The sequence below is a fragment of the Pygocentrus nattereri genome, chromosome 26 (assembly GCF_015220715.1).
Source record: "Pygocentrus nattereri isolate fPygNat1 chromosome 26, fPygNat1.pri, whole genome shotgun sequence".
NCBI lineage: Eukaryota > Metazoa > Chordata > Actinopteri > Characiformes > Serrasalmidae > Pygocentrus > Pygocentrus nattereri.
Genome location: NC_051236.1, coordinates 16,581,698 through 16,653,786, shown reverse-complemented (window position 1 = coordinate 16,653,786; position 72,089 = coordinate 16,581,698). Strand labels below are relative to the sequence as shown.

At 39.1% G+C, this 72,089-nt stretch overlaps 5 protein-coding genes across 5 annotated transcripts in view; 1 reads left to right on the top strand and 4 right to left on the bottom strand.

Moving 5' to 3' along the window:
* Nucleotides 1-499, top strand: part of gpx1b (glutathione peroxidase 1b) — a 1,491-nt gene extending 992 nt beyond the window's left edge. The window contains exon 2 of the mRNA XM_017712622.2: nt 1-499. This exon is cut by the window's left edge and continues 70 nt beyond it. Coding sequence (XP_017568111.1) covers nt 1-281 — 281 coding nt within the window. The 3' untranslated portion in view covers nt 282-499.
* A 500-nt stretch (nt 500-999) lies between these two features.
* usp4 (ubiquitin specific peptidase 4 (proto-oncogene)) lies at nt 1,000-14,653 on the bottom strand. Its single transcript, XM_017712658.2, has 22 exons — nt 14,413-14,653; nt 12,777-12,904; nt 12,433-12,563; nt 11,926-12,052; nt 11,584-11,729; nt 11,367-11,428; nt 11,132-11,278; nt 10,053-10,170; nt 9,731-9,904; nt 9,349-9,507; nt 8,605-8,829; nt 8,372-8,455; nt 8,134-8,228; nt 7,864-8,046; nt 7,432-7,661; nt 7,080-7,301; nt 6,898-6,968; nt 6,697-6,812; nt 5,803-5,952; nt 3,600-3,703; nt 3,117-3,205; nt 1,000-2,983 (listed from the first exon to the last, which is right to left on the bottom strand). The coding sequence occupies exons 1-22, from the start codon at nt 14,559-14,561 to the stop codon at nt 2,861-2,863; spliced, it is 3,033 nt and encodes a 1,010-aa protein (XP_017568147.1). The 5' UTR covers nt 14,562-14,653; the 3' UTR covers nt 1,000-2,860.
* Nucleotides 14,654-16,041: 1,388 nt separating this feature from the next.
* Nucleotides 16,042-23,958, bottom strand: emc3 (ER membrane protein complex subunit 3). The gene is made up of 9 exons (XM_017712659.2): nt 23,602-23,958; nt 21,857-22,051; nt 21,051-21,108; nt 20,836-20,929; nt 20,593-20,697; nt 18,835-18,916; nt 18,516-18,595; nt 18,220-18,302; nt 16,042-17,077 (listed from the first exon to the last, which is right to left on the bottom strand). Exons 2-9 carry the CDS (start codon nt 22,009-22,011, stop codon nt 16,949-16,951), a joined length of 786 nt encoding a protein of 261 aa, XP_017568148.1. The 5' UTR covers nt 22,012-22,051; nt 23,602-23,958; the 3' UTR covers nt 16,042-16,948.
* Nucleotides 23,959-25,447: 1,489 nt separating this feature from the next.
* On the bottom strand, nt 25,448-30,907 carry sec61a1l (SEC61 translocon subunit alpha 1, like). The gene is made up of 12 exons (XM_017712660.2): nt 30,756-30,907; nt 29,990-30,057; nt 29,804-29,869; nt 29,557-29,635; nt 28,816-28,947; nt 28,550-28,659; nt 28,028-28,181; nt 27,600-27,760; nt 27,262-27,459; nt 26,944-27,135; nt 26,752-26,828; nt 25,448-26,646 (listed from the first exon to the last, which is right to left on the bottom strand). Exons 1-12 carry the CDS (start codon nt 30,760-30,762, stop codon nt 26,460-26,462), a joined length of 1,431 nt encoding a protein of 476 aa, XP_017568149.1. The 5' UTR covers nt 30,763-30,907; the 3' UTR covers nt 25,448-26,459.
* Nucleotides 30,908-47,378: 16,471 nt separating this feature from the next.
* On the bottom strand, nt 47,379-53,753 carry ip6k2a (inositol hexakisphosphate kinase 2a). Its single transcript, XM_017712661.2, has 5 exons — nt 53,094-53,753; nt 50,842-51,055; nt 49,747-49,919; nt 49,254-49,429; nt 47,379-48,862 (listed from the first exon to the last, which is right to left on the bottom strand). The coding sequence occupies exons 1-5, from the start codon at nt 53,311-53,313 to the stop codon at nt 48,209-48,211; spliced, it is 1,437 nt and encodes a 478-aa protein (XP_017568150.1). The 5' UTR covers nt 53,314-53,753; the 3' UTR covers nt 47,379-48,208.
* Nucleotides 53,754-72,089: the final 18,336 nt, after the last annotated feature.

Genomic DNA, 72,089 nt, shown 5'->3' with positions numbered 1-72,089 from the left:
AATTCCAGCTGTTAGAGAAGGTGGATGTGAATGGGAAAGATGCCCACACCCTGTTTGTCTTCCTCAAGGAGAAGCTGCCTTTCCCCATTGATGAACCCGTGGCCTTGATGAGCAACCCTAAATACATTGTCTGGAGTCCTGTCTGCAGGAATGACATTGCCTGGAACTTCGAGAAGTTCCTCATTGCACCAGACGGGGTCCCGTTCAAACGCTACAGCAGAATATACCTGACCAGCAACATTGAGGGGGACATAAAGAAGCTCCTGAACATTGCTAGCTAAAATGGTATATCTTTGTATGGTTTTTCATCTGTGGTAGTTGGTTGTGCCCTTGTTGGGCCCAGTGTTGCTGTATTGGGACATTTACTGAATGGAGATGCCCTTTTAAATATGATGTGGGGGGTGTCAGATGCCTTGTAAAAGTCCTGACTTAACAGTTGCATAGAGCCCATGTATGGCACAACATGCCTTTTGTTGATCAATAAATGGATGTTCATTGAGTCTTGAGGGTTTTTTTTCCTCACTAGTTAACTACAGTTCTAGCTAGAGTTTCCTGCTTCATACATACTACTGTTGTAGCTCCAAGAAGTACATTGCATATTAATGTAAGTCCCATGGCAACTAGTGTTTGTTGCTTGCTGAGTCATGCACACTTGCAAAGAAACTCATGCTCTGTTGTCCCTCGGCTGCGGCCTAATCCAAAATGTCCCTGTTTACTGTTGACATTTGTTGGCCACGATGCCTTTGGAGAGCTCTTCCAAGACGAACAGCAGAACTGAACTGATATGATGCAGAGTGACTTGAATACCAAGTAGTCTGTCATGTATCAGCAAAGCCTATTTTTTAACCCTTTCATACCATTTGAAAATCCAGGCTGACATTTACATCGTGAATATTTTATAATGCATGACTCATGGATGTAGAATTAGAGATAGTGAGGTTTTGTTACAGCAGCAGGACGGTGCTTGAGTATCATACAAAAGTAAACAGGACGCTCTAATCAGGCTTCAATTCTTTATTGTCTTTTTGATTTAAATGTTGTTTCAAAATCCAGGGTTGCACATATTGCCATGATAAATATCAGAACACAAAGAAGTTATGTATTCTATTCTGTAGATAGTACATGACTATTTACATCTATGCAACATCTCTCAAAATGTTTTTTAAAATGGATGCTATTCTGATAATGTGGCAGGTAAAAAAGTGCATTGGCCAGTATGTCATAATTCTAGTATCCATGTCATAGTTTATAGCAGGATATCAAGCATGTACTTGTCACAGCCTGACAGACTGAAAAGAGAGAAGCATGTGGGGATACCAACCACCAAGTTTCCATTTTGCATGCTGCTATTCCACAGTAGAGAAAAGCACAAGATAGATGGATGCATACTGACTGTTTTGGTAAATTCATAACAGGGAGGAAAGCTGTTAGTAACATCCTCCCAGTATGAAGCATGTTTACATCAGTAAGAGTTTTGCACTGAGTCATCTGACAAGCAAAGAAATGCCACAACCAATAACATGGCAAATTCACCACAGGGTAGCAGACAGGGCAGGGTAGCATTGTAGTCACTTGAACGTGTAAAGTTTCCTCTTTATAGCATCAGCCCCAAGTTTCCTGGGTAAGATATTCATCTGTGCCAAAAAGTGCAGCCTTTTCAACTCTCAAATTTAGCACCACTTTCGAGCAGTGGCTCGAAACTCCTCTGTCCGCCCTTTAACAAGAGGAGAAACGTCCAAAACAAAGCTCTATTAAAAATCTGCCAAACTGGAAAATTCTAAAGCATATCATTTTGCAAAAGTGGTCTCAACTAAGGAAATGCCATGTGATGAACCTCAGCCTTTTTTGGGACAAGCAGGACATGTATGTGTACCACCTTTAAGTTTAAATCTAAATCCACTCACACAAGCCCCCTTTTAACAGTTCTTGGGGCTGAAAGGCCGCTAGTGCTAACGTATCAGAGAGAGCAGCACAATATTGAAGATCAGCAGTATAATCAACCTCACCACATAACTTATAGTTCAGCCTATACTGTCTACCCCAGGCCTCAAGGATAAAGCCTTAAAGTGAAATATGTGTAAATGAACGCTTGCAAAAATATCACTGCAGTAAGTTGAAAGCATTGTGGTTGAACACAGCAATGGAGACACTGTCTACTCAATAAATGAAAGCCTTCTGTCTAAAATGTGGATTATGGACACAAGCATTTTTCAGAGAAGAAGCGATTCCTCACAAGAGGCACATAATACAAAACACCTTCGAGTACGCAGAGTGAATGGAGGAGGGAAAGGAAAATTAAATGTATCTTCGTTTGCATACATTGCTCAGACTTTCTGTCTACATCTAGGCAATTTTCCCTTGTCCTCATCATCTCCAATGCCATCAATATGTTTACAACTTTGGTTGTTACAACACAATGCATTTGGCTTCTTTTGACTTTTCCACTTGGTTACAGAAAAGTATGCACTTTCATTGCAATATTTCAGGCAACTTTTCTCGATGTCCAGCGAGAGGCTGAATATCCATATCATCCTCTGCCTCCTTATAAACTAAAAAAAATGTGCTCAGCAGGCAACAAGGTCCAGGGAGAAAGTCTGTCATGTCACGCTTCAAACTAAAATTCTCACTTATTGATTTTCTTTCGTTTATTCGTTCTTATGTCATATTTCTTGGCTCCTGGTAGATGTGTACATTTGTGAAGAAAATTAAAATAAAGCGTAAAAGACAGGGCCCTCCGAGTCTTGGGGGGAAAAAAAAAAAACAAAAATCACCGAAAAGCCTGGGATGTGCATTGATGCGTCGTTGGTTTTTCATTCACATAGCTTTTATTTTAGTGCCCGTCCTTAAAGAATAACGAACTTCAGTTGGTGTCCATGTGGTCGTCCAGGGACTCAGAAGCTCCTCCAAGAGATGCTGATGGGGTGGATCTGGATGGACCTTCTCCATCTCGACGTTGGTAGAAGAGTACATAGGCTGCTTTAGTCTGAAAAGTAAGAGATGATGATGTAAAAGAAGTGTCAGTTTGTTTTTGTTTTGTTTTTTTCGGTGGTGGTATCACAATGTTTTATGACAAATATCTTTAGATGAAGATAAAATTCCAAACTTGAGTATCTTACCACTATCTGATCTTCAGAGGCAGAGGACACACTGCTGTCATCAAAGTAATACCACTTCCCATCAGTCTTATTCTTAGCATATGCTGTGTCTGCCAGAGTAAGTGAGAAAAGTTCCTGTTTGAGGTCACTTGCAAGATTTATTGCAGACAACTTGAAGTCTTCCCCATTTAACCAGTGTTATTTACTACAGAGTGTAAAAAGGCCTTAGTCTTTTTCAGAATAGACCATGTTAACACTAGCCACCTGATCAAGTTTCCAGTGAAACAGTGAACGTTTATAAGGAAATAGAAAGGTGTGGGGAAAGGTGCTGGAAGATAAGACCGAACATAAAATCTAAAGAACAATGACAAGTTAATAAAAAAACAGAATGAGATAAGATGAATACATATTAACCAGCTAAGAGCTGTAAGGAGGAATGACTTGTCTCTTTAGGGGAAGTGTTTCATAACACGAGAGGAAAGAACTGCAATATAAACGACTCACAATGGCCTCCACCCATTCCTCCATAGTGGTTAGAGACAGCAACGAGGTCATAGATGTAGGGGCCAGCTTTAGGGTCGCAGACAAACTCGGACATGTTCAGATCCCTGTGGAAGAGAAGAACCAGCATCAGCACTACACTAAAACCTTTAAAAAACACTGGCCTGATCCCAATTCAACTATTCTGGCTATTTCAAGGCAAGCAGTGCGGATCATATTTAGTTGATCTCGACTGGTCCTTGTGAAAGACTCCATTGTAATCTTGTCCATTAAAGCTGAGCTTGAATCACTTCCAGGCTTTCCCTTGATCACTCTTGCTATAAAATCATAATGGCTGATCTGTGAGTGATTTATAAGAATCGAAGAAAAAAAAAAAAAAAAGAGAGAAATTGTGTTTTTCAACAAAAACACTGAAAAATGATGAATCAAGGAAGGCCACAGTTCATGGTCACCATCAGCTGTCCCAAAAACCAGGTCACTTTCACACCTACCTTGCTTGGTGTGGACCACTCAAACATTCTTTTATTTGGTGCATTTTGACTTAACACTCCAGCCATACTTGCGAGCGCATTAAATAAACATATCGTGGTCCAACAAAAATCGTGGGTCCACTCTGTCCACTTCCAAGTGACCCCTGATACAGTTCATTGCTGGTGGAAATACATTTTTACGATGGTCTGCACCAAACAAAGGAATTCAACACCAGATCACGTTTGTCTCTTCTTCTTGCACTGTACTGTTCTCAATCCACCTGTTTTAGCATCTGACTCTTAATACACACTCATATTGTTGCAGCATGAGCTGCTGCTAATAACAGCAATCAAATAACCAAATGCCCAGCAACGCAACGCAACAGGTTTGATTTTGGTACCTCTGGATCTCATAATCTATTTGTAGCATAGATTATGCGATCCAGCTGGTTGGTTAAACTAAAATTGACAAACTATTTAACCATAAGGACGTAGAGCTAAAACAATGTTAATTTGTATTGCTTTGATTGTGATTCACACTAAGCGTTTCAATTTTAACTCAAACTATGGATGGGACAATACATTTATACCAAGAATATATGTGGATAGATCTGGATTTTATACAGTGACAGGCTAGTTTAAAATAACACTTTCTCGTTTAACTTTTTGCTCTAGTGTGAAAGTAATGGAGTTCTTAGCCACTGCAATATGAAACCAACCAAACCAAACTAAAAAGATCCAATGTCACAAAAAACCTGGTTTGCTCCTTAGAAAACAAACCATGTAAATGTCAGAGATCAGTCACATATTTGAGATTCATCCAAATGACTCACAAAGATAAATAATGTGAATAAAGAATTCGTCCATCGTTACACTGTTAGTGAGCGAGTGCTGAACATGGTGAAGCAAGATTCTTTAGCAAGTATTTTCTGACAGCATCAATTAACTACGCAGCAGCAACCTTCTCACCTCCCTCTCCAACACAGTTAAAGAACATGTCTTTGGGACAGGAAAAACAAAATCAAGAGCATTTTCCTGAAGTAACTTACTGGCTGATTACTCATTTATTGGTTTCTATCGTGAGAGTCTGATCCTGAGCCAATGGGCTCAAAGGCTACACTGTTCTGTCTTGTAATCAGAACTAAAGTGTACAACAGCATAAACATCTCATCTGCTGTTACATTAGCAGGTGTATGAAAACTACCTCAACATTTATTCAAACTATTAACCACGCGATCTGTCAGACTGATACGCTCTTTTCCACCACACTGGCTATGCTTGTTCCTCTTCAAGAACAGTCTGGCTCGTAAAAGTTCAGACAACACATGGCATGACCAGACAACACATGCCACATCTTTTCACCGTTAAGTCCTTCCCACAGGATCTTACTGCAGACTGCTGCACCAACCAAAATGACTTTCATCAAATCCCATGTAAGATGATCATGCACCAAACAAGCCCTCAGCACATTATCAAAGCATGAATCAAGACAAAAGACAAAATGCTAAGGCACAAGGCGTAAACCACGTTTCTCACGAGCTTGCTGCCATCTGGTGGAAGAAATGCATTCTGACAAATCATCTCAGTTCCCTTAGCGCAACATCTATTACTGTTTTATTTTTTTACATTGCACAAAATATACAAAAATAAATAATAACAAATAGGAACACCCATTTATGTTAATTGAAACAAAAGCACAAAACTCTCTGTGCCTATGATAGTTATTGATAGATCACCTTATGGGGAAATCCACTACAGTGTCCAGTTTGTCTCTCCAACAGCGGTTGTATGAAAAGCGTTTCAGATGTACCACCAGAACGCGGGGTAGAGACCACAGGTCAAACTTCTTTGTGGCCTGCTGGTGCTTCTTACAGGTGGGGCAGTACCTGCAGAATGAGCATCAGACATAGGCCGTTATATTAATACATTAACAACTAACAGGGCTCCGAACTAGTTTGAGGAACAAAAACAGAAAGTGGTATTTTGGTAGGAATAAAAACACAACCAAAACATAATTATCCTTAACTGCTCAGGAACATAAATGTTTATTTGAAATCTCTGTTAGGGTTAATAATGTTACTTTCACAGTTCTGTGCAGCCCATTGGCTTATTATTTATGTTTAGATTAACTTGGTAATAACATAAGTAAACACTAGCTCTGAATACTCTCCATGCTCTTCCAAATACACTCACATAATTTTGCTTGTATCATCATTTCATGATGCCAGAAACCATTTAGCCAGTGAGCGTAAGTAAACATTTTTAAAGACTGTATTTACTCTTCTGACAACATGTAACATACATTTGAGTTACTCTGATCATAACTACCTGGACTAATAGCTTTCCAAACCTACTGCCACATACAGTCTGTGTAAAAAGAACAGAATTTTTCAGGACTAGTTTAGGAACACTGTGTTGGGGTTGGAATGGATAAATGGAAAAGTTAAAAAACTGTTTCTGCTCAAAGTGTGAAAGTGAGCCGATTCATTTTTTTTTTTTATTCCAAGCCCTGATAACTAATAACCTTTAGTGTATTCTTCACACCTATGCTGAATATATTCAAAAATATTCAAAGTGTCTAGTGAATACACAAAATCTGAACATTTTAGTGACAGCATATTTATCCTCACCAAGGATCATGCTCTCCCAGCGTCTCCATGGTGGTAAAAAGCTCAATGCATTCCTTCAGAGCCACCGTAGCCTTCTTCTTCTGAGCCTGCATCATGCTCTCATGCTTCTCGTAGGCCTTGAATGACACAAAGCAGAGCTTACAGTATTCTGAAGATTATTAATAATAAACAAGTCAAAAGCAACATATAAAGTGAGCTAACCTCTGCCTCCTGGTCATCATAGCACAGTCTCTTTGTGTCCGAGTCCCAGTCAATAGCTATTGTGGAATGTGCTATCAGAAAAAAAAAGTTGTTTTATTTTAAAATAAAATATCTTTAAATAAAAAATAAAAATACAAATAATTTTTTTTTAAAAGGATGAAAGGCAAAAGGGCAATAGTTACGTGTGAGCTTGAGGATATTGCCTTCACTTGGTAAAGGACTGATGTTGGCTGTGCCATAGGAATTGACCATGCTAAAAGAAAAGAGTTTGGGTCGAGAAGCTTTCCCAACACTACCAACGGGTCCATTCTCAGGCTCTGAGCCCTCATCCTCTCCGTCCACAGTTTCTGACTGGCTACTTTCAGGATCTGGGCTCACCTGGTGGTCCATAGCCTCATCTTCACCTGTGGTAAGCCCAAAGATATGTATGAATTTAACACTCAGAAATAACTACAACAAAAAAACATTGGTGAATCAGTGGAGAAATAGCAAATAATACATTTCAGAAGACATGTGGCTTGGTGTGCATCTTACCATCACATGCTCCATTGGGGCCATTGCAGGTTTCAGAGTGGCTGCTCCCATTGGTAGAACCAGCGCTGCAGGATGCCCCATCTGACATTGGGCTGCTACAGCTGCTCAGCCCTGTATTATGATTGGATGCTAAAACTCCACAGTCCACTGAGTGGTTGCTGTTGGAGGAAGTGGCTGAAGCAGAGGCTCGGCCGTCCATCACGGTGGCCTGTGAGCGCTTCACGTAGCGCCTTAACAGAAACAAATAACTTTTGAGTACTTTATCTTTTGTTTCACTACACACGTGTCCAGTTACATTAACTTCATTCTGGAATGTGAGAGACTGCTGCATGAATGTGAAACAGGGAAAACAAACAACAAAACAATCTGAACTATGGGATGTGTACAGTTCTCAAGCTCTATGTTCACAGTGCATGGCAGAAGAGCACCCACCCAATTCTTTCCAGCACACGCTCATACAGTGTGTCTGGGGAGAGGTTGTGGCGAGGAACGGTGATGAGAAGTGGCTGCCCAAACAGCATTGTGCCTGAGGAGCCTCCGCTGTGCTTCATGTGTCTCTCCCTGAAGTAAACCGGCAGATTCATCCGCTCACTGTCCTCTTCCAACACTTCATAGCTACAACACACACAAACTAAGTATCACTGGAATTCACAATCTCAAAAAATATCTTTAGCTGAATGGAATGAAAAACCAACAACTTACACAAAAATGTCATCTTTTTCCATAATGTGGTTGAGACCATCATCCTTTCTATAGATTTTATGGAATCGGTGATTGTAAACATCAGCCACAACCATCTAGATGAGAGGGGAAAAGCGGACTCAAACTTCAGTAAGTGATTTGATGACTAATCTGTCAAAGCAGGCATATGAATCATGTTCAAACTGTGAAAATAACTGACAGCATAATATTAAAAAGCAATACAACAGGCACAACTCACATTCTCTGCTGGAACTCCAGAAAGTTTAGCCAAAGCACTGCACAGGTCTGCCACTGTGCCTAGTTTAGGGACCACCACACGAAACTAAGAAGAACAGAGAAACACAGCGAAAACCAGTAAGGACATTTATTTGATCTTAAATAATCACATAACACAAAAATTTTAATAAACTATATGATAACTATGAGATAAACTATATTACCAATATATGCATGCCAAATCAATGCTCTTACTTGCATGGGTTTGGACTGAGGGTCGGTCCGAACCAAAAACACCTCCATGGTTCGGTCCTTCTTCATAGGCAGGGGCAGCGTGAGGTAGCAGAAAGGGTCAAAAGTGACAGATACTTTGGAGCATTCGGGACAGACTAGCGTAGACTTGAACAGGCCGTGGAAGATATCAACTATGATGGAATCATTTCGCAGCCGATGGTTTGTCCATGCTTCTTTAGCTACAATCTGTTAACATCAAGTCGAGATGTCAACCAAAAGAAGGACAAAATATATAAGATCTATGATATTCACATATTCACTGCCATTTAAAATAGCCTGCATCAAGATGTTTTACTGGGCACAATGATAACATTGTAGAGATACAAAGAGCCATTGACAGGTTTAACAATACCGTAATATTAGTTCAATTTAGTTGTATACAAAAGTCTAAACATCCCTGTTCAAATTATGTTCTGTTGATTTTCTAATGGAAAATCAGTACACATCATCTACAGGCAACAAACTAAACCATGCCATTTGTCTGCTAATTTTAGTGCACAAATTGTATTTTTTGATGAGTTTCACATATTGGGAAAAAAAAAAACAACATACGTTTATTTTTTCTAAGAAGATTCAGCAAATGAACAGCTGCTGTGCATTAAAATGTCAAAACGTAATTTGACCGATGTGCCCAAACATTTGCATTCAACTGCATATTCAGGGTAAAAAGTTAAAGGATGAAAGAAACATTTTGAAAATTAATACCTCATCAGGCCGACCCTCAGCATCTCTCAGGGCCAAGTAAGGCTTCTTCTTAACACGGTTCAGGTCCTCATGTAGTCCATCTAGCAAGAAGGCCAATAGCTCCTGAGAGTCCTGCTGCTGGTACCCTGAGAACTGGGGGGCAAAGCGGCCAACCTGTGTCTGTACATGGAAAAACACCACCCTCAAGAAAAAGGACCTCCAGTGCAGCTTAATTACTTCATATATACTTGACTATTTAATATTTCATATTTTTATACTATACACTTTTATGAAATACTCAAAATAACTTTAATGATCAACTCTTGCAGGCTGTAAACTCACATTAGCAATCTAACCTGAAACAGGTTAACTACAACAGCTCCAGCATAGCTGTATATCTTACTTTGAAAGTGCGAGGAGCCACATAGCTGCTTCGACTGAGCCACATCTGTTTGACCAAGTCAGCATAGGCCTCAGCAATCTCCCCTCGCATCCCTAATGGATTCTCTCTGTTGATCTCTGCTTCATACCGGTCCTCCAGAAAATATTCTGTTAGAGGTGGTGAATTGCTCAAACACTGTAAAGAGATACCACATAAAGAAGGGGATGGGAGTACATTAATCACAGAGAAAATTAATTGTAGAATATATGTGTGTTCACAAGACCCAGAAAACATTAACTGGGTGAATGAGCATCAGTATGAGTGTGTTTGCCTGTGTATGTACCTGGAGTGCAGAGTTCATGAAGCAGGTGTTGCCCAAATTGCTGAGGCCACAGAGCCCAGGCTGTGAGGCAGACTCTCTGTAACTGTAAGATGAGCTGTATGAGTTGTACCCTCCCAACCTGTAGAAGATTAAACGGTCAGCAAAAACATGGTTGTGCTTTTACACTGGAGAGTATGGTTCATGTGATTACTCATATGTTACAGTCAAATGAATGGGCATGGTGGTTTGTTACAAGCCAAGTGTGGATACAGAAATCAGACAGCAAGATCAGAAAAAGCCAAAACTACTGTTTTTGACCATTTCTGACTAATTTTTTTGTGGACGAAATTTTGATGCACATCCTAGTCTTGTTTTTTCCAAGAAAGAAAAACAACTGAACAATTTAGTCTGAAAGTAACAAAGACTAAACAAGACAACAATGTCAAGTGAAAAAAACTCAACTGCTGTTGCTCAAACTGTTTCAACGTGTCTGTGCAGACCAGCAAAGGACAGTGGGCCTTCACTTGACATTGTTGTCTTTCCCAAGGCTTTTAGATTACATAGGCAAATTCTAATCTCTATTTAGGTTAAGTATCAAGAGGGTATACAACAAACATTTCAAAAATTGCACCAATACAGGTTTAATATAATTTGAAAACATGACATCCCACTCGATTTGCAGAATACAGCAAAACAATAGAAACAGAGAGGAAAGTTTCTGCTATTAAACTAACACCACTAACAAATTCAGCCTCAGTCTTTGAAATGATGAAAAAACTCAAATGACTGTGGCAGTGACAATGAAATTCATTGCCTTGAATGACCAATTGTTCTCTTTTGTAGACAATGTTTCATGGCACACACTGTAGCCTACATTCATAATTTTAGTATTCATAGTGTTCATTTTATGTAAACTGTTATTTACTGTCAGCTTTATTGTTTCAGTCGGATGTGTCCTGAATTTTGGTTTTGGCCAAGAATTTTAATTTTGGTGCATCACAAGATACACAAAGGTGAAAAATCAAAACAATGGGAGGTTTAAAGCAAAATAATGAGCCTATTTTTATGTGCATAAAATGAGCGATGATGTGGAAACATACCTGTTACCAGCAGATGTGCTGTTGTTCAGCATATAGCCGGAATTGCTACTGCTGTCACCGTTGGTCACTGTGGAAGAAATAGTCGCAGACGAATTGGAGGAGAACTTTGGGGAAGTAGTGAAAGTCCGAGAGGTGGTTGTACTGGACCTAGAAAAAAATCAAATTAGAACTTTAGACATCAGTTCTTACTGGTGGTAAGAACCCACCATATGAAGGAACATCTAAATCAACCTACTTGGGATGGGAGGCTTGTCTGGGCCATGTGCCATCTTCATTCTTCCTTTCAATCACAAGCACCTAAAGGTAGACAGTTCTGCAATGACTTTGTTCAAATCGAAGCAGACTCAAGGACACAGTTTCCAATTGCTAAAGGGTCTGTCACACCAATTGAATTGGGAATGAAGCACAATGAAGAGGACTGTTAAAAGCTGTATAGAATCTGAAAATCCTACCTGGCCCTGAAAAAGCCCAGCATCCTGAACAGTGCTGTCAGGCTTGTTCAGCTGCTCGTATGTGTTGCTCATGTACTTGTTCCATAGTCGAGTTTCTTTTTCTGATGGGATATTAAAGAGAGATCTCATCTCCTTTTCAATGGTATCTGAGGAAAGACAATGAAGCAAACCAATAATTACGCTCTTTCACGGGTGCAATTCGGATTCCAATTCACCTCTACTGTGAAGAAGACAGAAACAGCTATTATCAGATAAGTTAACTTTCAAAAGAATGAACAGATATAGTAGAAATACAGTGAGAGCATATTTGTACTTCTACTGCCAACACTGAAGGTTTCATACCAATGGTATCAGCTTTGCTGAAATGGCGAGTGACCACGTTGTCCATGTTGTCATTCTCACATAGGTTCAGCTCCAACAGATATACTTCCACTTTACAGTGCTTTACAAACATGCCATGCTCAACCACCTAAAAAAAATTATACAAAAAAAAAAACATGCTACATAAGTTTGTGTGCAGAGAAAAGAGCAGTACAGAGCTGTGACTGATAAGCTCACATTATGCTAAAACTATTCAAATGAGTGAACCATTTTTTAATTATTGCAATGGATGAAACCTTTTACACAGGATCACAGCAACATACTACTGCTGTAATATTACACTGAAGAAGCTGTGCTGGCTAAAAGTTTTGGAGGCAAGACCAAGCAAATGAGAATGCACATACTGCTGAGTGAAAAAGTCAAATAATATCTGCACAGCTGCTAATATGTTAAATAAAATGTATTATAAATTATTGTACAGTATAAACTCAAATGTAACCTTAAAAGTGAAACAAGGCAGTGCTTTACCTTTCTGACAATAGGTCGCTGTCCCTCTAGACAGCCATACCAGCTGACTAGCTTAAGCCAAGCTTCTGTGGGCACCAGGACATAGTCTAACTCATCTATAAGATGTTCTTTTAGTGCCTGGGTTTCTTGGTCTGCAACATAAATGTGGGGGGAAAAAAAACAATTATGTACCCTATTAAGACTGCAGCAATCCAAGAGACAATATGCTTCCAGCGGTTCCACTCATACCTCTGAAATGTTATCAGTTGTTACTTTCATAATTCCAGGCCATGACAAACTGATTGGAGCAAAAGACCCATCTAATTTTACATACATACTAAAGATATACATGTATGTATAATTACCTGAAAAAAGCCCAGAGTTGTCAATGGGTCCCGGATACAGATTGCGTTCTCCGACATTGTACATATCCCAGCTGTCAAAGCCCACATATTTTTTCCACTGTTTGAACCACCGGCTGTCAATCAAAAACCTACAGAGCACAGTTGGGGTGGGCAGAGATTATCAAGCTGAATCAAAAGAAAGCAACAAAACCAAACTATAACTTTTTCAGTAATTCTGGTTAAGAACTTAATAAATGGTAAATACCTGCTGCCAAAAATCTGCCAAATGTTACCTTCAATGCACTGTTCTAACATCACTAATATAGAAACCGTGAACTAGGAAGTCTTAATCTTCTCTAAAGCAGGAACCTGTTCCACTGCATAAGCTTGTTACCAAGGATTCCATCCGGCCAAGGCAGGTGAAAATGTTTCATTTGTACTCACTTTCAATTGAAACAGTGCCAATTCACGACTGTGTCTTGGGTTAGTGATGTTGGCAAAGTAACCTGTGATGGTACTTTGAAGGGAATATTTCAGTGAAGCTAGCCGTTCACACACCATATATCAAACAGTCCACTGTCGATCAGCCACTAAGCAATGCACTACTAACCCAAGTGACAGAACGAAGCGAAACTGCTCAGTCAAGCAGACGGTCGTATCTTCCGATTGTCTCCGTCAACATAAGGTGCCACTAAGTCAATATAACCTTCTACACTTTACTTACTTAACTGTCCCGGGCTGCCTGATTGCCTGGAATATAGTGTCTTTCGGTGTCAATCAGCACAGTCGCTGGGTGTTATCCAGTGCCCATGACAAAGCAGTAGCTGGCTACTGTAGTTAGCTTGGTTACGCTAACATGACTTGTACGTACCGTTAACTGCTGTCTACCTGAGGCATTATTTTGCCCTGTCTTCCATCTAGGAGGTGTCACTGGCTCCATCGAGCAAATAGTCTTAATATATATATATATATATATATATATATATATATATATATATATATATATATATATATATATATATATATATATATATGACAACTGCCACGTCCATTAACGTTATAACCACGTCCATTAACGTTACCGAAGTAGCTACCATGCTTGCAAGCTGTGTACGTAACTAGGCGAGAAAATACTGAACTACTCTACATCATGCCTAGACTCATATTAAAGGGAGTAACGTTATGCGCAGAGTTGGCTTTAAACTCCACTTTCAGAAATTGATGTTTTAGTACGTGAACACAGAGCAGTAGAGTGGCTACTGTAGCCAGCTGCTGAGAGAATGCTCCGAGGCATACCGGTAACCTTAGCTGGGCTAGCGCTAACGCCTAGCCAACAAGACGGTTCGTCAATCAGCTAAAGCCAGCCCGGCTACTCACACCCTACTGTAGCGTTAGTTAGGACAGAAATATAGAAATCAAAGGTTGTCAAGGTAAAGAGTGACTCCCGTTAGTCACTACGCGAGCTAGATAACTGTTAAACAGCTCGGCTAGCTACCCTAGCCTAGCCCAGCTTCCACTTCCCTGCCCAATGTGAGGCGGTAGGCCTGAAACCGTTCACACACTGGGGTTTTGCTAGCGCTAACTAGCCGAGGCTAGATCAGCAGGTTGGCTAACTTTGATCCAGTGTAAAGCCAGCGTTATATGTTTGTTGTCTCACCATTCATCCCCCTTTCGTAGTGTGGTTTTCAGCAGTGTTCCAGTGGCCTGCTTTTGACTCTCGACAGAAGGTACTGGAGTTTGAGCTGACCCCGGCTCCGCATCAGTATCTGAAGCGTTCCCCGACTCGGGTCCGCCTCCCTCCGCCATCGTGCAGCGAGTGAACCCGCAGCGCGTGTGGGCGCGCAGCAGTAGGGAGCGCGTTAGCTCCTCTGGCTAGGCTAGTAAACACACCAGCTCCAAGTTCTGAGATCCGCAGTTACACGCCTTCAGCAGCAGGGGTGCGTCGAGCGCTTACTCAGAACAGCCATAACATTAAAACCACCTCCTTGTTTCTACACTCCTTGTCCATTTTATTAACTCCGCTCACCTTTGAGCTCTTTGTAGTTCTACAAGTAGACTGCAGTCCATCTGTTTCTCTGGATCCTTTGTTAGAACGTTTATTTTGTTCTGCAATAGTCAGGACCCCTATATGACCACCACAGAGCAGGGTATTATTTGGGTGATGTATCATTCCCATCACTGAAGTGACACGTGATGATGGTGGTGTGTTAGTGTGTGTTGCGCTGGCACGAGTGGATCAGGCACAGCACCATCTCCACTTACTGTCCACTCTGTCAGACGCACCTACCTTGCTGGTCCACTTTGTAGATGTAAAGTCAGAGCACATCTGTTGCTGCACAGTTTGTGTTGGTCATAGTCCTTCATCAGGACGCTGTTGGCTAAATGTTTATAGTTGGTGGACTATACTCAGTCCAGCAGTGACACTGACGTCTTTAAAAACCTCAGCAGCACTGCTGTGTCTGATCCACTCAGACCAGCGCAACACACATTAACACACCACCAACATGACAGTGCAGTGCTGAGACTGATCCACCACCTAAGTAATATCTGCTATGTATTGGTCCAATGAGAGTACTGACCACGGAAAAATGGGGATAAAAGGGGGCTAACAAAGTATGCAAAGCAGATGTAGTACAGTCTGTCATGGTAGAACTACAACGTGCTCACATGGTAAGTGGAACTGATAAAGTGGTCAATGAGTATAGAAACAAAGAGGTGGTGTTAAGGTTATGGCTGATCGGTGTATATTCATGACATACAACCGAGATCTAACTTTAACGAATCATTGCATGAAGCAGTGTTGACATAGATGGTCGCTTCAAACGAGAGTTTTCGTATAAATAGATCAACCAGTGCTCATATAATAAAATAAAGTGCTATTTAAATACATGCAGTAACCACAATAGACCTTTCTGGTACATAGCTAGGTGGATCTCTTTGAATATTCTTTCTTGCTGACCCCCATGTGAACCACATCGTTTAGGGACGCAAGAACTCCGCGAGCAGAGCCATCACCATGACAACGGAACATTTCTGTTAGCGGAACGTTAGTAGAGAATTCATTTCTCTCGCTAATGCACTGCGCCTGAGATCATGCCTTGTGCTACGACATGTACCGTCTCTGTCCAGTGTAGAGTTAATCTCTACACAAATGACCACGCAAAATGGAGCCCACAACATGCTTCCTATTGGTCTGCTCGCTGAACCCTCTCCACGGTAGAGAATGAACAAAAAAGGCATACATCGTGTGCTGTACAGCTGACAGTAAAAAGGCACAAAAACACAGTTCTGATAAAAACAAGTTCTATTATGAACGAACACTTCCTGCAAGTGCATGATGGCGTCAAATTTCACTTTACAAAACAAATGTTACAAAACAAATTAAATAAATAATACAAAACTAAGCACAACAATGAATCATGAGGAGTGTCAAGAAACAGTAAGAAGAGACTCTGTGTTACTTAAAAAGAAATATATGTAGTTAATAAATGGGAATCGATGACACAGGAGGACCACACCAAGCTACCATATGTAGAGGAAAGCTCTAATAATAGTAAACTGTTAGATCCATATGACCGAACTCCACTTGTCTTGGATTGGTCCACTTTTAAAAATCTATCCAATTATTCATTTGTTAAACATATGGTCCCATTAATCCCCTAGTCCAATAAAATTATGCCCACTGGGATGCATTAAAAAAAAAAAGACAATTATAATGAGGGAATGTTTTTTTCTTTTTATGAATAGAACTGGCTGTAACACTACCGTAAACTGAATTGCTTGATTTTCATGTTAAGCTTGCCTTTACCTCAACCAAACATGCTTTAACAGATGCAAAACAGATATGGGTTAACAAATGAAAATAGCTTCATCAGAACATTCCACCCGTGGCCTACTCCTGCAGTGCTGCTGTATTTTTGACTATTACAGGTTGCAACCAAAGAAAGTGAGTTATAAAGTTAAGCTTAATTTCATTAATCCTAAACTATGTCTACAATACAAAAACTCTGGGGTAATGAGGAAAAAATTAAACAGAACAGTGCATGCATGTGATATGTTGCAGTGAGGTTTATGCAAGATCCTCTAGAGATACCAGCATGGGTCCCATCAGTTCAAAAACCAGTCCACACAATTTAATTACAATTAGATTATGGGTGACGGCCTTTAATGCCTCTCCTTAGGGTAGCAGGCACTTAGAAAATGCCTGTTGGCAAATCTTTGCTGAACATGCCAGACAGGTCCAAGTCCTTGCTCATCAGGTCCTCTTCCACGCTCTCTAGTGCCCACTGGTGGTCCGTCAACTCTAGTGCCTCCCACTCCGCCTGATGAAGAGCAATAGTTAATGAACAAACAGTCTACTGCAGTCGTTCCCAATCCTGTCCTTAGTGTTTCCTATGCTCCCATCACACCTGATCCAACTAATAAGCTCATCAACAACCCCTTCATGACTTGAGGTGGAGGTGTTGGGAGCCGAAAAGGCGGGGGATTTCAGGACCAGGATTGGGAACCTGTGGTCTATTGGAAGCACTAAAGGGAACGTTTTTTAAAAAGTATCTGTATAAGTAAATCATTCAGATGCAAGTCATTCAGAGTGGTTTAATTTGAGATGCTCCAATCTAGAGAAACCTCCCGAAACAGATTTGTTCACGGTGGTGGTGACAGGAACCAGACAAACTGTTCAGTGCCTCTACAAGCTACATCACAGAAAGTAATGATATGAAACTGTTTAGGAATATGCTGGCTGATGTCCGAGACGCTGTTTTATCATAGTTTTACAATAACGATTTAGATGCAATCTTTACAGCAGGCTGAATAAGGTCTGGGCAATATGAGAATATTTATCGTGATAAAATGCATTACAATATGCTTTTCTAGCACCTCCATGTCTAATTACAAAGAGAGCACTGTTAGTTTTGTTTGGCTGGATTCAGCGCAGCACAGGCAGTGAAAAGTTAAATTCAGATCACTGAATCGAAAGTTTTAATTGGGGACAGCTGGTTCTTTTTTGTATGATGAAAGCATAGTGTCATATTTTTGCCATATAGCCCAAAACAATATACAACTAAAGAAAGTACATAGGTTTTAAAATTGTATGTAATAACACTATTTTGTTCCTACAACTATTCTTCTTGATCATTTAAAAAAACAAGAAATTAATAAGTTATATATAAAAATATGTTGTCTCAGTGGGTTGTCTTTTTGTTGTCTTTTTGGCAGGCCGACTCAATCATCATGGCGCAGAACCAAAAGCACAGCACGCTACCCCAACGTTTGTGTATGCTGGTGTTTGTTGGATAAGTGGCCTTTACTCACCCCTTCTAGTGATTAATGAGCAAATTTTAGACTAATGTTTAGTCATCATCTAAAACCAACTGAAAGCAAAGGTGTACTGTAAGAAGTTTTCTGTGTTCATGATGTGCTGCTCAAGAAATCATTTATATGACATAAGCTCATTTTCTATTACCTTGAATGCTTTGTTTGTGTCTGCAGGCATTGCCATGGCAGCGCCACTCATTTGGTCCTGCATGATTCGAGACTGATCTGCACCTGTCACAGCAACATCATTACAGTTAATAACATCACATTTCAGATGATGTGCGCTCAAACCACAAACAGAAGTTGACACAAACATTATTACATTTACTAGGAATTTATTACATTGACCAGAATTTTGTTTTAGTCGTCTATAACTACATCAATATCAGGTTGAAAACTAGCTTCATCTTACATTACCAAAAGCAAAGCATCTTACATTCTTACCATTATCTTGTCCAAGAATCAAAGAATACATGCTTCTTAATCCAAAAACATTGAGGAAGTACCAAGATGCTGAGCTTACCCTGTAAATATAAGCAGCAAGAACACTCATGACATAGTCTCACTGGATAACATGTTTATTATACCTGAAATATATATTTTTTTAATTTTAATATGAATATGATATTTGCTTATGTTATGATGGTTTTGTTGACACATAGTAAATATTTTACAGGCAACAAAAAAACAATACAAGTTATGTGCACACTATTCATGAAGTACAGTATGTGTTTGTACATAATGCTTGTTGGAATCCACTTACCAAGATGCATCAAGTGAGAGCAACTCAATACCTTGCTGCAACATAGGCTTGAAACGGAGTGTTAGAGGGAACGGTACCTTTGCTGAGAAGAGAACATTTACTACGTTAGTAATATATCAAACATACAAACCCGATTCAAAAAAAGGTGGGACAGTACATAAAATGCAAATAACACAGAAAGCAATGATTCTTAAACCAATTTGATCTACATTTTAATTATACTGTATTGACTTTAGTAAATATACTTTTATTCCCAAACAGATGCCTGCAGCACATTTCAAAAAGTTGAGATAGGGACTATGAACATTGTGATTGATATCACAGCATGGGCTTTCCCTGTGTGGATGCACAGCTGAAAACTTATCAGTAGCCATGTTTACATGCAGCCTAATAATCCATTAATCAGAATAGAATACGTCCATGTATACACCTCAATCAGAATAGATAAGTGCAATTGAGGCCATTAGGAATCTGATTGAATGAGGTGGGCAATCCTGTAAATAATCCATTAAATAGAAGAATAATAGCCATGTAAGCACCTGCATCTGATTACAACCCCAATCTGAATGTGCAAGTACATTCTGCACATATGCGTTCGTGTCCTAGAAAAAGTTCAGAACGTTCAAGATGGCATGGAGCAGAAACTGGACTGCAGAGGAGACAAAGTTTATGCTTTAAGCTTTAAAATACTGCAGCGGGACTGACATCCAGCTTGTGTGTCTCAGAACATGATGCCTTCCTCTCGCCACTTCCTTAATACATGTGAAGTACGTTTTCTGAGTCATAATATCCATCCATCCATCCATCCATTTTCTAAGCCGCTTCTCCGTCAGGGTCGCGGGGGGATGCTGGAGCCTATCCCAGCAGTCTTCGGGCGGAAGGCAGGATACACCCTGGACAGGTCGCCAGTCCATCGCAGGGCAGACAGACAGAAACAGCCACTCACACACTCACACCTAGGGGCAATTTAGCATGTCCAATTGGCCTGACTGCATGTCTTTGGACTGTGGGAGGAAACCGGAGAACCCGGAGGAAACCCACGCAGACACAGGGAGAACATGCAAACTCCACACAGAGAGGACGAGTCATAATATTTTAAATCATTTTAAAGCAATTAAAACACAAGTACACAAACTGAAAACTTCTCATTCTGACTGAACATCATGGTAATATTTACACTATGCACATCATTTTGGATCTGATCCTGTAGTGAGAATGTAATTGGAGATTTTCCATCTGATTGTTGAATAGAGTTTGCACATAACAACTCATTCTCGATGTATAATCAAAATGTATTCAATCAGATTGAAAAATATCTTTGCATGTAAACAGCCACTGAAGAATATAAAATTAAGCTTTCAAAAGTGGATCAGTTTGTGTCTTCAGTCCCCAAACATTTATTAGCCTAAATGTTGCTAAAAGGAAAGGTGATAACAGTATAACACTATGGTATACATGCTCCTGTCTCAACTTTTTTGGAATGTGTTGCAGGTATCAAATTTGGAATCAGCATATATTTCCTAAAAACAAATAAGATAAATTATAAAACACTGTTTCTGTATTGTTTTCAATTTAATACAGCTCAAAAACCAATTGAAAAACCTAAATCAACTGATAAAAACTATCCATGTAAAATTTTTGTACAACTTATTACATGGTTTTATCAAACTTCTCTTCCAACAAATGGCCACCACCCTGTATCCTGCTATTTTTCTTAGTAAGAATATACTTTTAAGTACAAAGCCAAAAATCCCTTACTTGTGACAAACCCAGAAAAGGTCCAGTTGATCCAGCCACCAATAAGGATCATGGGAAGGACATTTGTCACATTGCCTTTCATCATATCCGTCAACATACTGGGGTCTGGATTGATAAACATACAGATTAAAACACAGAGCTCTTCAAAACTACTACAGACCAATCGTAGGTATGTGAATCCCACAAAAACTAAAATATAAGATGGATGGTAAGTAATGAATTGCATAAAATAACAGTGCTTACCAGTCATTGGGGAAGGAGGAACCACCTTTCTTTTTGTCTTCTTAAAGAATCCATCGTCTTGGTTATTGAAGTAGAATTTCCTCATTAAGAAGGACTATTGAACAAAATGAACACTCAAAGGGCAGAATGGCACTGAAATCACAAATCATTAAGTTAAGTTATCTGAAAAATGATTCAGGACTGAATCTAACAAAATTATAAAATAATGAGCACACCTGTTTGGGGATGTATTTTCCATTTTCCCTTAATATTCTGCTCCTGATGAGAACCTGGCTGTATATTGAACAGAACACACAATGACTTAACTTACAGACTTGGATAAGGGGCAAAACAAGAAATAACCATAACTACATTTAAACTTCCTTAGGTTTTACTGAGCCATAATCACACAGCAGGTTATTTCTACTCCTAGAAGGTCACAGAACTGCAGAGACTGGTGTTCACTGGTGTACACTTAAGCTCAGCAGTTAGTGGAAGAGTGGAAATACTGAAGCGGTCACTGCCCTAGAGCATTACCAATTAAGTTATTTGGTCACTTTCTGATCTGGGTCAAGCAGCTTCAAACTGGCTGCTTCTGATCCACCGATCAAGAAAGAAGAATGGATTATCACAGCATCCTACTTGTCTGTAAACACCTACAATTAATGAATAAAATGGTCAATGGTCAGATTACTTTTCTAACTCGTGAAAGGAATGACCATTTGTTTATTCTACTGGTAATGCTCACAGTCCTTGTGGTCAGTCTAAAAGTGGTTCTCAAACAAGTCCTCAGGGCCCCCTGGCCGGTCCAGATTTAGTGTTTTTATTGGCTTGGTTCAAGATGAGCTGGAAGCTCTGGGAAATTTTATGGGCCCAAGAGGACAAGTTTTAGACTAAGACTAGCACCCTGTCTAAGAACAGCCTGAGTAGAGGAAATCAGTAACAAGTAGGTGATCATTCTTCACTTTCTTTGTGAATCATCTTATGTAGCTTCCTGACAATACTAGATTAACAAAGAAGCTGAGCCTAATGATTGAGTTACCTGTCAGAAACCTGTTCTAGTGTGAGTTTCTTGTCACTTTGCAGTAGAATTGAGACATAATGTCGAATTACTCCAACAAGGAAGGTGATGAACACAATGGGCAAGACGACCCACAGGCGAATATTGGAGTCCAAAAGAAGTTCAGGTTCAGCCATGGTTTGCTGGAGTGGTGCTGACAAGACAAACTCAATCAACCTATGACACATAAACTCAATTTTAGTGTGCAGAACCAAGAATAACTACGTTCAGCTATATTTCATAATTACAGTCTTGTACAGAAGACTCAGGTTAGACAGACAGCTATCCTAAAGATGCACAAGACCAGTTCAGCTGATGCAAGCCAAAGGCCTTAAATCTGGTTTACTGAGCAACACACTGTGCCACAGGCACTGCCAGTTAAAGGCATTCTGACCTAAAACAAATGTTAAATGTTATTTGTCATGTGATGCTCTCTAGTGCAGCACTGTATTCCTCAGCCTCATTATTCTAACAGAATTCACATTTTTTGTATCCTTTTTGTGTTTTTGTACATCCATGGGCCACACTCACCAATATCTTTCTAAGCTTTTTCTTAAATTCACTCTTGAGAAAGGACCTAAGAAAAAGTATGTCAGATTCATAACGTTATGAAGCCGAAAAATTGTTTGCACCTTTGTGCTCTTGAGTGTGTCTAGATTCTGTTCTTACCTATGAACAAATGGCAAATAAGAAAACATTGGTCAATGTCAGAATCTTCATAAAAACTGCATAAGCGGGTTTTTAGAAGAAATTTCTTCCCAACAACGAGTTGGTGAATAAGACCCAATGTCCTCTCACTACAATACCCAGCATGCATAACACATACATGTCGTAAAACCTTTGGGAATCGCCACAAGAGCCACAAAGAAATGCTGACTGCAAGTGCACCGATATTGAGGCTACGAACATAATATTCGCATTGCAAGCAGTAACGTTACTGTCAGGCTTCGTCCTTCATTGAACAACTAGCTGAAAAATTCTAACAGGTCGGCCTCAGGCGTAAGCCCAAAACTCCTTCAAGACACATCATCAGAAAGGGACTTCCTAGTCTTTAAATGGGAATATCTCACTCTCGAGACAACTGTGCCACCATTATAAGAGATATTAATAACAGATGTAGTGATGGTTACATGTTTCATTTTTGGCTGAAGTGCCCTTCATACGTGCTGAAGCTAACATTATTTGTTTACACCAACTAGCAAACCTAGCGTTAGCTACCTTAAGTTAGGGGGTCAATGTAACAGCTAGCTTAGCTAGGTTAGCTAACTACAGTTGCGACAGCTGGCAAATAAAAACATTTGGTTGGTATTTCACAGAATAACCGTACCTGACTAATAAAGTCGCTGCTGGTGTGTTTAGCTGGAGAGCTATGTTAATATAGCTATAATTTAACTTCAATTTCGATTAAAGCCAAGTTAGCTAGGCTAGCTATTCTAACTACAACGTACCTGCCAAGCCATTGTTGTGAGGTTGATAAACCGTTTACCATGTCACCAAAACTAACGTTATAACTACTGCGTAAAACTACCAACAAAATTACAACCTAACGCTAAATAGACGTAACTAACTGACAGAACTTGAAAAATAACGTTAGCAGATAGTTAGGCTAGCTAAGCCAGCTAATGATGATGCCCTCCAGCAGTAAGTGGTTGATATTGCGAAAATACGCAACGCCAGCTGTTAATTCGGGGGATTTGTTTTCATGTGATAACTTATCATCGTTTTACCTTATCACTGTCAGGCAGATGTTTTTGTCCCCGAATTGTTAGACTCCGACGACGCATGAACACACCAGCACCAAACCCTTCCCTTCCTGCTGCATCAGCAACCGCTCAGCCAGGCAGAAGAGCAGTGAAGCCAGGGACCAAGAGGAGGACAACAAAATGGCCTCGAACTTAACCTACTTAAAGGCCCATATCAAGGAAAACTCAAGTCTTCCCTACGTTTTTAAATGACAGTGTGACGTAGCATGTAAATATTGTTAAAGTTTAAAAACGCATAATGCACTCCTGAGTCCACACAGTCCTTATATGGGCATGAAACTGATCACTCGGCCCGAACTGAATTCATTGTTTCTGTTGCCACAGAAAACAACCCTCAAAGCAGTTAAGCCCCGCCCATTCGCGTTAAAGGTATAAGGACAAACACACACACACACACACACACACACACACACGTACGTCAACTACATATATGAGTAGCAGAGACAAGTAACAAACAGCCTAAAACCGAGGAGAGGTTAAAATAAACCACAAATGTAAATACACCAGATTAATGTCACATGAGAACCTCTCCCAGCTAGTGTTAAAAAAAACAATACAAATCATTTTGCAGTGTAAAACAGACATTTTAGACTATTTCTCTGTGCATTTGCACATTATCCAGTGCTCAAAGTGTGTATATGTGCCAGGCTTATTTTGTGCCAAAATGCTAGTAATGTTTTAGAGTCTTTGGACGTGGATAAATAACTTTGCTAACCATCTTTGTGTGTCACTATGATGTTATTGTAAATATAAGGACAGTTACTATTAACCACACTTATCTGCTATACAACAACACCAAAGTGGTTCCCAATCATGGGGGTATTTTACAAAGCAGTTATCCAACTTACAACCCCAATTCCAATGAAGTTGGGACATTGCATAAAACAAATAAAAACAGAATACAATGATTTGCAAATCCTTTTCAACCTATATTCAATTGAATACCCTACAAAGACAAGATATTTAATGTTCAAACAGATAAACTTTATTGTTTTTTGCAAATATTCATTCATTTTGAATTTGACGCCTGCAAAATGAGTGAATATTTACAAAAAACAATAAAGTTTATCCATTTGAACTTTAAATATCTTGTCTTTGTAGTGTATTCAATTGAATATAGGTTGAAAAGGATTCGCAAATCATCGTATTCTGTTTTTATTTATGTTTTACACAACGTCCCAACTTCATTGGAATTGGGGTTGTACTTAAGCCCAAAGATGAGGATTGTCCAATAATGTTCCTCAGCTCTTTTCCAATTGGACAGGTTTGACTTTGGGCTTAAATTATGTGGCCAACTGAGAAATCCTGCTTCCCATATGTGCTGTCCTTCCATAACCCACACCCACTCCCAGGAAGGACTTGTTCAAAAGCTGATTATTTGGCCAGGTGTGCAAAGTACAGTGCACTCCAGGACTAGGGTCCCACTTAGGCAAGGTGTTTCTTTCATTGTCAATTGTATCTTGACTGGTCTGGAAACACATAAACCCTCTGTCTGGCATTGTAGCACTCCAAACAAATGTGAAAATAACTTGATTATACATTTTATTACTGTTTAAAAAATTTTATTACATTATTATCTTGCCTAATGTAATACATCCCCCAAATCACATTCCCTGGTGTAGTGTATCAGTTCAGTATTTAAAAGAACTCATCTTCACTTTTACAGCTGGTCTGAATTGTTCCTAACTTCCTAAGATGACAAATAAAAATACACAAAGTAACATTTTTTTCTAAAAGATACATTTTTTAAGATAATTTTTTTTTCCTAAAAGATCCTAAAAAATGAATAACGTGACTATCAAGAACTAGATTATTTAAAGGCTTTTATTGAAACAATTTCTTTTGCTTAGGGTAGAGTTCGCTTCTTATACCCAAATAAGAGGATGATGCGAGGCAGATCTTGCCATGTGCAGTAAACAATGCTCCAAAATGTAGGCAGAACACTCTGTACTGTAATACTATAGATAATACAGAAAAAGAAAATTATTTAATATTAATAAAATAACAAGTGTCAAAAATCTCTTTCCAATAAGAACATTCTCGCTACGACTTGACAAAGCAGACATTTTAGATGAAAAATAATAATAATAATAATAAATCAAAGCCACTGAAAGAACTGTATCCCAGAAGTACAAGGTGCTCTTCCATTTTCACAATCATCTGTCTAGTAAGCATCCAAACTAGAGCTTACAAGGACCTGAAATGGGTAAGACAGTCATCTTTTCTTTGCAAATCCAGGCAAAGCTCCCCTGAAGAACTGGTTATGCTGTTTCTATTACAGATTAACACACAGACACACCTCTCTTACCTCAGAAATTCTGTCAAAAAAACTTTTATTTACAACAGATCAATTAACAGTCTCCATGGCATGACACTGGTTACCTGATCACACACTCTGGCACTGGTTTAAATCTTAGGTTGACAAAGCCAACACATGCTGCATACATCCACATCACTGGGGTCAGCCAGTTCCAGAACATTAACCATTTGTGCTTTTAACTGTTAGAAACAAACACGCAGCAAGAAGTGTACTGGCTGAAGAGATGGAGAAAATGGGACGTCCTATGACATGAACAAGTGACGAGTACGTTCCCATGCTGGGACATCATGCTTCCAATTACTTTCCCCACAGGCAAAAAAAAAACAAAACAAAACATCCAGCCTACTGGTGTTATGTGCAGGTCATCTGGGAAAAAAAATGCATTATGCAATTGCCTTTGAGGGCCAAGCACTGATTGTGTCCACATGATAAAACAAAAATGGAATAAAAAAAACTAAAGAACAGAGGTTGTGTCAGTCTTGTGTGATTGTGGAGGGCTTTCCTAGAAGAGCAGAGCACCCATACTGCCTACTTCACTCTGTTCCTTAACGAAGATCTCAAAGTACTGGTAGATGATTGTGACAGCCAATAAAATTCCTGTTCCTGAGCCGATGGCTCCCAGGAAATCAGCCATAACAGAGAGACCACCTATGCACAGTCCTCCGAATGCTGCAGCTGTAGGGATGTATCTATACAAAAAAAAAAAAAAGAACAAAAATGTTATTGCTATATTCTTTAATTGACTATAGTACAGCACAGCATTGTGCCATAAGAAGGCGGTCAGTGTGTTTTACCTGTTGAGTTCATGAACCATGGAAGTGTCTCTATGTCCTCTCATCACCATCTGCTGTTCCTTCAGCTGTTTTGCCACCTATAAATCAGAAACACATCGACCCACATGATTATAAATACAACACAAACTGAGCTGTTTTAGATACATCATCACAAATTACATCCACATACTTCAAGAAATCTATTTCACTCACATCTTTCGCAGAAGATCCAGAAACCTCAATCCAGGTCTTTGAAAAGAAGGCACAGGATCCCAACATGAAGACAATGTAGATGACAGCATGGACTGGGTCTTCTAGCACAGAGCCAAATGACTCTGGAGGGGAGAGGTAGTAGCACAGACCACCTACTGGGTAAGCACGAGCTGGCCCTCCACTTGAAGTATCCTGTTAAAACATGCCCAGAATCTCATTACAATGATTTATGAACACAATTATCTGTTACCTTCATGAGAAGGAAAACATACTAGTGAGAACATCGCCAGATACTAGAGACCAAGGCCGGTTACTTACAGACCAGGTTCCCAGCAGGTTAACAAGGAAGTTGCCACTGAAACGAGTGGAAAGCATCTGAGAGATGACATAGAGGTTGGACACCAGAGCAGACTGCAGGATGATGGGAATGTTGGAGGTGTAGAAGAGCTTGATGGGATATGTGTTGTACTGACCACGGTAACGTGCAGACTTGATGGGCAAATCAACTCTGAAGCCCTGAGGGAGAAGCACAGAAATTGCTTAGCCTCATAATTAGCTAGTCATGACATCAACTTCAAGATTAAATTGGATAATTGCTTTAAAAAAAAAAAAAACAATTGATAAATTGCACACATCAGAAATAATCACCTACTGACCTGGAAGTATATGACCACGGCGAAGACGAAGACGGTAGCGATAAGGTTCATGAGGTTGGGCAGGTTCTGCCTGTAGAAAGCTTCTCTCAAAGCTCGTACTTTATCAGTACGTGTGGCAAGCAAGTGAAACAGAGCAATGATGGCACCCTCAAACTCAGTACCTTCAAAAAGATTAAAAATTACGTGTTAACATATTGCACAACATGTTATACTACTCACGTACAGCACAATGACACATAAAGGTTATCACTGTCCACCAGTTTGACTTTGATAAGACAAGGCTAAACTAACAGATCACCGTTTTAGCTCACAAACAGACAAAGACAACCATAAGACATGTTAGAGTTGCAGAAATGCCTTATTATTCCATTTGTGTATTCAAAAGCAGTTGAACGCTGGGCATTAGGTGTGAGGAAGTTGGTGCATACCTCTGCCAGTGTTGACTGTAGTTGGGCTGAAGGCTTTCCATACAATGGTCTCACAGATGTTTGTGGCAATAAAGAGAGAAATGCCTGAGCCCAAACCGTAGCCCTTTTGGAGTAGCTCATCCAGCAGTAGCACTATCAGACCAGCCACAAACAGCTACAGAGAGAAAAGACAGTCGATGCACATTACAATTACTTCAAAACAAGACAAAAATAGACAGCACTCAAGAACACGGTGTAAAAATATCCAAGCTCTTTCTTTTGGCCTAACCCTAGTCTTTAAAAAAAAATAGTCAAAATCAATTTTAATCTACTTCCAGGAACAGCTTTCCTGTCAACGTATGCTAATTATTGGATAAAACAGAATAGGTGGTTTCCATAACAACAGTGCTCATTATGTGAGATAGGAGACAACAGACAAGTTTATCCATGTAGAATGTGAAACTTCTGTAGTTCATAGCACAAGTTACTAGGGCATGGTAATGCCAAGCAGAACAGAGTTTAAAAAAAATAAATGAATCATACTTGAATGATGATGAGCAGACAGATCCCAGCACCCATCTCTGAGGGGTCTCCATACATGCCAGTCATCACATACACAATAGCTTGTCCAATGGTAATAATCATTCCAAACACTGTTGGGAAAATAAGCAAGAAAAAAAAAAATTATTACACTCCAAATCTGGCCCAATATGTACCTAATCTGACATGACCAATTTCATCATAATAACACTGAGTGTCCTGAGAACAGAGTAGTTTTATGAGTGTGTCTGCAAGAAGCAATTACATACATTTCTGAGCTCCATTAAACAGTGCTCTGTCCTTAGGTGTGTCTCCGACCTCAATAATTTTAGCTCCAGCTAGCAGCTGCATGATCAGTCCAGAGGTAACGATGGGAGAGATACCCAACTCCATCAGAGTACCTGTAACATAAATATAGACCATGGCCTCCCTTAAATTAATATCTCAGGGTTTAAAGTAATTACTACATATTATTGATAAATATTTATGCATCACTGTTTCTTATATCCTTTTCAAGTTGCTTTGAATGACTGACACTGCTATTTGTTTTTTTGTGTGTTTCTTTGTTTTTTTGTGCATTTATTTTATTTAGATTATCTTTTTTTTCTTTTTCCTTTTTTAAAAACAGTCTTGTTTTGTCCTTTGCCTTTTCGCTATTGTTGTGTGTGATTTGTCTTGTTATAAACCCAATAAAAAGATTATAAAAAATATATATATATATATATATATATATATATATATATATATATAGACCATGAAATCACATCTGCAGTCAATACTCTTTTGCAGTAGAAAACTTGTGAGCAATTATTTACCAATAAACCACAATATTAATAATTACATTAAAAGCCAAGTACCCACATATTGATAATTTTTCTATCAATGTGGATGAGCTAATAAACGTAGAATTATTCGCAGTTCAAATGCTTGCCTGGTCAACACAATGAGTGGATCATTTTCTCAATGTGTAACAAAATAATAAGGTTTCAGTAAGGAAATGATGGGCATACCTCTGTTGGAAGCAAGAATGACTCTCATCCAATAGAAAGGATCTGCAGAGTCTGATGACATGATACCAAAGAGGGGAATCTAAGGATCGAAAAAAATATTAGTGGTTCAACAGTGTATTATACAGAATATTATTACTACGTGTTCCAAGGTGAAAGCTATACATGAAAGCCTAAGCGCACAAATCTAACACCCAGACATCATTATTTGCATTGACAGCACATGAGAATCAAAGTAAAGCAAACATACCTGGCAGCACACCAGAAAGATGAATAGGGTGATGGCTGTCCATAGCACCTTCTCTCTAAACTGAATCTGTAAGAGAAAAAGCGGTAAAAATAAATAAATAAATAAAAATAAATAAATAAATAAACTATTCAAAATGCATGTACGATTTAGAAAACAAGTCACAGAACAAAATAGAAAAGTCCATACCCTCCTCTCTGGTTTCTGGATCTCAGGTAATACTGCACAGAAGGGTTTTATCACTTCCAAAAATTTAACTGCAAAAGATTAAATGGAACAGAAGCATGTAAGACCAGTGTAGGGAAACGTTTCCATTCACGAACTTCACTGTGCATCTTTCCTTTACAGGCTTAGCTGTTTACGGCTTGGAGATTCCCAGAGCTTCTCATGCAACGTCATCACTAAAAAGCCGGCTAGCCAACGTTAACTATCCTGCCCTGCCTTGTCCCATTCAATGACTCTCTAACAGTATAACACAATGTAAAGTGAAAAACTGAACTTTGTGCAGTTACAGGAAATATAATAAAGCCGTTTAAATTAGCTTACATTACAACTATAATACAAATAACGCTAAATTTAGCAAACCAGTAACGTTACGTTAACGGATCTGCAACTACAGTTAGCAAGCTAACTAGCCAGCTAGCTAGTTGGGCTTGTTTCATCTCAGGTAAAGGCCAACAGCTTAAACGGTACTTAATAAAAAATAGTATTTTTTAAGTCGCATGAAAAAGAAGCATGACTGCAAATATTTAGGCTAAGTTACTAATGCCGTTAGGTAGCTAACCGGCTAGCCAGCCAGCTCCCTGAACCTAACGTTAGCTGTATTTAGTGGAAAGCACAAAGAGGCCTGTGAGATATAAACGGGTCAAACAGTACTGTTCTTGTGAATCAGCAATAAAAGACTCACTGCTGCAGAACGTATATCAAAGAACATACAACACACTGCAGAACTCACTAGCCATGGTGCACTCTGTCCGTGTCCCAGTCGGATTATGGTCCCAGTGAAGTGGATCAGCAGAGCTTGTGTGGCATCAGCCCCGCTGCCTCGCAGCAAAAAGAGAGAGGCTCTTCAGCGACACGTCATCTCTCAGATCTCTGAGACACGTCAGTCCGGGCTGCTGGTTCTCCTCAGCTCCAGCAGAAATGGTCAAAGTTTGAAGCCCGTTTGGATTAATATCGCGTTTTTTTCAGACTACTGTTTGTCAGTTTAATTAATGGGTCAGTGATTTTTCTGCTTAAAGGGTTGGCCGGTCATAGCCTGACGCCTGTCGCTGGTTATACGCTGCCGCTTCTTTTTCACCAACTAAGTTGATTTTCTCTCAAGCACATTGTCCTAAAATCACATAGTCCACATTAAAAACACAAAGGATATTTTGCGATAGGCTGGTTATGTGTATATTTTACACGTGTGTAGTAGAATACCGTTCTGAATAAATAAAAATCTTTTTAAAACCCATTTACGCAGTTTTCACGAATATTATGACATTCAACAATGTTTACTTATTTGTTAAGAAAAAATTAGGACGATTCTGGTGAATGAGATTTTCTTTGAGAGGACCTATGGATTTTTTCAGTGTTAAGTCTTTATTCCCCGGCCGGGCGACCGGGGTCCTCTCTGTGTGGAGTTTGCATGTTCTCCCCGTATCTGCGTGGGTTTCCTCTCACAGTCCAAAGACATGCAGTCAGGCCAATTGGACATGCTAAATTGCCCCTGGGTGGGTCTGTGTTTGTCTGTCTGCCCTGCGATGGACTGTCGACCTGTCCAGGGTGTATCCTGCCTTCCGCCCGAAGACTGCTGGGATAGGCTCCAGCACCCCCCTGCGACCCTGACAGAGAAGCGGCTTAGAAAATGGATGGATGGATGGATGGATGGATGGAAGTCTTTTTCTTTCTTCCAAAAGTTACGTTTTTGTAACTTTTTCGTCCCACCGGAGAATATGGTCCCTAAAAACCACCAGGGGGCATCACTGAGCCACAAAACGCCATGGCTCTCCGGTTCAGTTCGGCGTCCAGTCATTCAGTCTTCAGTGTTCAGCATATTTGCTCCAAGAAATATACAAATAACAGGCAAGCTGTAACTTTACATGTCTGTACAAGATGTACTGTATATGTAACTGTAGGCATTTAATATGTTTAAATAAAACAGATAATTTGTGGGTAGCATATAGCTCACTGAATATACACCATGTAGAAGACAGGCTGCAGCACTTGACACATCAGTGCATTATATAAAAAGAGTATTTTGCTCGGTGAGCAATCCAGAAGTTGTCCCTTTAATTTCACTTTGACATTCATACATAACTCTGTAATCCTGACTCTGATGATGCACACTGATCTGACACACTTGACCAATGACCCATGCACGGCTTTCATTTACACCAACTCAGACATGCAAAAACACACAAACATACTGCACACAGGATTTGTGAAGACACAAGCTCTACAAACATTCACTCCTGCAGTCACACACATAAACAAAAGGTGTGTGTGTGTTGGGATGTACATTTGTCTGCCCAAACAGAGGGCCAGTACACAATGGAAAAACAAATCTGACAAATAATTTCTTCTCACACACACACACACACACACACACACACACACACACACACACACACACACACACACACACATATATATATGTATTATGTATGTGTATGTATACATATGTATAATACAAAATTACTGTGTGAAATCTAAAACAAATGCAGAAATTTAAGCAAATTAATAATAAAAAAGGAAACACCAATGTGAAAATATACAGAAAAATATACACTTTTGCTGACAGATTTATTATTTATTTTTATACTGATTCTTGTCACAATTGATTTGTAGTTGTCCACACATTTTGGGCACTTCTAATTACACATTCTGTTTATTGTAATGAAAATAAGTGTCACATTCTCTGCAGACAACACACTTCTCATGTTAATGAAAATTTTAGTGCACAATTACTGTTCATTTTCTGAATGAAACAATTAAACACACACAAAGTGTGGCCTGTGCAAAAGTCATGGCAATACATGTCTTATTTTTATCCTATATGTTAAACTTCAGCAACTAAGTAGAAATTGTGCACTAAAATCTGTACTAAAATGTCATATTTAAGTTCTCTGTAGAAGATTTTCCACAAAATCAACAAAAAATGCAGTTTGATGGTGGGTGTTTAGACGACTGCTTGTGTAGGTATACAAAGGTATACATCAGTCCCTTGAATTCCCTTAAACATGTGTTATGTTGTTTAAGTGTTATTATTTGTTTTCAGTGTATATGTAAGGGGTCTGCAGTGGGGATAGCTTTATGAGTTGTTTGTGTCACTCGTCACTCGTCACTCGTCACTCGTCACAAAGACGAGAATGATTGCATCAAAATTGCTGAAAAGAACCACTACAATGGTAAATAACCCCTATATTTAATTTGCATAGATAGATAGATAGATAGATAGATAGATAGATAGATAGATAGATAGATCTCAGAATAGGCCATTTAGCATCAACATGTAGAGTTTGTCTAATTTGATTTTCATGGGGCCCTTGGCTCAAGGGGTCCCTAGACAGCTGCATATATTATATGTTACACATAATTACTTAGAAAATTAAATATAATGATATATTTAAAGAAATTAACTTAGTCAATTAAATGACAGAATTCCGTCTGTATCAGGTCTGATAAATCAGAGACACATGATCAACCCTACATATTCACTTAGTAATCAGCAGACAAATACAGAGCGTGGAGTGTGGGAGACTGATTACAGAAGCGCCCTGCACACTGTTAATTCGTGTTCCAGACTGGTGCATTTTCTTTCTTATTTTTAGAGGTGACCAAAATAACAGAAGTATGCTCAGTACATGGAGACCTGCAGTGAGTCACTCGGTCTGCACATAGAAATCAGCAGTACAGAGGACAGTCTGCTTCTCTTTAATGACTACGTAGAGAAAGCTATGTACTCAGATAAAGGGGAATCATTTCTCAGTCACAAAATAACACCAACTATTGACTTACTGTTTTTATAAGCCCTTTTCTAAAATTGCACTTAAATATTAAAACAGCCTATATTCTATATTTCTTGTATTTAATTTTTTTCACTAATAGTGTTTATCCAGTTTAAGTACCAAAAACAGCCATATTTTTATGTGACTTTTTTCCAACATCTCTTTATCTCTTAGAATTAAAGGGCTGTTTTTGTTACTTTGAAACTGTTGTAAATGTAAACAATTTATATTCTGACTGGCTACTTTGTTTTGTGCTTCATTCAAAAAGCAGTCCAGTCCAAAACATTCCTTATAACTTTTAACCGCATAAATGGGCAGAGCTAAACAGCTTTAGGCTGAAAATGAATATATATAAAAGCATTGGTTTTGTGACATCACAAAAACAAGAGTTAATTCAATATAAGTTGTCTTTGCAGTCATATATTTATTGAATGGCTGGGGAGTGAATGGCACATTTTGAAATGTTATCAATGTTTTATATACTATATCAAACTTTTTTGTTTCAAAACGGTGATGGAAATGATGATATAAGCCTTTTGATAAAACACTTATTATTTCTATGATGTACTTTATCTTAAATATCAGCTACTGCCTACGTGCCTACACACACACACACACACACGCACAGATTCAGAGGTCTTTGAATGAAGACTTGATGATGATGCTTTTTAGCATTAAATCTATTATAAATACACAAACAATAAAATGAAAGAATTAAATATTAATAAAAGCAAAAAATATTGGATTATATGTTTAATTCTATGAGAGCCCCCTTAATGTAAGAAAGCACTGTTCATATCAAAATGATAATGATTAATGATGAGCAATTAACAAAATGAATTTTATTTATAAAGCACTTTTATGACTGTATAATATAATAAATAAAATAAAATAAAATGAGAAAAGAAAAGAAAAGAAAAGAAAAGCTTCTGTCAAGTAGCATGTCATGTTGTGCTTTCAGTATAAAAGCTTCTGTAACCAAAAAGCCTCCCTGACCTGGGTTTTCAAATGCAACTGTTAAATAAAAGAAAAAACACATGAACAAAAAAACACATTGAACATTTTATAACATCTGACCCATTAAATGAGTAACTAGACCTTGCGGAAAGGTCAGTATCTGTAACCCAATGATTATATGCCTCATTAGCTTTTATGCATTTACAACATGTCTTAAATATTGAGGTCATCATTATGTGCATGTCCATTATATCATGTCTGCTACCAGTTTACCGCTCTCACCCACTACCCCTCAGCCGGAGTACTGCTGGATTATGTCTGCTCCGAGCTGCTCATAGGCCTCCAGCCAAACTCCCAGCATCCCCTGCACCCCCCCACCGCCCCCCCCCCCCCTCCACCCCAATCTACTATTGGCTAGAGCTGCAGGATGAGCGCATCAGTTATGTAAAGGCTACACTGACTCAGCTACGGTTTTCACACTGTCTTTAGGGGACAGCCGGCTGCACTGGACCAGCTCTGTCACTGCAGAGAATATTCAAATTAAAAAGGAGGAGAAGAGATTAAAGATTACGAGAGTTATGATAAAACTACATTTTGCAAACACAAGAAAGCTTGCACAGCATGCACGTGATACAGTTGCTTTGTTTAAGGACATCAAAGCCTCTCGTGGTTTGTGAGATAAAGGATTTTAACAATGTGATGACTCAGAAGCTATTTTGAGATTAGAGGCACATTAAAGAATCATCAGTGCTCTTTTGCTTCTACAGTGCAAGTTGGCAAATGAAATCATCTTAAATCTAATCAATGTATCTATTATAGCTCAGTCTGGCATTACTGAAAGAATATTACCCGAGGATTTCACCCATTTTGTGACATTTTTACATATTTTAGGTCACGTTATCAAGTAAAATGATCTTGTTTCATTAGTAGAAAATTTGACTGCCGAGCATTTTTCCTAAAAGAAGAAATTATCTGTCAATTGAAAAAAGAATAAAAATACATTTAAACAAGTAAAATGATCTACAATTAGGCTAAATATTCTTATAATATCTGCGTAACAGTCTCATAATGAGAAGTGTCAGATATATAGACTAGATTTAAGATGATTTAACCAAGAACCCATGTTGTGTGCCGTGTGCCTGAATTTTTAGTTTATTTTATTTAGTAAAATCTTTCATGCATAAGACTTAATGGTACATACAGAGCTACGAAATTACTTCTAACTCATACTTATATAGACAGACAACATTGCCTAATAGTGCTCTTATTAAACTAATTGAGAGATTGACTTTGACACGTGTTGACAGTGCAGTCAGTGGGTGCTGTCATGACAGTCCGCCTCAGTGCTGTATGGGAGAGATATTTACGTCAGACTGGCCGTTATATAAGTTTCTAAGTCTTGGCCTGGTTGTCTCTCTCTCACACGCTCTCTCTCTATGGTTGTGGTCAGTACTAAGGGGTATTCATGGCTCATGGCTAGGCACTGTCAGGGTCTGTCTATGTTTCAGCTCCAGTCAAGACCGGCTGGATCCTCTGGAACAAGAGGCAGCTTCAATTCTTCCTTCCAGTAGTGTCTGTTGACAGCATCACTTCTGAATGCAGAAATGTCACTGAACACTCTCTCTCATAAACACGGATAGCGTATATGTCCAAAAGTTAGTAGACACCTGTTCATGCAGTGTTTCCTCAGAAATCATGGGTATTAAAAGGGAGTTGTCCCTGCTTGCTGCAGAAACAGCCTCTACTCTGCTGAGAAGGCTTTATTCTAGATGTTGGAACATTGTTGTGAGGATTTGATTGCATTTGGCCACAAAAGCATTAGTGAGGTCAGACACTGATATTGGACGGTTAGTCATGGAAGAAAGTAACCTTGAAAACAGATACATTCCATCAGTTGTGTAATTTAGAATTGTTTAGATCTGAATTGACATCAAACAAAGAATTTAACTGAAATCTTTTATAAACATTTAAAAAATGGTCATTTGCAAAATTATGATTGATACACCGCTCAGCTAATCACAATTGTCTCTACACATTCATGTCAGGTGAAGAAACAAATCCTCAGAGCAAAATTGCAGTGAACTTTAAGTTGGTTTGACACAGCCATGCTATGGAACCCTAGGTGGTGGCTAAAGTGTTCTATGTTATCCTAGGTGGTTGCTAAGATGATGCTAGGCCATTGCTATGGAATCTCAGGTGATTGCTAAGGTGTGGCTAAGCTTTTGCTACGCTATCCAAAGTGGTTGCTAACGTGTTGCTTGGCTGTTGCTAGCTTATTCCAGGTGGTTCTAAGTTGATGCTAGTCCATTGCTATGGAATCCCAGGGAGTTGCTAATGTGTGGCTAGGTCATTGCTATGTTATCCCAGGTAGTTGCTAAGTTGTTGTTAGGCTGTTGCTAGTGAGACGAAAAAAAAAAGAAACAGAATAATAAAACGAAGTACAGAATTATTATACTAAGAAATGGTAATGAATGGTAAAGAAAAATATTGAGGAATGTATAAAGTCTGACACATGCTATCCTGAAATCTGTAGGATAATAATGTTTTTATTTCATTCTTGAAGGTTTCAGATGAATCTATGTAGAAGAGCACACACTCAAAATTATTAACAAAAGACTGGCTCTGAGGTCAGCTAAACTTTATCTGGGCTACTATGTTTGCTAAAAATCTGTTTTTAAATTTGATGTCTAATGATAATGTTACAGAACAAGGTTAGGATCAGTTCAGTAATAAAAACTTTGTGTGTTGCGAGAAATACTAATGCACTTGTTTACATGTTATTCTTTGAACTGTTTGATTAAAATCTGACTAGCTTTAATTTTAGCTTTAGCATTAGCTCATCTGAAGGGGCAGCTTCCATCACTAAAACCTTGTCCTTATTACGTATGAAAACTACTGCTTTAACTCTGAGTGGCTAAACAGTTTCCGTAGTTTGATTTTCATAAGCATTGCTTCCAGAGTCCATTTTTTGTTCACTGAAATCTATAAACATCAACAGCAGAAACAATGCACTGATCGCTTCTGCCTTCAACAACATATCAGTGCATTGAACACCATACAGCAGAGGTATTCAACATTCAGCACTGTTTGGCAGCTTAAACACACCCACTAAACCTGGTAATTAACTAATGAGTAAAAACAGGTGTATTTGAACAGGAAAATCATCAAACTGTGCTGGACTTTGCCCTCCATGATGATACAGCTTGTGTTTCAAGGTCAAAAATGGAATTTATTCTTTCATGACCATTTTCCAACTTTTCTTTATCCCTTAGAATTAAACACGCTGTTTTTTTGCTGTGCCCTTCAAGGTAATTATATGTAAATGAGCTCTATTCTGATTGGCTGCCCTGTTTTTCCCTCATTCAAAAAGCAGTCTGGGCAGAAATACCACCTATCACTTTAAAGTAAATAGGTTGGGCTAAATGGCTGTAGACTGAATAGGGGCATATTTGTAAATGCACTGGTTTTTGTGACATCACAAATGTGACTGATTTGTTAAATAATATATAACGCTCTTTCACTTCAAAACACCAAGGAAAATTTGTTGTTCTGTGATGTGGACCCTTTAAAGAGATCTGTGTCAGTCTGACTTTTGTCAACTTCTGTATTTTTACATCCATATGGAGACATGCCTTGCATGCAAGTGCAGTACAGCAGAAAAAACAACGGAACCAGACAGGCTTTAACACTTAAAACACTGGTGTACCAGGAAGACACAGGAAGCTGCAATGTTGTGGTCAGATTTTGTACGTCATTAGATTAGCTGAGAATTTTCAGAATTCTTGAAACATCAGAACAGTTTTAAATGTTCTTTAAATGTAGTTGACACAGACATATATATATATATATATATATATATATATACACATAAATCAGATCCTTGTTTCTACGCTCATTGTCCATTTTATCAGCTCCACTTACTATATAGGTGCACTTTGTAGTTCTACAATTACAGTCTGTAGTCCATCCGTTTCTCTGCATACTCTGAGTGGTGGTGTGTTAGTGTGTGTTGCACTGGACTGAATGGATCAAACACAGCAGTGCTGCTGGACTGAGAATAGTCCACCAACTAAAATATCCAGCCAACATTGTTCTGTGGGCAGTGTCCTGTGACCACTGATGAAGGCCTAGAGGATGACCAACACAAACTGTGCAGCAGCAGATGAGCTAACATGTCTGACTTTACATCTACATGGTGGACTGACAAAGTAGGAGTATCTAATGGAGTGGACAGTGCACGGCTGTGTCTGATCCACTCGTATTAGCACAACACACACCACCACATCAGTGTTAGTGCAGTGCTAAGAATGATCCAACACCCAAATAATACCTGCTCTGTAAGGGTCCATGGGGTCCTGACCACTGAAGAACAGGGTAAAAGTGGGCTAACAAAGTATCAGAGAAACAGAGGAACTACAGTTTGTAATTGTAGAACTACAAAAGGCACCTATATAGTAAGTCGAGCTGATATATACTGTTATACTGTTATGACTCTTAGGTATTTCCCATAGTTGTCTTGGTTTTCAGCAGGAACTGACATTGCAACTGCAGTGTTCTAGATTGACACACAGGTATTACATAATAAAAATCTTCAGTTTACCACATCACTGCACTGGAGGTAATTTGTGCTAACAAATAGAAAGAGGATTGTACAGCTGTGATACAAAGACAAGCATTTCTGCAGAGCAAAGCTGTGAATACACACTGGCCCATATTCTCCATATTCATCAATGAAAGGCTTTAACAGAGATAAAGGTTAAGAGGTTTATTCTTACAGTGCATACCCACAAACTATCATCTACCATAATCTTGTCTACTGAGATTGTAAACTGATCAAGAGGTATTGAAAAAAATGGACAGATTTGGTTAAACACACTCAGCCTCTCTCTGTGTTTATGTAAGCTACTGTGGAGTTGGTTGTCTGTCACTGCTGGTGCATGGTGAATTTAACCTGTCAGTTTAGGCAAGCACACAGAGCTGAGGCTTGCCTAAACTCTCAGAAAGGTTTTAAGAAGGGTGCCAGAAGAAAAATGGAATTCAACTGAGTGAAAAAGAGAGTAAGAGAAAACAAAGGTCACAAAGAGAAAAGACAACAAATGTACTTTCTAACAGTGTCTAAAAGGTCAGACCAAGAGTAGAAACAGTCTTACACAAACATTTGGCCACTCCTGGTCAAATTACTTGTTTTGTTGACTTTCTTTCTGTTGACTTTCCAAATAAATAGTAATTATGCATTGAAATGAGCAAAAGTTTGTTCCCTTTAGATGATATACTATATATTTATATATATATAAAGAAAGAAAGGAAGAAAGAAAGAAAGAAATCCCCATGTAATTTGACTGGGGTGCCAAAACTTTTGCATAGGACTGTATTTCACATTTCAGATTTATATAACTGTATAGTGTGCATTACTGCTGGAATACACTGAGTTGCCAGTTTATTAGAAACGTACCTCTCTACCGTGTAGTTATACTTATTGGCCATTTTACCTCCCCTCAAGGGTGCACTTTGTTGGCATTCAATCATTGCAGCTTATATGTTGCCGCACAATTTATCAGGCCCCTTCTAACCCATCCATCAATGGGAAGCGACCACAACAGGACCACAAAGCAGATATTAATGAACTATTATCAGCACAGCAATGACATCAACAAGGTAGTAGCATGTTAGTGTGTTGTGCTGGTACAAATGTATCAGACATCAATAACACTCTTTCAGTACTGTGTACTTGTAATGCTAAACAGGATAAATCATGAGAAGAGAACCAGGCTGCATCAAGAAACATTAACAATAAGAGTCATTAATTATTATATTTGCTGAGACTGAAAACAGATTAACACTGTTTACCATTTGGTTCCAGCTGTTCTCTGTTTCATAAACAGCAGAAACACAGTGAGGACGTGAGGTCAGTAGTCATAAGCAACCTTTTCTGAGCCAACTATTAGGAAAGAAATATAGAAATATTCACTATGGAACATAGTGTGCTCTATCAAATTGTATCACAGTGTGCCATAATTAATTGTACCACAACATATTGTATTGTATTATATTGTATCATAGCAAATCATGTTGCATAGTATTGTATCAGTGCATCATATTTTATCACAGTGTACTGTAATGTATTGTATCATATAATACATAGCACATAATATTATTTTTATTGTATCATAGTATATCTTATTGATTTATATCGTATCACAGCATATCATATTAATTTCTACTGTATCACAGCACATCATATGGTATGTATCACAGCATATCATACTGCATTATATTGTATCACAGCATATTGATTGTATTATATTGTATTAAACTGTATCACAGCATACTGATTGTATTATATTGTATCACAGTGTATTATACTGTGTCATACTTTATTACAGCTTATCATGTGTCATACTGTGTATTGTATCACAGTGTACCATACTAGATGGTATTAAATCACAGCATATCATTATATCATATTCTTTTATATTCTATCACAATGTATTGCATTGTATCAGATTGTATTATATTGTTTCACAGCATATCATATTTTGTCACAGCATCTAATATTGTATCACAGCATAATATACTGTATCATAGCACATCATACTGGGTTGGAATGTATCATTGTATCAAAGCACGTCCTATTACATCACAGCATCTTAGCAAGTTAGCATGTGACTAGTGTGTTAACTTGGGGCTAACATAGTTTGTGGCTAGAGTGTTAGCTACTACAAAGCACAAATTGCCTCACATATTGTACTTTTACTATATAAATATATTATTACTTTAACCATAAACCTAAAGAAATAAATCCATGTTTCAGTTAATGTGTCCTTTTGTGTGCATACTTTATTCACCCTCTTGCTCACTCACACACTTGCACTTATCCCCATTCTCTACTATGCCTGGAATGCAGCACTGTCTCTTACATAAGGAAACGTAAGAAGGATAAAACATGAATGTGTGAGTGTGAGGATGGGTGTGGCTGTGCGCTCAAGGACCACAAAGTATAAAGAGACAAAAGTAAATGAGCAACTCTACTGTGATCTATTCTGGGACACAATGGGAACAAAGCCAGTAGGTCTCACAGGATGAATGAATTACATGGGACCAAAATAGAGTAGAACTTTTAAACAATCCAGTGGTTATAATGGAAGACAAAGACTGTGCCATTTGCCATCTATTCCAGAACATGGATGTGTGCACTACACATATTGCATGGGGGTTAATTAGCGTATGTAGGACAACATGAGCCACAGCATCAGGGGAGGAAAAGGAGTAAAAAAAAATATGGCTCTGCTCTGTTGCCATAGAGACTTTTTCCTCTGTTACGAAACAGGTCTACTTTCCACAGCAACCTGAGACTGAGCAAAGATGCTGTACAAACACACACGCATGCATGGAAGCATACACTCCAACACAAGCAGAATCAGCTCAACAACTGATGGCATAGAAAGGCCCACTAACCCTCCTGAAATATGGTTATATCAGATGAGAGATGAGCCAAAGGAGCCCAGTGGCACCATAGAGACTAAATCTCTAAAGCAAACACGTACTATTTAAACTCACTCTCATCTAAGCCCATCCTAAAACACATAAGCTGCAGTCTCATGTGGCCTATGGAACGGTTAAGCCTGCTGAAGCAGCTGCTCAATAGCATGAGAGCTTTCCCCTATTTGCCCCACCCGTGATGGACACTGTGGATCAGTAATGAAAATACAAAGGGATAGAAGTGTTATTTGAGGTTATAGCTGCTCTCAAGCAGAAGGACTGAGCAATGTTAATATGTGTGCAAAAGATTAATGCAGTACTTACCAAGGGCCTAAATGTGTAAGAACAAATCTAGTGGACATAAATGACTTTAAAAAGATTTTGCAATTACAATTGTTTCCAAAAACATATAGACACCTCTTCTAATTAGCGACTTTCAGGTGCATCAATTACTGACACAGGTATTCACTTGTGCACACACAACCTGTAGAAGCATTGGCAATAGAATGGAACGCTTTAGAACAGCCACACATGCAATGCAAAGCATCAGCTACAGAAGTATAAAGGTCCCAGCGTTGGCCTGTGGAGCAGTGGAACTGTTTCTCTGGAGTGATGAATAGTGAATGAATAATGAGCTCCAGTATAATTGGGTTGAGTTGGAGTGCCGTTTGTAATCCAGATCTTATCATCCAGCATCAGTGCCTGACCTCACTAACGCTCTTGTGGCTGAATGCAATCAAATCTCATACCAGTGTTAAAAATGAAAACATTTGCATTGTAATTAAATAGCACATATCCTTTTTTAAATTTTTTATTGTAAATAAAAAGAGTGCAATGATGTGCAAATCACTTAAACCCTATATTTAAATGATAATAGTATTAAGACAACATATCAAATATTGAAACTGAGAAATTTGACTTTTTTTGAAAAATATATGGCTATTTTGAATTTGATCCCAGCTACAGTTTAAAAAAAGTTGGGACAGGGCACGTTTACCAATTTGCGTCACGTTGCATCACCTCTTCCTTTACCAACACTCTGTAAGAATTTGGTAACTGAGGAGACCAATTGCTGAGCTATAATGCACCAAATGTTTTCAGTAGCAACAGGTCTGGACTGCAGACAGGCCAGATTAACATCCAGACTCTTATTACGGAGCAATGCTGTTGTAATAGAAGCAGATTGTGGTTTGGCCTTATCTTGCTGAGTTAAGCAAGGCCTTCCCTGAAAAAGACGTCATCTAGATGGCAACATATGTTGCCAAAACATGTTTATGCAATTCAGCATTAATGGTTTCTTCACAGATGTGCAAGTCACCCATGCCATGTGTACTAATGCACCCCATACCATCATGAATACTGGCATTTGAACTGTGCACTGATAACAAGCTGGATGGTCTTTTGCCCGGAGGATGCAGTGTCCAAGATTTCCAAAAATAATTAAAATTTTTGATTTGTCAAACTACAGGACCCTTTTCCACTTCTCCTCAGTCTATCTTAAATGAGCTCGGGCCCAGAGAACGCAGTGGTGTTTCTAGATTCTGTTTATATATGGTATCTTCTTCTTTATCTGCATAGTGAAGTTTTAACTTGCATTTGTTGATGAAGTAACAAACTGCATTCACAGATAATGGCTTTCAGAGTGATTCCTAGGTCCATGCAGTGATTTCTACTACAGAATCATGTCTGTTTTCAATGCCATGCCATCTGAGGGTCCAAAGATCTTGGCCAGCCAGTGTTGGTTTTCAGCCTTGTCCCTCGCAAACAGAGATTTCTTTGAATTTTTAAAAATCTTTTAATAATATTATATATTGTAGAAGATGAAATCCCTAAGTTCTTTGTTATTTTACATTGAGAAATGTTATTTTTGAATTATTGCACAGTTTGCCTGCGCAGTCATTCAGAGTAGTGAACCCCTTCCCATCTTTACTTCTGAAAGACCCAGCCTTTCAGGGATCCTTTTGTTATACCATTGCATTACTGATCTGTTGCCAATTAACCACCAGGTTGTTTTCCAGCATTTGCATTCTAGCATTTGCAATTTAACCAGTCTAGTGTTACCCCATTCCAACTTTTTTGAAACATTTTGTGGGATCAAAATAAAATGGACATGCATTTAAAAAAAATAATAATAAAATTTTATTTACATGCTGTCTTTGTACTATTTTAATTTGTGTCTAAATGATGAAGACATCAAGGCTTTGTGTTTATATTTACATTTTGTACAGCATCCCAACTTTTTTGGAAACAGGGTTTGCATTTTTTATATTTCACTTGTCATAATTGGTCATAATTCATTTTTTAAAGACCATTTTCCAGCATCTTTTTATCCCTAACAAATAAACAGGCTGTCATCACTGTGCCTTTCTGACATCAGACAAAGGAGCTGTGTTCTGATTAGCTGTCCTGAGGTCAAACATTCCTTAGAACTTCAAAGTGAATGACTGGCTGCTGTAGGTTAAATAGGTGGATAATTAAGCAATAGAACACGAGAGGGAGTGTGTTATCGCCGAAATAACATCACGGCTATGATTTGGTCACAGGCACGAGCCAGGCGAAAACATGTTTTAATGTTAGCATTTCCTTCCGCCAAATTATAGCAGGTAGTTCTCCAGCTCCTGACACTTAACCCTGAAACTGTCATTACCGCTGAGCTTTTTTTTATTGCTGCAGTTTTATGGCTTAGTCCGATTTGGTCTAACTCTGAAGATGAGACTACATGTTTGGTGAATGGTATTGGGTTCATTTCTGCCAGGTTCTTCAGGTTGCTTAGCTGTTCTTCTGTCACAGCTGCTGACTGAAAAGCTGCTCAGTGGTGATGACAGCTTGGGAGTTTAGTGTAGTCTCCTCTTCAGAGGCTGACCAAATCGACTGTCGGCCAAATGTGATCTTAAAAGTATCCATTTTCTGTTTGTGGCAAAGTAAGAAGTAAAAACTTTCAAATGGCTTGAGAGTCTCCTACAAATGTCAAACTTGTTGCTTGGCATCGGCGTCTCAGCGGAGTGATACAGTGTTTGTGAAAAGCCCTGATGTTAAGGCGAATATCAGCATGGTTAGAATGCTTCTCGACCAATCAGCTTGCGTGGTTGGAACTAACTGTTGTATAAATGTAAATAAGTTGTTTGTGACATCACAGAAGCAATGTATTCAAAACAAACTGATCTTGCAGCCTATTTTCCATATATGGACTGTATGGAGTGGGGAGTGAATGGTACAGTTTGAAACAATGTTTACAAAAGACTCATTATGATTGCTTTATTTAAAAAAAAAAAAAAAAAAGCAAGGGAAATTCTGGTTTCCATATGGTCCCTTTAAAAAAACTGTATAACTGTATAATATAAAGTTATTGCAAATGATCTACAATAAAGCATCCACTCCTCACTTTGTGATTTAACCATGTTTTTTAAATTTATCATCTTACTTTTAAAAATAGAAAATTAAAAATATAAATTTTCAGATCAGGCTACTGATTAAAAAACACTCAGCACATCTGCTTTCGTATGAGGATTAATTCTCAACAGCAACTGTCAGGATAAGAAATATAATTTCTACAATATTGAGGGAGTGAGTGGGCAGGCATTTGTTTTCGTATTTTAGCTCTGTGATGGTGTTCTCAGGGATAAACAGTCTCATTGTTCAAAAGTTTAAAATCCCTGTTTTCAATACTAAAAAGTATGTCATGGCGAATGACTCTATAACTATACTTCTTTTATTCTGCAAATTCTGTATAAAGTGGTAATTAAGTGAATTTTTGGACACATCCAGAATGACAAACAGAGCTAAAGATGATTTCATGCTAATTAAAAAAGCTATAAACATCAAGAATGACATTTTCATCAGAAATAATGCCAAGAATCCTTATATTTGAAGTGATCACAGCAGTGAATAAAATTACTACAGAATTACAAAATTACTTATCCTTTAATATCTACTTATGTTCCCATATAACTACACTATATAAGCCATTAATAAGCAAACTTATGAGAAGTGCTTCCAAATGTTTGAATGGAGTGCATGGACAATCGGCAGCATGGTAGTATAACTGAAGGTCACAGTCTCTTACCTCACAAGGCTCTTCTTCATGCTCTCTTTTCTCACCGTTTAACACTGCTAATTAATCTACCCAACATGTTGTAAGATCTCATTACCTAAACAATGTCATCTGATAGTCTGTGTTATACAGACCCCTTCCATGTTGAGAAAAGATTTACTGACTAGGTGCTCTGGTTTTGGTTTGACAGCAGGCTTCTCGTAGCTTAGGCCATGACTGCTTCACAAGAAATTGGCCCTAATTGCAATCTGAAAAATGACACAAGCAATTGTGGCTAATTACCCGTTTTTATCAGTGACAGCTACTGCTTTAATACCACAGGATCCCAGTTGTAATGAGGTAACCATCCTCAAATAGTTTCCAGTCTAATCAACTGCGGAATTCTTTAATCCTTCATTACTTCTCTGGCAGCAGCCTTAGCGTGCCCCCTCTAGTGCATGTGGGCCAAAGCAATTCGCCAGAGTGGTTAACCGCTGATGTGCAACAAGCTACTGGAACTGCGTGATGAGATCACAAGACCAGAGAAGGCACCAGTGACAACACTGGCGCACCACTCAAGCCACAGGCAATGCAGATTTCACAAAGCTTATGAGGAAGAAGAAATCAGATCTACAAAAAACTCTATCAATTCAGCTAGTAAACATTGTTTCTGACTCCTAATTTCACACGGAAGGATTTTGAATCTTGTTTATGTAACAATACTGACTCAAAAAGTAATTTAGCATTGTCAGTTCCTTTTTCAATTAATAAAAAGATTTTTGGGGATGAACTGTAAAGAATATAAGCTTTAGGGACACACCAATATGGTATTTGTGGACCACTGCCAACATCTGATATTTTGCATGCACTTTTCTGCTAATGCGTATACAAAAACAATAAAAAGGTAGAATTTGGGACTATATCAAACTGGATTAGCATTGCTGAGAAACAACGTTTACCTCTGTAGGATTAGTAAAGCAGTAAAAGGAGTGAAATTCACCCATTTTAATACAGTAGCCTAGGATCATCTAAAACATTCGATCATCAAGCTTCCCTAATAAAATTCCTTTTCCTGACATGCAGGAATGTATGTTGCATCAGAAAAGAAAGCCATAATAAATTCAGCATTTAATAAAAAGCAGTTTTATTTGACCTCCAACATACTCTTGATAACACAGATATCTAAGAGAGGTATCTGAACATGTCAAATATTTATTAATATCATTATTATAACATTAACATGGAATGTCATCTTTCAGCCTTAATTCATGTTTTTAATTTGTTTTTTAGTTTATTTAAGAAATACAGTATGTCAAATAAATAAAGCTCTATTAGAGTCTTTGTATGTCTCTACTACCTAATTGAATATAGTTGTCTCTTTTCAATAGGAAAAAGAGCGAGGGTGATCGTTTCTGAATGCCACTCAGAAGTCTTTCCTCGTACCACTTTTGCTCTGAATCCAGAGTGAGCAAATATGAGTGCAAGCTGTGGCTCTAGACACTTCTTTTGGAATGGGGTTGGGACTGGAATCAGTTTTTTTTTTGTGTATATTTTTTTCTGTAAGTCCACAAAGAAAGTGCAGGGACATGAAACTTTTAACAGTAGAGAAGGATAACGTGAGGAAGGCTACTAGTCTTTGAGTGAAGTAAACAAACCGCTGCCATGTCCTCAATGTTAGCCACTTCAACCCTTTTTAATCCTCTGTGCACACAAAAAACAAAAAAGTAACAAAAACACCAATGAAAGACACAAATGGACCTGCCAAGTTCTTAGCCACATTAATTTCCAATTCAAGAGGGCTGAAGGTATTGAAAGAACTAGAATGAGAACAGAAAGAACAAAAAGAGACAGACAGTAGAAACTCCCATGGCCCAAGCCCACAGTCTGTGGTGTGCTTGGGAGAGCTCAGCGTCCATTGCGAGACTGAAAGACAGAGACCCAACAAGAAGCTTAATCTGTGCTGTGGTCCTCTAGCTGTGAAATGATGGTGATGAGGTTCTGTAAGCCAAAGATGTAACCACTGTCCTGGCCCTCGTGGACCACGCTATCCTCCCTGTAGTGTCTGCATGTGGTGTGGGCAAAGTCAATCATGCGCACGTCCACCACGGGCCCAATGTCCAGCCTGGTGCCCCGGCAACTCACAGCAGAGTTACTGCTGCTTCCTGCACTACTGCTGATGGCACTGCTGCTGCTGCTAGCACTGCTGCTGCCTCCAGCCCCTGCAGCACTGCGAGGGAACCCGAATGCACCTCCTTCCTCTTCTTCTTCTTCTTCTTCCTCCTCCTCCTCCTCCTCCTCTTCCTCCTCCTCCTCCTCCTCGTCCTCTTCATCTGAGAGGCCTTCTTCAGGGGAGCGGCGGGAGCGGGGGGGATCTCCATCATAGATGATGAGAAGGGAGCTGGAGTAGAAGCGGTAGCTCTCACATGCCTCCAGAGCCGCCTGCATCTCACGTAGCCTCCGCAGGACCGGTGACAGGAGCTCAAGTCTCAGCCGTCGCCCGTCATGGAAGAACTGGAACAGGGCCTCCTTGAAACCAGACAGGGTCAGCTTGCGGCCATGGTACTTGTTCATGAACATGAGCTGGCCTGAGGCAGACTGATAGACCTGTATAATATTTGAGAGAAAAAAGGGTCAAGTGATTTACTGGTAACTAAAAAGCATGAACAAAATTCAAGCTACTACTACTATTTCTTGTCCATTTTAAAACAAAACAGTGTTCCTTTGCGTATCCAGCACCAAATAAGCAAGCAAGTATACATAATGGTGGCTAGAAGCTTCCCTTACTAACTATATTAGCTGTGTAGCTCAAGTACACAAAGAAACTGCAGACACCAAACATATCTTGTGTGACTAAGAAGAACATTTTGTAAATTTGATCTCTGGTAAAAAATATCACCTTATGCAAATCAGTTTACATTCACAAATAAACAAAAAACTCACTCTATGGATTCCCTGTCAAAACAGTGGCCCTCACACCACAATAGTGTAAGCTGACCTGCATGCCACAGAGGCGGACTCCAATGCTGGCCGAAGTGCTCTGCTGGCACTTGCGAATCTGCACAGCTTTCTTCTCCTCAGAAGCGTCATCCCCATGCTGCCGTGTACCCATTTTCAGATCTAGAACGCACGGGACTCTGTGACGCCATGTTAGGTTCTCCAGCAAGATAAACTCTGAGAGGGGGCTGAGTCAAGGGAAACAGACTCCAAGGACTGGCACATTAATTAGAAAGCCAGCAAACTGGTTAGTGTTCCATTTGGAATCATCATTCGGAATTCACAATATCAAGCTTCTACAGCATTATCATACATTTCCATAATCAGCATGTAACAATAGGGTCTAAACTTTCTAGACTTTCTCTTATGAATTTGTTTCATACAAGAGAATTTAAATTTCATTTTCAATGTGAAGGCTCTCAAGGCAACCACAGTGACAAAATCTCAACCTGAAAGCATGAGTTCTTTTTAGCTAGGCTGCAGCTGAAGGATACTGTACTGGTTGCGGTGCTTGGCGTTCTCTTTCATTCTCTGCAGGTGCTGCTGGTGGCACTTGAGGCTCCAGGGGTTGTGCTTGAACTGAGGTCCCGCTGCATTGCTTCTCTCCAGGCTGTAATAGAGTACCTCAGCCTGCTGGAACCACTCCAGCTCCTCCTCACGCTTTAAACTGGGCAACATGGGGGGTGTTAAGAGGGAGAGGGAGAGAGACACACACATTACCATCACTGAAAAAGTCAAGGTGGTTATACATGTTTCTATATTATTGTCATGGTGGCTAAAAGGACAACCATTGGTGAAACGGTCCACAACCTAGTGAAAACTAACAACGACATGTTTTGCAAACCTTTTTAAAGCTGCCAATCTTTTTGTGAATGCTGCTAAATGAACTCCAGACTTAAAATAAGGAAACAATGTGCGCATTCCAAGGATTCTATTACTCAGTGCTTGTACAAATGTCTTGAACATTCATTAAATGTTCTTCAAACCAGTGATTTCCCTACATTAGGAATAAAGTGCTGATCTCTCACAGATATCACTACAGCCTAAAATTATTTATTAGAGCACAGCATCTCTCCTTTACAACTCAGTACTAATAACTTTCCAAGTTAGTTTTTAGAAACAAGTGGAGTAGAGCTCTCTGGTGTTGGAAAAGCTTGGGTTAGGTAAACCAGCAGAGACAATTGAGACCCAGGTCATGGCAAGATAAGATCCAGAGAGCTGAGCTGTGCTCTCGTTATATAACCTTCAGCATTGACCCATCGATAATGACAAACGGACAAGCTTCGAGGAGATGTAGGCATATGTACCTGTTCCAGCTTGGTGCTCTGTGGGCCACTGGCTCATAATGAGCATGTCACACTCTTATTATGTCAGCAGGACAATATAAGCTGAAGAACAGTTGGACAAAGGTACAGGCTGTCTTGAGTCACATTACTTCTGTGCCTTGGTACTAGTGTGAAACCTCCAGATGCTTTTGCTTTTCACCAAAATGTGCCCACATGTAAATTAGGACCGAGGCGTTCCAATTTACAGGCTCATTTACAGTGAAAGGTGCTTCGGTACGTAATAAAGTATAACGCTCAATGTACCTTTTGTCTTTGTCCTTGCGTGAATGTCTGGTTCTGTCCTTGCTATAGCCTTCATTGTCCAGCAGCATCTTATTGGACCACTTCATCTTGTTCTTGGGTTCCAGGTCAGCTGAGGGGTCCACGTTTTCCAGATCCCCCAGCTCACTGTGTAGAGGATAGGCAATGAGACACAGATTCCCCTCCTCGTCCTCCTCAAAGCTCACTGATACCACCCCTACAGAGAAGCAAGAGAGAAAAGGGAGAAAGGGGGGGAGAGGGAAGGAAAAGTTAATTTCAAGAACCAGGCAAAAAAAAAAAAAAAAAAAAATTTCACTTCATCTTTTTGTAGAATGTAGTCAGAGATCCCAGCTCAAAAATAGGCAGTCTGGGAAATCTTCAGCACTTCTTACCCACTGCACTCTTTTTTTGTTCTTAAAACTTTCCAGCGTTTTACAAAAGTTACAGAGCCGACAGCACAGCCTTCGCCTAACCTGATAGAGATCAGACAGGTCCACACAAATAGAGAATGGGAGAGAGATATGTGCAGAAAGCAGAGTAACAAGAGGGCGAGAAAGAGGAACAAAGACAGCCAGGGTAGGGGAGAGAGAAAGGGCAAAGGAACAACAGAGCTACAGTACAGATGCGATTTCACAGCATCTGAATAAGCAAACACATGTTCTTAACTCAAAGGAATCATTAAGAAGTAAAAAACGCAGACCACTAAGAACGGACACAAGACTTAAGACAAAAAAACCCAAATTTATTTTTTTATTTTTTTTTTAAATCAGCATATATAAAAATAGCAGTAGGGAAGTATGTATCAAATGGACCTGTTACAGCATCATAAAAGCATTTCATATACATCACATTCAAAATTTTGAGACAAACATAACAGATAAAAACTTCACTTATACAAAGGACATCCCACCACTGTATTTAATAAACATGTTGCTACTGTTTATCATAAAAGGGGGGGGACATCACAAGAGAAATGGAGGCAGTACTTGGAGAATTATAGAAGAGGACACTTTTTTTAAAAGTCCAGATCCAGAGAGGTGAATTCTCATTCTAATCAGTCCAATAATTTCAGTTTACATCCCATGTGTTACACTTTATACTGAATTGTGTGTATGAGAGAGGAAAGACCTAAACACAAGATAAAACACTAAGAGAGTAGGTATGTAAGAGAGACTAAAGAGCAGTGCAATCAAAAATGTGCCCTCTTAACTACAGTGATTTTAAATGACACAATAAGGTAGACATTCCACATATCATTATTGCATTAAGAGATGTACACAATCTGAGACTTCCAAATACTTGAACATTATGGCACACATTATCCTTCCAAGAATAAAAATTCTAGAACCTGAAAAAATATGCAACAACAGGAGAAACAAATCTAGGAACTGAAAACAGTAATGTACGAGTTCAGATGGATATTAGTCAGCAACTTCTGAATTTTCAGCTTGCATTAGCAAATTACTCTGTTTTTAACTCTGTCTTGTCAGTACGTGACTCTTGAGTCGCATGTCAGAGTGAGCTGCTCACATCCTCTGCTAACAAAAACTAAAAAGAGGGTGGTCACAGCTGTTGATCCAAGGGTCTCGCAAATATGACCTTCCAAGACGACCACGTAGGGACAGGGATACATCATCCAGCTCCATTTTAAGAGGACGAAGTCCAAGCTTATTAGCCGTGACTGAAACGACTCTTGAAACGTACCTTTCTTTTCCGACAGACCACAAAAATAATACAGATTATATCTGCCTCAGTGATCAACCTGAAAATCAGGCCTACCTTCTCCTTCAGTGTCCAGTACATCACAACATCAGAGTTTTCCCAGCTCCACTTATGGAAACCCATCTGTCGCGTTTCCTCCAATCTAACACGAGTTATATTATTAGCTAATAAACAAATCGTTTTGGGGTTTGTTGATGTTTGTTAGAAGTAAATGGAATTAAATTAATTTAACTGTACAGCGCAGATGGAATACAGCACTGCAGCTGGGAAACTGCAACAAACACACAACATTGAAAACGGCGCCGTCTTGTGGACAGCTCCATTAACACGCTCACGATGCACCTGGTCTTCGTTCACGATGCTATTTAGCGTAAATCTTTAATAAATACACAACGGATCTCACTTTACCAAAAAGAAGAATATCCTTACCGGTCCACTACATGAGAAATAAAGAGAGATGGGGGCTAGAAATGAATGTTAGAGAAAGGAACTGAAAGAGGCCGGGAGCTAGCCGGCTAGCCGCTGGCACCTACCTCGGTACTGCGGGGTAAACTTGCGCATAGCCGCGGGGAGACTCTTGTAGAACTGGTGCTCCCGGGGGATGAGCGGCTTGCAGATGGTCTGCTCTCCGAAGCGGAGCACACATGAGTGCCCCCCCACCTGGTGCACGAAGGGCTCAAGCAATACACCTTTGCCCAAATAGAGCTGCTGCTGCTGCTGCTCGGTCTCCATCCCCTCGATGGCTGGGCTCATCCTCCGCGGGCATTAAGGCTTCGCACTCGGCTAGAGCGGCACGGAGTGGACGCTGAGACGCGGGGAATCCAGCACAAGAGAAAGAGGAACGGAGAGGAAGAAGAAGGAGAGAGAAAAAGGGAAATCTGCGTCGTCTAGCTAGCCTTCTGTCTGGCTTTACTCGACTTCTTGTTTGTTAAAGGTACAGCGACGAGCACGGCACTGCGGGGAAGAGAAGAAAAACAGGAAGAAGACCGACAGACAAAAAAATGCAAGTGAGAAAGGTGTTTAAATCCAGGCTTTTTTCTTTGCACAGCACCAAGGTCGTTTTCAGAGCTTTATCAGTGAGGCTTTTTATTGTAAAACGTTAAAACGCCTGAAAAACCGTTTGCAGCAGTAGAAACGTCTCGCGCTGCCTGCTCGCGTACCGAGCTCTGTGACGTTCGATAACTGACTCGCAGCGCTGCGCTCGACAAATAAAAATGGAACGGCCGGAGCCGTGACCCCGCCCCTCGACACGAGAACCAATCAGAGACTCAGAAAGGGCGTTGGGTGGCAACCAGCTGAGAGAGCAGCAGGCAAACAAAGGGAGGTAGAGAGAAAGAGAAAGAGGAAGAGGATGGGGGAGGGGATGAGGAAGAAAAAGCAGCATAAAAGCGGAGGAGGGGGACGCAGCTGTGTTTCTAATCGGACATGGAGGTGTTGAGGGGGGAGAGTGAGGGGTGAACGTGGTACAGTAGCTGTTTAAAGGCATGTAGGAGCTGTAGAACAGGTGTAAACATGCGAATAGACTTTGGAAGTAAACACCAGAGAAGCTGTGGAATGTTACAGGTTTCACTCGACAGGTGAAACCAGATTTATCAAGCAGGTGGACAGCAGCGTTTAGAAATGATTGAGATAAAAATACTTCTCCTCATGGAAATATTGCAGATCCATGAAAGAGTAGTCAAGAGAGTATTACAGAAAAAAATAAAATATAGGGATAAGTATAGATGAAGAGTCTACAGGCCACAGTAGAATAAGGCCGTAGCTACAGCTCTAAACCATGATTTAAACTAGTCACAAAAAGTCCTGATTCAAGAAAGTCTGGTAATGCCAGTAGCCACTGATGAATCAGAGCGAGAATATGGACATGTGAGGATGGTGTTAGCTAGGTGTTGTCTTACCATAGGCGGCCGGCTTGACTTTAATCTCTTTAATCCAGTATGCTGGAATTCACCAGTGGAAAAATGGGCCACGGGAAACAAAATGGGAGTTACTACTGTACATGGCAGAGAGCTGCCAAGCCTAAACCTGTCAGATATTGTAAGAGAATCCATTTCAGATCAGTGTGAAAATGCTTGTAGTCTAAAAGTGCTTGAGTACATGAGTGGTTTTTTTTGTTGTTGTTAATCTCTTACAAACAAGGCTACTGGCAAGTAGTCAAACCACTTATAAATCAGCTCTACCAGGTTCTTGGCAGATGTGTATTGAGCACAGCATCATTAAAAGTTAAACCGTGCTGATATATCACAATTATTTTATGTTGCTTTGAAAACAAATCGATCTGACATCCTAAAGATGCACATACAATGACTGTCAAAGAAATAATAATCCCTGCAGTTAGTAAGAGCAGGTGCTGATGAATACAATGAGAGTGAAAAATCTGAAATATGTTCTTTTTTATAAATGAATTTCTTCTGAATTCCCCTCAACTGCCTCTCCAAAAGGGAAATAGGCTTCAGTGAAATTTATATTTAATTTATAATATATTTAAATAATGTCTTTATTGACTTTTTGACTAAATGATAAAATACAAATTAATACACTCATGTAATAAATTTGTGTTTTGTTAGTTTTTGAAGTGAAAAGAAGAAACACAACATCTGCAGCAAACTTTTAAAATATTAAATTTTTCTTCAAATACTAACGCATAGTTACAGTATATTTGATTAAAAAGAAAAGAAACTAAAAGTGGTACATACAAAAGTTTAGTCAACTTACTAAGTCAGTACTTTTGGCAGATATCACAGCTTGCACACTTTTCTCCAAACCCAACTTTGGTGACCGAGGCCAAAGAATTCCACTTTTACTTGATTCGTACACGGCACTTGTTTCCAAAATGTCTCTGAGTTATCTTAATGTTGTTTTACATACTTAATGTTGACCTTTGTGATTATGTCACAGGTAACATTTCCTTCTGATGGTCCTTCCTGGTAGATCATGTTTGTGTAAGTAATACTGCACAGTGGAATGGTGCGCCACCACTCTTGTGCCAGCTAAAATTTCCTGCTGTCTCTTACCTGCCATTTCTTAAAGAGATTTTGGACAGTGGAAATTGTGAGCTGGGACCGCTATCATACCGTGTCTTTTAATAGCTTTTCCCTGCTTCAATTAGGCTTCAGGTAAGCATAATTTAGCTTCATTTTCAGGCCTTCAGGCAGCTGCTTAGTGGAGTCCAAGGTTTGAAGAGTCAGAGAATTTATTATGCTCTGGAATTGTCATTAACTAACAATTCCTGATGACAGTTCTTGATCTGTCTAACCAGGCCCATTTAGTCAATTAATGCCTAATGCGCTAATTAGGTTCTGAGACTTTAAAACTAGAAGGGCTGTCTGAATTTCACTGTAAAAATCAACCAACTGTGAAATTTTTTGCATACTTTTGCATGTAACTGTAATCTGCATAGTGTACAGAAAATTCTCTTCCCTGTTCCTGTTCTTTTCCACCACAAAAATAAAACACCCCACCTTCCAACCCAACCTTCACTCTCTCTCCCAGCAGGCTATACCTTCACTATTCCTTTCGATGAGAAAGTCTGCAAAAGTGTTGTAGTACTCTCTGCATTAGGAACCAGGATATCTGGGGTTAGCCTGTTATATCTCACAGAGTCACTGTTATATATGATATATATGTTCCCATACATAAACTCAGCATAGATTTAAAATAGAATTGAGAATTCAAGTAGTTTATTTTTCTTCCAAGTCAAAGTATACAGTCTGTTTTGAAATAACCTAGGAAAATCACTACATGCCAGCTTTTTCATCTGCTTCATCTGTGTGCAGACGGGGTCAGCCCTGTTATAAAACATATGATTGTGATTCCACCCACTGTTGAAGCTTTATCTGATCTAGTCAAAGGTTTATCAAAGATATCAGTGAAAAAAGCTGAAAATGTGCCATGTAAGTCTTTTATCGTTGAATTTTCTTAGTAAAGCGTGTCTTCACTGACAAAGGGCAGAGTACTAAGGAGAGTATGAGAGAGAAATGGGACCAGGAACCAGTCCAAACCATGTGGAATAAGGTTGAACATCAACTTAATCGCTCATGAAACATGACAGAGGAGAGAGCAAAGTCTCACAACCTGAATGAGCATTCTCAGTGAGACAACTTATATAAATTGGATATGAAACAGCTTGACCACTGGCGCTGTGGACATAACAAAGGGAGGCCAGGGGGGTACTGTCCTTGACCTCAGACTTTTAACAAGCGCATTAAAGTGAGTTGACTCAGGCCGTGCCAAGGTAGCACTCAGCTCCTCTTAATTCAATCCTGTCCTCAGTACAGCATGATCCAGGCACAGAAGCAGAGACTGCATGAGTACCAGCTGGTAACCCAATAAGATGCCAGTGCAAAAGGCCAAGCCTAGAGCTCATGAATGGGGATGAATTAGAATTTGATACTTGGGGTTATGGTTGGAGAAACGTCTTAAGGGTTAATAATATACTGCTGGGACACTATAGCTACTATAAGGAGGCATATGTATGTGTGTGGGTGTACTGTGATGTAATATGTACATTATTAAATACTGTTTGTATTATGTGTACTAATAAACCAAGTGTACAGTCTTAAAATTAAAGATTCCAAAAAAGATTGGAAAAAGATCTTATGATCTTATGATGTGTGTAAATGTATTATATATCTAAAATATTTGTTTAAGTATTTGCTCATCTGCCTTCACATGCAAATGAACTTGAGTGACATCACATTCTTAATCCATAGGGTTTAATATGATGTTGGTCCACCCTTTGCAGCTATAACAGCTCCAACTCTTCTGGGAGGCTAAGGGTTAGGAGTGTGTTTATAGGAATTTTTGACCATTCCAGAAGTGTATTTGTGAGGTCAGACACTGATGTTGGATGAGAAGGCCTGGATCGCAGTCTCCACTCTTAATTATCCCAAAGGTGTTCTGTCGGGTTGAGGTCAGTCAAGTTCTTCCACACCAAACTCATTCATCCATGTCTTTATGGACCTTGCTTGTATATGTCTTTAAGGCAAAGTAACAAAATCAGATTCTTGTAGATAAAGGTTTGAAGGTATTGTAAAAATTTAATTGTAACTATTTTTTTTGGATATTGGCCTTTAAAAATAAATTTCTTCACATAATGTATAGATTCTATACCAAATAAATGCTCTTCTTAAAATCATACATCCAAGTGAAGAGCCATTCAGGAATCTCTACACACATATGTTGTATTCTCCATCTGCTGTACATTATTCATGTTTTTGTTTGTGTGGCTCGTGTGGTGTGATGATTGTGGGTGAAAGTAAATACTGTATGTGTTTAATGTAGAATGGTTTACCCACGTGAGGGTGAAGGCATGAGCAGTAAGACTGGATTAACATGATACAAATATGAAGGTGATGATTGACTTACAGACAGAGGAGAGGAGCTAAGAGGGTCAGAGAGAAAGAGGGCGGGAGAGCTAGGGTGACAGTGGGAGAGAAACATGCACTCAGAGCATGCAGACTATCAGCTGCCACTTCCTACACGACAAACACACCGAGATTGAAGCACATAAACTCTAACATAAAATTTAATTTAATTTATTTATTATAAGGATGCACTGATATTTTGATGAGAACATTTTTTCAGCTGTAGTATTTTTAGAAGAGAAAAAAAGTCTGAAGACTTCAGAAATGATTTCCTGCTGTGGTCAGCACAGATATGTTTAAACAGTTTGAGCAGCAGCAGAACAACAGTGAAAATGTTGGCTGTGTGGAACTATTTCATGGTTTCTTTGAGTGACTGTGTATGAGGGCAGTTTGTAATCACTGTTCATGTGAAGTATCAAGAGAGGATGCATTGCCCAAGTTTCTGCCTATGAGAGTCCAGGAGAGCACAACTGGCCCTGTCTTTCTGGGTGGGTCAGATGGCCTTCCCTTTCACCCCATCATGCTGATGTAACAGAACGTGAATGCTGACCTCTGGTCAGATTACTGCAGTGGTACATCAACAAAATTGGTAGTGTTCTCCTCCAAATTCGTTGAGCTGTTGCGTTAGCTGGAGTTTGTTAAGATGGCTTCACATTAGTTGCAGAAACCATGTGCTAGCCTCTGTCTTCTTAGCACTGACAGTACTGTGTAATTGGGAGAGACCTAGCTTGCACGTGGCATTGGATATGACAAAATTTGGGGGGAAAGTGCCAAGAAGCAAAGTACAACTACAAAATGGCACATACTATTCCCTACATGTGGTAATCATTTTAGAAAGTTTATTTTATGTAAATGTTTTCAATTTATTGTCAGCTTTTTTGTTTTCATCTCAATTGTGTCTTGAATATTGGTTTCAGTTGTTTCCTGGAATTTTCAGTTTATGTTTACAGCGTTTGGTGGACACTCTTATCCAGAGTGACTTACAGTTTGATTATGTTTTTACACAGGTAGGTGAAGGTAGTATTAGAGGTCTTGCCAGAGGATTCTTATCAGTATAGTGTAGGGTGCTTGCCAAGGTGGGGGATCGTACCCCAGTCTGGTCTTCAGAGTGGGAGGCAGTGGTGTTGCACACTACACTTATTTATTTTAGGGCACATACACAAGCCACATCATAACATTTATATATACATTAATTAGTAGAGTTTGTCCCTAGATTGATTTTTAATAATTTCCAAGTTAACAGTAAACATAGCATATTCAAACACAGAAATATACAATAGCGCACACATACACTTTGGTCCGGCACAACAATGATTTCATGTTCTATAGACATTATGAATGAGTTATATTTATGATTGTGGAATATGAATACCAGCTTATGGCCTGATGCCCTTAATGGCTCCTGCATTTAGCATTGGGCATTGGTGATGGAAAATGCTGGGACACACGTGTAGCCTCCTGACCAGATAGCTCAGAGCAAAGCCTACACAGATCACCGAGTAATACATGTACTATAAATACCATCCACAATCAGGCATGCAGTCTAATAATACACCATTCCTAAAACAGACATGCACACATATAGATAGCCATTTGTAGACACTCACATACTGGTTCACAAACATGCAGTCACAGATAAACATGAAAGGATAACTATCCAAAAAAGGAATATGTCACATAACTAGACTGTTATCTGTTCAGCATACTCTCTCTTGCATTTTACAATGCACTATTAATATTCTCATTTTCCACAACTGGCTGGTGTGGCTTCAGGTTTTCATTCCCAATCAAGCAGAAGAGCACATGATTACACTCGTTTAATCAGTGAGTCTCAGCATTTAAACAGTTGATTTGAGGTGTGCTCCTGCTTGGTTGGAATAAAAACCTGCAGCCACACTGTCCACACATCTTTTGAGGATACGATTGGTAACACTTAGTCTAGTATATAATCTGTAGAATGCAGTATACTATAAACTATACATTCTAGTTGCATATACTCTACACAGACAGGCCTAATTATCTCTGAACCTCAAACACATATTGTACATAGACCTGTTTTCTCAATAATAGACCTGTAAAACTGTCACTGCCAGCTATGTAAAACTGATGGTCTTTCATCAAATAAGCTTATACTCTGGCACAGACAAGCCATGATAATAATATCGTCAAAGAAGCCAGTTAGTTTGCATCTAAAGCTTCTGAAGTTTATGTAGTATACACTATAAACTATACATTCTGGTCACATAGACTCTACACACACACACAGGCCTAATAATATGCACGACAAACACATATTGTACACAGACCTGTAAGGATATAGATCTGTAAAAACTGTCATTGGCAGCTATATAACCCTGATGCTATTTCATCAAACCAGCTTATGCACTGACAGTGATAATAATACCATCAAAGAAGCCAAGTTAGCTGGCTTCTAAAGCTGTCTGCAAAAAATAACACAGTCGTGAGGGATGGCATTTTAAAAGTATACGTTACAGTGGGTTGCAAAAGTATTCAGCCCCCTTGAACTTTTCAACCTTTTGCCACATTTCAGGCTTCAAACATAAAGATATGAAATTGACATTTTTTGTGAAGAGTCAACAACAAGTGGGACACAATCGTGAAGTGGAACGAAATTTGTTGGATATTTTAAACTTTTTTTAGAAATAAAAAACTGAAAAGTGGGGCGTGCAATATTATTCAGCCCCCTTGCTTTAATACTTTGTAGCGCCACCTTTTGCTGTGATTACAGCTGCAAGTGGCTTGGGGTACGTCTCTGTCAGTCTTGCACATCGAGAGACTGAAATTTTTGCCCATTCTTCCTTGCAAAACAGCTCGAGCTCAGTGAAGTTGGATGGAGAGCGTTTGTGAACAGCAGTTTTCAGCTCTTTCCACAGATTCTCGATTGGATTCAGGTCTGGACTTTGACTTGGCCATTCTAACACCTGGATACGTTTATTTGTGAACCATTCCATTGTAGATGTTGCTTTATGTTTTGGATCATTGTCTTGTTGGAAGATAAATCTCCGTCCCAGTCTCAGGTCTTTTGCAGACTCCAACAGGTTTTGTTCCAGAATGGTCCTGTATTTGGCTCCATCCATCTTCCCATCAATATTAACCATCTTCCCTGTCCCTGCTGAAGAAAAGCAGGCCCAAACCATGATGCTGCCACCACCATGTTTGACAGTGGGGATGGTGTGTTCAGGGTGATGAGCTGTATTGCTTTTACGCCAAACATAAGTTCGATTTTGGTTTCATCTGACCAGAGCACCTTCTTCCACATGTTTGGTGTGTCTCCCAGGTGGCTTGTGGCAAACATTAAATGAGACTTTTTATGGATATCTTTGAGAAATGGCTTTTTCTTGCCACTCTTCCATAAAGCCCAGATTTGTGCAGTGTACCACTGATCGTTGTCCTATGGACAAAGTCTCCCACCTCAGCTGTAGATCTCTGCAGTTCATCCAGAGTGATCATGGGCCTCTTGGCTGCATCTATGATCAGTCTTCTCCTTGTTTGAGCTGAAAGTTTAGAGGGACGGCCGGGTCTTGGTAGATTTGCAGTGGTCTGATGCTCCTTCCATTTCAATATGATCGCTTGCACAGTGCTCCTTGAGATGTTTAAAGCTTGGGAAATCTTTTTCTATCCAAATCCGGCTTTAAACCTCTCCACAACAGTATCTCGGACCTGCCTGGTGTGTTCCTTGGTCTTCATGATGCTCTCTGCGCTTTAAACAGAACTCTGAGACTATCACAGAGCAGGTGCATTTATACGGAGACTTGATTACACACAGGTGGATTCTATTTATCATCATCAGTCATTTAGGTCAACATTGGATCATTCAGAGATCCTCACTGAACTTCTGGAGTGAGTTTGCTGCACTGAAAGTAAAGGGGCCGAATAATATTGCACGCCCCACTTTTCAGTTTTTTATTTCTAAAAAAAGTTTAAAATATCCAACAAATTTCGTTCCACTTCACGATTGTGTCCCACTTGTTGTTGACTCTTCACAAAAAATGTCAATTTCATATCTTTATGTTTGAAGCCTGAAATGTGGCAAAAGGTTGAAAAGTTCAAGGGGGCTGAATACTTTTGCAACCCACTGTATATCAGCTGCATTATCTATCATATAGATTTGAGTGAAAAACACAATTTATGTCAACTTATTTAAATCATAATCATACACAAATTTTCATTCTTAATTTGATTGAAGTTCAATATTTGATTAGATTTTCATTGTGTTAAAAAGGCTTTTTATGTTATTTAGACTAACATCTGTCTTCACACCTAAGCAGGATGTCTTTATTAGAACTTCATAGAAGCTCATATCGAGCTTTCACATCTCTCAAGGTCAGTGCTATAGTGCAAGCCTGGCAAGTAGTGCAGTATCTCCAGCCAGTCTTATCTTCAGATAAGCTTTTCATCAATCCATGGGTTGCCTGGATTTATTCTGAAGTTCCCAAAAACCTGTAATCTAACAAGCAGAAGATCACAAGTTTGATCTTTGGTGATGCCACAGCCACCTGTGCATAACGAGCGCATAATCAGCCTCACTCCTTCTGGGTGGGTAGCGTGGCCCTCCCTCCCTATCACTCAGCATGATGCTAGCCAAAGTGGACATACTTTAGTTAATCATGTAAACATACATAGCAGTTACTGTTCTCTTCCTAGCATGATGAGTTGTCCAGTGATACTGAAACAGATAAAAAGATGCTGTGGTGCTTCACGTGTTTGGAGGATAATAATACAATAACACAATGAGACATGTTGGGTTATACAGTATACAGTATTGGATAATATTGGATAATACCATATTATGCTTTTCATCAATCCACAGGCTGCCTGTTGCTCTGAAGCTCCCAAAAAACTATAATATTCGGAAGATCGCAACTTTAATCTTCAGTAATGCCACAGACATCCACAGTCCACAAAAGCATAATCTGCCTCATACATTGTTAACCAGAATATGGTACAATACACACACTGCTACAAACTGCTACATATACAATTTACTAGCTAGAGTATGGTACAGTATGTACTTGTGCAATAGCAAAAGCTGAAAGATGCAATATATACAATGTAAATGAAGAGACAGAGTCCATTGGTGTTTGCTGTTAAGAGCTCTAATGACCTTGGGGAAGAGGCTGTTTCTGAGATGGAGGTTGCATGCTGCAAGTCTTCAGAAGTCTTTGCCGGAGGGAAAACAGAAGAACAGGACGTAAGCTAGTGGCATTTGAGATGATGGACTGAGCCCTCCTCCAGCATCGGGATGCATAAATGTCCTGGAGTTGTGGGAGGTCAGTGCCTGATTCTGGAATCAGCTCTGACAGTTCTTCATAGGAGTCTGAGATCCTGGGCCGTCAGCTTGCCAAATCACACCATGATGCAACCAGTCAGGACTATGGAGCAGCGGTGAAATTTGAACAGAATAGATTTGTTCATCCCAAAACTTGTCCTTGTGCAAAATGTTGATCTTATTAAAGCTGTGTTATAGACAAAGCAAAAACCTGAAGTGCCTCAAAAATTGTATACAAAATGCCTAAACGTTGAACTATAATGCTCTTCTCATTTTTTTTCATTTTGTAGATTCTACAAAAGACAGCAAGTGTGAGACCCTTAGATAAGTCTGAGATGGGCTTTGATGAAACACCTTTACATTTTGATACTGAGCTAAAATAATTATGACCTATGGCTCTCTATCTATATGGATGACACATTTAGAATAATCATTAATAAACATGTCAGTATGGACCATAATGAGTGATCTAAATCCTAACCTAACATCCTTTTGACCTTGTATACCCACACTTCATCACCTGAAATGGACACACACCTCTGCCCACATTACAAAAATAATCCATCATCTCAAATGAACGTATTCCTGAACACATACACGTGCCACACAAATCCACCTTAAATGTCAACACAGCAGACCTATTTTTTGTTTTGCTGACAGGTGAGAGAGAATAGGACATAGAGAAAGAAATGTGACCACAGTAGGGAGACTATGAGATGGAGAGCAAAACAAGATTGTCTCACCCTGATATAGTGTACCCAAAATTCATTCATGTGAGCGTTCCAGTATTAAGCAGTTGGAATAGCCCCTGCCTATATATAACCCTCTCTCAACATAGTGTAAATAGACATGCTTTGAGAATGTGACACACATGTACACTACTCAACTACTCAAACTATCTTTACAAACACACACACACACACACACACACACACACACACACATATAGTGTAGAACACACACAATCAATCAACAGTGACTGGATCTCAGCTGACCTTAGAACAGCTGTGGTTTGGCTGTAGACTTTCCACTGTGTCCATCTCTGTACATCTCTGTACTCTGTTTACCCAAAATGTAACTTTTTTAAAATGTACAAGTATGCAGCACACACACTATAGGCTATATATATATATATATATATATATATATATTATATATGCAGTATAGCTATGATCCAGTGTGAGAGTTTATGAGGGTAAGTGCAGCACATGCTTCTAAAATACAAACCCCATAATTAGCTTTTATTTGGACCATATATAACTTTGCTGGCAAAGTCAGCCTCATTTAGTCTGGTTACGGTAACTGCTTGATTCAACTAATGTTACAAGCTCCTTCGTTGACTACATTAGCAATTAAATGAGAAAATAATGGTAGTACCCACTTTTTCACAGGCATTACCAACATTTTTTTTGCGTACACGACTAGTAGAGCACGGGCTTTTGCACTTAACACATCCAGCACTCTCTGGACAAAAGACTGTTCCAGCCCTGCCTTATCACATCATACCACATCCTGCTGAGGTGAGCAGACTATTTATGTCCAGAGACAAGCATGCTGTGTGTGTGCAACAGGTCATACTCAGGAGTTTTCATCATGGAAGTGGTTTTTGTGTGTGTGTGTGTGTGTGTGTGTGTGTGTGTGTGTGTGTGTGTGTGTGTCAAAATTTATTTATATAGCACTTTTTACAACAGACATTGTCGCTTTACAGAAAAATCTGGGTCCAAGACCCCGTGAGCAAGCCAATGGTAACAGTGGCAAGGACTCCTTAGGCAAACTCTTAAGAGGAAGAGGAAGAAATCTTGAGAGGAGTCAAGACTTAAAAGAGGAACCCATCCTCCTCTGATTGACACCAGATAGCAAACAGTAACACAAGAACAAAATAAAAAGAGCATAAGGTTTTAATGTTAGTATAAAATACAGAAAATGGGTTCATAGTTTAAGTCTGTAAATAGTTTAAGTCTGTGCAGCAGCAGCAGGAGGGTGAGTCATGCAGGTGAGGTTTGCAAAGTGTTGTACAGCGGGAAGCTCCATGGTGGTCAAAATGGTCCAGAAGGCTGGGCTCTCAATCAAGGCAGAAGAAGCAACAGCATCAGACTGCACAGGATGGGCACTTGTTCAACTTGGCAAAATAAACACACAGAGAGTTAGTTCTGTAATGAATGACTGATTACAGTACACAGTGTTAACAGAGCAGGTCTATCTATCACAGCCTAACTAAAAAGGAGAGGCAGAAAAGTAACAGAGACATGAGGGCTCCCTTAGATGTCTTTGCTGCTTTGCTCCATCGTCAACAAACTTGAGTGAATGTGTGAGAGCAGCAGGTGTATGTGTGTGTATGTGTATGAGAGAGAAAGATCTTTATACTGCTTTTATGTGATCTCTGAATTATCTTAAACCTAACCTAAATGTTGGAAATCAACAGTGTGTAATAATTACACTCTGAGAAGGGGCCATCATATTAGAGCCCGTAGCACTGCAGGTTTAGCAATAGGCCCTTTTCACAAGAATCAGAAGTGTGTAAACACTGGGTCAAACTAATTCCTCTATTGCCTTATGTGCCTTATTCCTCTATTGCCTACAGTGATTGACCTCAGAGATACAGGCGTTTCAGCTCACAACAGAAAGGTGTATCACTTTATCTTTGTCATAGTTGCCAAGAGTTCAATTTGAAGATGTGTCCAGAATGATTGTGGAACACCAAGCTCACAACAGTGTGAAAGTCCAAACTAAGTAAAGTAGATGTAAATTCTTTGTGAAAAAATCCCCTCACAGCTATTAGAGTCTTCAGTGTGATAAAATGATGGATAATAAAAATAACTATAACTAAAATGCTAGATAGGACATGTTAGCTGTTGAAACAACTTGCTAACTATAAACTAATTAGCAGAACACTAAACAGCAGCATTGGACTTTGTTGCCAAGCATTCCTATGTTATCCCAGGTGGTTGCTAGGTTGTTGGTAGCAGGTTGCAATGGTGGTTGCTAGAGTATTCAAGATGCTTTGCTAGGGTATTGCTATGGTATCTCTGGTGGCTTTTTGGGTGTTGCTAGGTGGTTGTTACGGCATCCTGCATGGTTGCTAGGGTGGTGCAAGTGTACTTGTATTATAGTCTTTTTCCCCAAATATACACATCTTCTTCCTGATATCCTCAATATGTCTCAATGAAAAAGCCCTTAAATATGAAATCTTTGTAGCTTCGACTTTGCAAGTAGGACTATCCAATTATCATGTAAAGGCAGCTTTAGTCCAATGGAAAACCAACTCAACAGGAAGCTGGCAGAATCTGCAGGTCAATCTTGTTATCTCCTGGCACAGTATGGGATGGAGAGCTTCATCCTCTTAACCTGCTCTAATAAACAGTCTGTCTGCACATGAGACAGCCTGGATCAGTCTCACTAATGAGTCAGCCTACCTTAAGGTCAGCGCCCAAAGACAGACATCACCAGTTCTGATCTGACCACATACACCACTTCACAACTCTCCAGAAACCCTCAGACAGACCCCTGTGTGATTCTGCTGAAGCCTGTGTGTTTGTTAATTTATACTGTGTTTCAAAAGCTCAGTGAACTTGTTGCAGATGGGTGTGTACAGCACAGTCAACTCCAGAATTATTAGAACCTTAATCTTAATGTTGCCTGCATTAAACTGAGCTAAAATCAATATATTATATAAACCTTACATGCAATGAGTTATGTTTCAAGATTAAACAAAAGGGCAAGCTTCCTATTTTCTTGTTACACTGTCTTCTTCTTCTTCTTCTTCTTCTTCTTCTTCTTTCGGCTGCTCCCTTTAGGGGTCGCCACAGCGGATCATCTGCCTCCATCTTGCCCTATCCACTGCCTCCTCTACTTTTACACCAACCATCTCTATGTCCACCTTCACTACATCCATAAACCTTCTCTGAGGTCTACCTCTTCTTCTACCCGGCAGCTCCATCTCCAACATTCTTTGACCAATATATCCGCTATTCCTCCTCGACACATGTCCATACCATCTCAACCTGGCCTCTCTGGCTTGGAACAAAAAAGTTTTCTTTAGTAATACCATTTTTATTTCTTTTGTGAACATAGGTTCATACATTCTCACCCAACATTATTAATATTAAATGAAAACTCCTTTGGTAAGAATAACAGCACTGAGCCACTCCTCAGTTTCCAGTTTCTTGATATTCTCGGGTCTTCACTTGTGGACTGCACTTTTAAGTATACACCAAAGGTTCTCTTTCTATTTCTTACTAAGAGCTTCACATTCTTTCAGACCCATAGCGTTGATATGCCCTCTCACAGTGGAAGGATGGACAGAAACACCTGTAGATTTTTTTCAGATCTGAAGCAAGAGTGGAGCTTGACTTTCTCTTATCTCAAAGATGGAAGCTTTAAGTACTGTTTTTCTGAGGGTGATGGTTTTGGTGGTCTACTAGGTGTTACAAGGTGATGGAAAGTGCTCTGCTCCTGTCCTCAGGCAGTGTCATAAAATGCTCTTATTGTTCGCACGATGAGAACAGGGCATTCATTCTGTTTAACAATGAATAACATAAAACTGCAAAATAAATCAAAATAACACAACTCCCAGCAAAGATTGCCAAGTGCTGTTTATCTTTTAATATTTTTTTTAACTCCAGTGTTGAAAACCTCATTTTTTTCATTTATTTCCCTTTGACTTTCCTTACTTACACATGTGGATTATAATATATATATAATCTCCTAGGATATATCTCCAGAAAATGAATAACTTTTTGACTGGACATCAAATAAATGAAAAGTAATCTCTGATTTTTATTCAATAATGTTGTTAAAATGCATTTTTCTGTGAATCATGGATGTACAATTCTGTCAGCATCTATATGAAGGGGCCAATAAAGATTTTAAGGGTTGATTTTTAGAAATCAATTACAACTTATTTAAGCACACATAATGCTATGTCTTTCAGTGTACAGCAATAACATTAGTTTCATAGCAGTTTATAGTAATTAAAATAGGCCTATAAATATAGTTGTTAAAGAATAATACGTCTTAATATTAGAACTGATAAATGATAAATCTGCAGTGAATAGGGTTAAACACCAAATTTTGTAAATATGCACGGTCATTTCTTTTGCAAATATCTTTCAGAGCCACATACTGGTGTGGTGCTTTCACATTAGCCTATTCAAACACAGTCAAATATCACACACAGCATTATGAGTGGCTCTTTATGGGGATGAATGATGAATGGTAGCTTCTGTTTGAGGACACACCTCAGGAACCCTCAGTCCTGTTGTGTTTACTCATGATATGTTATCATTATATTATCATTATATTCTCTGTGTCAGAACTGTCCAGAAGTAAATGCTGATGCCAGTGTGACGAAAGGTGTGTGTGTGGGAGTGTAGGTGTGGGAATGTGATTAAGTGTCCCTAATGCAAGGAGAAAAGTGAAGGAGAATACAAAACCTTGTATCTCCCAAATTGTAGCTTTACAGGAGAAGGAACAGACATTCTTAACTTTAAATGGAAATTAAAATGGAACTCCACCAATTTGTAAAATGTTCTGATAAATTTCAACAAAATGTTGAAATTGTTAAGAAATCATTCAGTGTTTTAGGAATTGCACTCCAACTTAACATCATATTTTCTTTACAGGAACCGGGGGCCCTGATGTATAGGCATATATTTTATGCATATTTTTAGGCATGATATATAGGCATATTATTTGCTATCCTTTTGAGTTACACCGGTAAATTCATCAAATATAAGTTTGCTTGGTTACTATTTTGCCTCTTTGTGCCCTGCATGTACCTCTCTGCAATTAAAAGATTTTAAAATACATTTTAGACCAAAAGCATTTCATAAAAATTATTTCAAATGACTGTCTGCAGCAGACAGCGTGTTCATAACCATTGTATTTAATGGCTTTCTGTGATGTAGCTTTTAGAGGCATTAAATGTATGGACATCTGGTTCCTGTCACCACCACTGTGAACAATTCTGTAAACTGACTCTGTAATTTTGTCAATTTGTCACATGAACTTTATGCATTGACTTTTTTTTAACAATTAAATCATTCAGACATCTTAAGGAATCAGTGGAATTCTCATTTAATAAAGCAATTTTTAAAAAATTGTTTAGGGCATTTCTATTGCTCCAGTCATCATGAAATATTAATGGATTGTAAAGGGGAGCTGCCATTTTCAAATGTTGTCAAAAAACGGCAAAAATGAAGGAACAAGGTTTTGTTTTGACACTGATGATATATCGAAAAGCTGTTCCTCTGCACTGTCCACTGTTACATAATGTTTTCAATCCCACTCTCAGACTCACATACACACTTCTTCTGCTTAGATAATTACACTAAGAATTCTATAGCCTCTCTGTTTGTAGTTACACAATAGTGAAACAATGGAGCTCAGAAAGCAGTGTCTTCAGACTGGACTACTGGGCCTCATAGAGAACGAGCTGTCTTCAGTGTTTTCTTGGAAAGCGAGGTGCGGGGAGGAGTGTGGGTTGATTGGCAACAGACGACGGTTCTGGTTTTCACTAGCAGCTGGTGAATGTTTCTTGCATACTGCTCTGAGCTCGAAAAAGGAGAGAATGTTTTTGTGAGAATACAACCAAGTGACAGTGGTTGAAAAGTCAATGACAGCCTGCACTGAGTTTATGAAGTGAAATGTATAGACACCTTTGTGTGTTTCTGATAATTAGCATGGAGCTGGGAAGAAAAGAGAAAGAATTCAGTTGTGTGCTGAATGATGAAAGAAGCTAGATGATTCTGAGATGAATGAGAAAACTATATGGTATCAAGAATGAAAGTAATAAAATCTGTTAAAATAACCCCTTAAAATGCCACTTCAGTGTGAATAATACAATTTTGGGGCTAAGATACAAAATGCTTTGTGCTGTCGTATGCAGAAGTTTGGGTGCCCCTGGTCAAATGACGTTTTGTTGATTTTCTAAGTGAAAATAAGTTAACACAACCTTTACAGAGAACACACTGCTGCACAATTACTGCTTATTTGCTGACTCTAACATACTGTGAAAAACGTTAGCATGTGCAAATTTTATGCTGTATGCTTTATTTTATTTCCAGTATGTTAAGCACACACCTTAAAACAAGCACCTTAAAATAACTATATCTCGTTTATAATATCGCAGCATAGCATCATTGAAAATGAAGGACAACACATCAAATGTTGAAACTGAGAAATTGTATTGTTTTTTGAAAAATATATGCTCATTTTGAATTTGATGCCAACAACATGCTTCAAAACATTTAGATGGAGCAACACAAGGCTGGTAAAGTTGTTTAATGCTTTAAAAACACCTGGTGGTTAATTGGTAACAGGTTGGGTATAAAAAAGTATCCCAGAGAGGCTGACACTTTCGGAAATAAAGATGGGGAGGAGTTCTGCTCAAGCAACAATTCAAGAATAAAGTTTCTCAACAAAAAAAAATGGGAAAGAATTTTTGCTTTTCATCATCAATGGTACATAATAACATTAAAAGATTCATCAAATCTGGAGAAATTTCTGTATGCAAGGGACAAGGCCAAAAAACAGTATTTGCTGGCCATGATCTTTGAGACTTCAAATGTTACTGCATTAAAAACAGGCATGATTCTGTAGTAGAAATCATTGCATGGCCTTAGGAACAATTCTGAAAACCACTGTCTATGCTAAATAAAACTCTAAATTGCAAAGAAGAAACCATATATAAGCAGGATCCAGAAACGCTGCCACCTTCACTGAGTCTGAGCTCATTTAAAATAGACTGAGGTGAAGCAGAAAAGTGTTCTGTGGTCCGACAAATCAAAATTTGAAATACTTTTTTGAAAATCATGTACACTGTGTCCTCCAAGATAAAGGCCACTCAGCTTGTTATCAGTACAAAGTTCAAAAGCCAGTATTCATGATAGTATAGCGGTGCATCAGTGCACATGAGTGACTGGCACCTCTGTGAAGGCACCATTAATGCTGAATGATATATACATGTTTTGGCTACATATGCTGCCATCCAGACAACGTCTTTTTCAGGGAAGGCCTCGCTTATTTCAGCAAGACAATGCCAAACCACAATCTGCATGCTCTACAACAGCATGGTTCTGTATTAAACGTGTTGTCTGGCCTGCCTGTCATTCAGTGAACAGTCACCACTGTCACCACTGAAAACATTTGACACATTATAAAACACAAAACATGACAATGGAGACCCTGGACTGTTGAGCAGCTAAAATGGGATATTTTAGTTTCAAAACTACAGCAGTTGGTCTCCTTAGTTCCCAAATGCTTACAGAGTGTTGTGAAAAGAAGAGGTGATGAAACACAGTGGTAAACATGCCCCAAATCTTTTTAAATGTGTTCTTTGAATCACATTTAAGATGGGCACATATTTCTCAAAAAACAATACATTTCATCGGTTTCAACATTTAATTTGTTTTCTTTGTACTATTTTCAATCAAATATAAGGTTTAAATGATTGGCTCATCCTTGCATTTTATTTTTATTTACATCTTGCACAGCATCCCAGCTTTTTTGGTAATGGGGTTGTAGATGTTAGCCCTCATATGGGCCATAACAGTTCAAATAAATAATGCTGTACAATTTGTTTGAGATGCCATTGTGAATTATCCCTAGCAGTAGTTTGGACTGCATAGTGGGCTAAGAATATCCAGTGCCTTAAAAAGTGGAAGTACACAGAAGGGGACCATGTAGTTTTCTCTAACAATATCAGTGGTCACTCAATACATCTTGTGAAACTTTTAATCAACCATGCCTAAAATATTTAACAGGACGAAGTTGGTTGCTGTGGTATCTGTGATGGTTCCTAGTAAATATGTGAATATTTGTCTGTGATGTGTATGAGGGTTGATGTGAAAAGAGTCACTATTTCTCAGTTTAGA

Excerpts from the sequence above, each read along its gene's own strand:
- usp4 (XM_017712658.2), bottom strand. The coding sequence starts at position 14,561 with ATGGCGGAGGGAGGCGGACCCGAGTCGGGGAACGCTTCAGATACTGAT. Across the intron at positions 11,730-11,925 it reads CAGCAAAGCTGATACCATTG|ATACCATTGAAAAGGAGATG; the intron begins GTATGAAACCTT and ends GTCTTTCCTCAG. Across the intron at positions 9,905-10,052 it reads TCATGAACTCTGCACTCCAG|TGTTTGAGCAATTCACCACC; the intron begins GTACATACACAG and ends ATCTCTTTACAG.
- emc3 (XM_017712659.2), bottom strand. The coding sequence starts at position 22,011 with ATGGCTGAACCTGAACTTCTTTTGGACTCCAATATTCGCCTGTGGGTC. Across the intron at positions 20,698-20,835 it reads TCCTCCTTCCCCAATGACTG|ACCCCAGTATGTTGACGGAT; the intron begins GTAAGCACTGTT and ends TTATCAATCCAG. Across the intron at positions 17,078-18,219 it reads ACACAAACAAAGCATTCAAG|GCGGAGTGGGAGGCACTAGA; the intron begins GTAATAGAAAAT and ends GCTCTTCATCAG.
- sec61a1l (XM_017712660.2), bottom strand. Across the intron at positions 29,636-29,803 it reads TCTTTCTGGTGTGCTGCCAG|ATTCCCCTCTTTGGTATCAT; the intron begins GTATGTTTGCTT and ends TTCGATCCTTAG. Across the intron at positions 27,460-27,599 it reads CCGTGGTCATATACTTCCAG|GGCTTCAGAGTTGATTTGCC; the intron begins GTCAGTAGGTGA and ends CTTCTCCCTCAG.
- ip6k2a (XM_017712661.2), bottom strand. The coding sequence starts at position 53,313 with ATGAGCCCAGCCATCGAGGGGATGGAGACCGAGCAGCAGCAGCAGCAG. Across the intron at positions 51,056-53,093 it reads GTTTACCCCGCAGTACCGAG|GGGTGGTATCAGTGAGCTTT; the intron begins GTAGGTGCCAGC and ends GCTTCTCTGTAG. Across the intron at positions 49,920-50,841 it reads CGCAAGGACAAAGACAAAAG|TTTAAAGCGTGAGGAGGAGC; the intron begins GTACATTGAGCG and ends CATGTTGCCCAG.